This window comes from Cyclopterus lumpus, chromosome 6 (assembly GCF_009769545.1).
Source record: "Cyclopterus lumpus isolate fCycLum1 chromosome 6, fCycLum1.pri, whole genome shotgun sequence".
Lineage (NCBI taxonomy): Eukaryota > Metazoa > Chordata > Actinopteri > Perciformes > Cyclopteridae > Cyclopterus > Cyclopterus lumpus.
The window spans coordinates 2,017,501-2,087,241 of NC_046971.1; the positions used below are offsets into that span (position 1 = coordinate 2,017,501).

The 69,741-nt window shown below is 45.6% G+C and overlaps 9 protein-coding genes across 17 annotated transcripts in view; all 9 read right to left on the reverse strand.

Annotated features, from left to right (window-relative positions):
* Positions 1-4,067, reverse strand: part of rfwd3 (ring finger and WD repeat domain 3) — a 12,244-nt gene extending 8,177 nt beyond the window's left edge. For both annotated transcript variants that reach the window (XM_034535660.1, XM_034535659.1), the window contains exons 1-6: positions 3,915-4,067; positions 1,974-2,272; positions 1,617-1,858; positions 1,457-1,512; positions 761-988; positions 590-681 (exon numbers count right to left, since the gene is read on the reverse strand). In XM_034535660.1, coding sequence (XP_034391551.1) covers positions 590-681; positions 761-988; positions 1,457-1,512; positions 1,617-1,858; positions 1,974-2,272 — 917 coding nt within the window. In that variant the 5' untranslated portion in view covers positions 3,915-4,067. The remainder of the gene's footprint in view (positions 1-589; positions 682-760; positions 989-1,456; positions 1,513-1,616; positions 1,859-1,973; positions 2,273-3,914) is intronic.
* A 3,132-nt stretch (positions 4,068-7,199) lies between these two features.
* LOC117732595 (mixed lineage kinase domain-like protein) lies at positions 7,200-17,772 on the reverse strand. 4 transcript variants are annotated; one of them, XM_034535632.1, is made up of 11 exons: positions 17,702-17,772; positions 14,601-15,054; positions 14,128-14,226; positions 13,406-13,583; positions 12,600-12,700; positions 12,386-12,524; positions 11,722-11,806; positions 11,467-11,618; positions 10,630-10,679; positions 9,005-9,145; positions 7,200-8,040 (listed from the first exon to the last, which is right to left on the reverse strand). In XM_034535632.1, the coding sequence occupies exons 2-11, from the start codon at positions 15,046-15,048 to the stop codon at positions 7,991-7,993; spliced, it is 1,443 nt and encodes a 480-aa protein (XP_034391523.1). In that variant the 5' UTR covers positions 15,049-15,054; positions 17,702-17,772; the 3' UTR covers positions 7,200-7,990. The 4 variants fall into 4 exon arrangements, 3 of the variants coding, with proteins under 3 accessions (XP_034391523.1, XP_034391522.1, XP_034391524.1); XM_034535631.1 differs by lacking the exon at positions 7,200-8,040 and having other exon boundaries at positions 8,567-9,145; XM_034535633.1 differs by lacking the exon at positions 7,200-8,040 and having other exon boundaries at positions 9,033-9,145; positions 10,630-10,674.
* Positions 17,773-20,365: 2,593 nt separating this feature from the next.
* Positions 20,366-22,964, reverse strand: LOC117731933 (mucin-2-like). Its single transcript, XM_034534503.1, has 2 exons — positions 21,128-22,964; positions 20,366-21,032 (listed from the first exon to the last, which is right to left on the reverse strand). Exons 1-2 carry the CDS (start codon positions 22,962-22,964, stop codon positions 20,956-20,958), a joined length of 1,914 nt encoding a protein of 637 aa, XP_034390394.1. The 3' UTR covers positions 20,366-20,955.
* LOC117731934 (extensin-like) lies at positions 22,667-25,289 on the reverse strand. The gene is made up of 3 exons (XM_034534504.1): positions 25,053-25,289; positions 23,576-25,005; positions 22,667-22,965 (listed from the first exon to the last, which is right to left on the reverse strand). Exons 1-2 carry the CDS (start codon positions 25,287-25,289, stop codon positions 23,626-23,628), a joined length of 1,617 nt encoding a protein of 538 aa, XP_034390395.1. The 3' UTR covers positions 22,667-22,965; positions 23,576-23,625.
* Positions 25,290-32,983: 7,694 nt separating this feature from the next.
* LOC117732397 (proline-rich extensin-like protein EPR1) lies at positions 32,984-36,573 on the reverse strand. The gene is made up of 3 exons (XM_034535315.1): positions 36,509-36,573; positions 36,208-36,235; positions 32,984-35,470 (listed from the first exon to the last, which is right to left on the reverse strand). Exon 3 carries the CDS (start codon positions 35,462-35,464, stop codon positions 34,349-34,351), a length of 1,116 nt encoding a protein of 371 aa, XP_034391206.1. The 5' UTR covers positions 35,465-35,470; positions 36,208-36,235; positions 36,509-36,573; the 3' UTR covers positions 32,984-34,348.
* Positions 36,574-39,464: 2,891 nt separating this feature from the next.
* Positions 39,465-41,840, reverse strand: LOC117732692 (transmembrane emp24 domain-containing protein 6-like). The gene is made up of 4 exons (XM_034535793.1): positions 41,640-41,840; positions 40,684-40,810; positions 40,445-40,599; positions 39,465-39,686 (listed from the first exon to the last, which is right to left on the reverse strand). The coding sequence occupies exons 1-4, from the start codon at positions 41,838-41,840 to the stop codon at positions 39,465-39,467; spliced, it is 705 nt and encodes a 234-aa protein (XP_034391684.1).
* Positions 41,841-44,386: 2,546 nt separating this feature from the next.
* On the reverse strand, positions 44,387-46,830 carry LOC117732609 (transmembrane emp24 domain-containing protein 6-like). Its single transcript, XM_034535652.1, has 4 exons — positions 46,563-46,830; positions 45,947-46,073; positions 45,112-45,287; positions 44,387-44,621 (listed from the first exon to the last, which is right to left on the reverse strand). Exons 1-4 carry the CDS (start codon positions 46,773-46,775, stop codon positions 44,388-44,390), a joined length of 750 nt encoding a protein of 249 aa, XP_034391543.1. The 5' UTR covers positions 46,776-46,830; the 3' UTR covers position 44,387.
* Positions 46,831-47,720: 890 nt separating this feature from the next.
* On the reverse strand, positions 47,721-56,446 carry LOC117732203 (zinc finger protein 771-like). Its single transcript, XM_034534963.1, has 2 exons — positions 56,058-56,446; positions 47,721-49,634 (listed from the first exon to the last, which is right to left on the reverse strand). Exons 1-2 carry the CDS (start codon positions 56,248-56,250, stop codon positions 48,544-48,546), a joined length of 1,284 nt encoding a protein of 427 aa, XP_034390854.1. The 5' UTR covers positions 56,251-56,446; the 3' UTR covers positions 47,721-48,543.
* Positions 56,447-66,112: 9,666 nt separating this feature from the next.
* LOC117732205 (palmitoyltransferase ZDHHC7-like) overlaps positions 66,113-69,741 on the reverse strand; it is a 5,129-nt gene continuing 1,500 nt past the window's right edge. For 4 of the 5 annotated variants that reach the window (XM_034534968.1, XM_034534964.1, XM_034534967.1 and 1 more), the window contains exons 3-8: positions 69,324-69,647; positions 69,109-69,233; positions 68,222-68,318; positions 67,734-67,815; positions 67,289-67,419; positions 66,113-66,655 (exon numbers count right to left, since the gene is read on the reverse strand). In XM_034534968.1, coding sequence (XP_034390859.1) covers positions 66,476-66,655; positions 67,289-67,419; positions 67,734-67,815; positions 68,222-68,318; positions 69,109-69,233; positions 69,324-69,641 — 933 coding nt within the window. In that variant the 5' untranslated portion in view covers positions 69,642-69,647 and the 3' untranslated portion in view covers positions 66,113-66,475. The remainder of the gene's footprint in view (positions 66,656-67,288; positions 67,420-67,733; positions 67,816-68,221; positions 68,319-69,108; positions 69,234-69,323; positions 69,648-69,741) is intronic. The other variant, XM_034534965.1, reaches the window with a different exon arrangement.

Below are 69,741 nucleotides of genomic sequence, written 5' to 3' on the forward strand. Positions count from 1 at the left end.
TGGTGGTCAGGAGAGAGAATGCAGCTTTAACACATGAAACATAGACTTCTATACAACAGACGAGTCGCCCCCTGGTGGTCAGGAGAGAGAATGCAGCTTTAACACATAAAGCATAGACTTCTATACAACCAGAGGAGTCGCCCCTGGTGGTCAGGAGAGAGAATGCAGCTTTAACATATGAAGCATAGACTTCTATACAACCAGAGGAGTCGCCCCCTGGTGGTCAGGAGAGAGAATGCAGTTTTAACACATGAAGCATAGACTTCTATACAACCAGAGGAGTCGCCCCCTGGTGTTCAGTAGAGAGAATGCAGCTTTAACACATGAAGCATAGACTTCTATACAACCAGAGGAGTCGCCCCCTGGTGTTCAGTAGAGAGAATGCAGCTTTAACACATGAAGCATAGTAAAAAAAGCGGAGTAAATAAATAGAATAATAAATGTAGGTGAACAAAAATGTATAAATAAATACACGATATGCATTTTGTTATTTGACGTTTGATTCTCAACTTTTATTCATGCATCGATGCATAAATCTATTTATTTTCCATATTCATCCCGTGTATAGTTATTGACACACATCACTCACTTCTTGAGGATCTCCTGCTCGGAGTTGTCGAGCGCTCTCAGCTTGGGAGCGTACAGCAGAACGATGTCGGAGCGCTTCGCCTTCTTGTTGCACTGAAGACAGACACATGCTCATGAGTGACAGGCAGGATGCGCCCTGGGGGGCGGGGTGTAATACAGTAAGGGCGCTGACCTGCGGACACTTGGCGGACGGGCCCTGAGCGGACACCCAGCGGCGGATGCAGGTGAAGCCGAAGAGGTGTCCGCAGCGCAGGGCGGACAGCCGGTGCTCGCCCGCCGTCGTCCACGCCTCGAAGCAGATGGAGCAGACGTCGCCTTCGCCCTCTTCCGACTGCGACGGCTGCATGGGCGCCGGGGCCGTGGGGGGCGTGGCCATAAGGGGCGTGGCCACGGGGGCCGGCTGGAGGCGACGAGATTAAAAAGCAGTTGGTGAGCGACGTGGACAATAAAAACATTAAAAAAACGTTCTGTGTCGTGAGAAGAAGTGGACGTTTTGAAGCCTCGAGTTCGGCGTTACGGCCGTCGCCATCTTGGTTTTTTTGCAACCAGTGAACAGGAAGTGACCATATCTAAACTGAGGAGGACTGACAGACGTATACGCCGTCTCTGTCAATCACTGTGTAGCCCCGCCCCTAAAGCATCCCCTCCATTATGGTCTGTTTGACTCTAAATGTCCATAATTTACTAAATGAACATCATTCTGTATTGAAGAAGACTTGAAACTAGAGATTGAGACCAAAAACTAATGTTTACAATGTTTACTGAGGGAATACATCAAGAGAGTGGAGCAACCAAAGGAACTATAACATGTATCTGATTAACAGTGACTCCTCATTTTCCTTCATTTGCACAGGTATGATAACGTTACCTGGACGTTCTGACTTGGAGCTTCTGGCCGCTCGACGTCTGCAGCTGAACCGGAGTCTGAACACAGAGGGAATATTTTAAAATGAAAACCGGACTCCCAGACTTCAACACGGAGACTCTGGTCTGCGAGAAGCCGAGCGCACGACGCCGGTCGGACTCACTGCGCGAGCCGGCTTCCTGCGGTTGCGAGTTGAGGCGAGGACCGGCGGGCGGCGGCGGCGCCGGGTCGACGGGCCCCGGAGCGGCGGCCGGGCCTTCCTCGTCATCCTCAGACTCGCTGACCTCGGTGGTGCTGCCGGACTCTGGCTCGGCCACGCTGGCGGCCGGTGCCCGGAGCAGGAAGTCTGGAAAGCCTCTGGAGGGCGCTGCCGTCTGGCTGGGGTAGTGCACCCTGAGGCCCTGCCTACACACACACACACACACACACACACACACACAGGTTTAATGGTAAGCCATGTTGCGTAATGACACCCGTTGATCCTTGCGTAACGCCTCCTTCCTGCGTTCCTTCTGGGTACCTGAGCCTCCTCCGTATTCGCGCCCCCTGAGCGGCCGACGGTGCGGCCGCCGACCCGCCCACCGCCCAATGGCTGAACGCCCAGGTGGCAGGAAGTCTGGGCGGCGCGCTCGGCGCCGTCCATTCCGCCTCGTTGTCCTCGTCCACCTCGGTGCCGCTGGAGTCCGAGATGTCTTGCGGCGCGGCGGCGTCCGATCCGGCTAAATCGGCCGCGATGTTAATGGCGCGCTGTCGGCTGCGCCGGCTGCCTCCTCCTGCGCCCAGCATCACCCCCGGGAAGTCCACCTCCATGGCCTCCATCTGCACCAGAACACGGGTCAAGGGGTTAAATTAGTGCCCCTCCTTCACCCTGAGGCTACGTTTACACCGCCAGGTTACTTTTATATCGTTTGCCGCGTTCACGCCGGCGCATCGAGACCACCACGGAGGTTCAGGCCCCCAAAACAGAGTCGGTCAAAGAAAGGGAAGCGTCGAAAACGACGACGCAGACTAAATTGCGGTTTGCCGCGTCGAGGACGACGATGGACTCAAAATGAGGCTTTCCTTTTCTCATCAACTCATGGGACCATTAACACATTAACACACTGGACCATTAACACATTAACACATTGGACCATTAACACACGGAACCATTAACACATTAACACACTGGACCATTAACACACGGAACCATTAACACACTGGACCATTAACACATTAACACACTGGACCATTAACACACGGAACCATTAACACATTAACACACTGGACCATTAACACACTGGACCATTAACACATTAACACACTGGACCATTAACACACGGAACCATTAACACATTAACACACTGGATCATTAACACACGGGACCATTAACACATTAACACACTGGACCATTAACACATTAACACATTGGACCATTAACACACTGGACCATTAACACATTAACACACTGGACCATTAACACATTAACACACTGGACCATTAACACACTGGACCATTAACACATGGAACCATTAACACACGGTACCATTAACACATGGAACCATTAACACACGGTACCATTAACACATGGAACCATTAACACACGGTACCATTAACACATTAACACACTGGACCATTAACACATGGAACCATTAACACATGGAACCATTAACACACGGTACCATTAACCGTATAGAAGCACAGTTAACACCATAAGCTCCCGTTTCGACGCCCGTACCAGTTCTAGTAATGAACCCTGACCAGACAGTGAAATTCCCCATTTGGCTGCATCACTGGCTGCTAACTGGACCATCTGGAGACACTGAAGACATCATTGTCCAGACTGGAGAACCCGGACCAGAAAGGGACAGAAACAGCAAACAAAACAATAGCAAACAAAACAATAGTGCAACGATGAAGCCAAACAAACAGCATTATAGTGTTAATCCAGAAACATCACATCTGGTACAGTAAAACACTGGCAGGGAACGTTTTCAATACTTTATATTTTAAAACTCAAACTACATGATAATACTTTGAATGCCTTGTACTTGCAGTATTTACTGTGGTATTTGTACTTTCCCTGAAAGTAAAAGGTTTCTGAAAGCGCAATACTTGCCCTCTCTACCTGCCGAGTACGGAAGCCCCAACTGTCCAAAAACAAAAAAACTACCGCTTGCAACGGCGAACGTGCCGCTGCGTTGCGGGGCCTGGAGACGCCTTTCACGGCTACACGCCGAACTAGACACCGAGGTCTCTAGGGCCTCCGGGTAAAAAAACCGCCGACAGTAGCTGCTTGTCCTCAATTCAGAGAGAGGGGGGTTACGTATCAGTAACGTTACACAACAACACGTAAATAATAATAACAACAACAATGCGATCATCCGTTTTGATCCGCGGCTAAAATATAAAACCCGCGGTGCTTCATGAGGTGGTGAGCGGTGGCTCGTTGGCAACGTGCGGGGCGAAGGCTCCTGGTTACCTGAACGCGGAGGTGACGGCGTGTGGGAGACCCCGCGGATCAACAACAGGGGTTCCACGGTTCCTTCCGTGTCTCCAGCGGGAGGAAGACGCAGTCGGGACCCGCGGTCAGGGATCGAATCTCCCGGCGACCAAAGCCCGCCTCGTCCGGCCCCCTCCCGTGCCCCTCCCCCCTGTGACGTCGGCGCCGAAGATCGTGTTCCGAGAAGATGGATCTCCGAAGCGATTCTACGGTAACCGGTTGGAAACCCCATTTCCGCCACTGTGATGAGAAAATTAACTAAATTAAAGTCATAATAATGACTTACTATCTCATAATTGTGACTTACCATCCCATAATTGTGGCGTACTATCACATGAGATAGTGTCATTCAGCCATCAATATTTTAATAATAATCCTTTATTGGACCTCCACCCAGATTTGTAAATATATAATATCTCAGTTAGTTGAGATTTATGATATGGGAAAGAATAAAAAGAGGAGAAGCAATGGAGTTTTCTTTGGTTTGTTCATTGGTTTTATTCGGCTTGTTTCAACATTTGAGCACCCATGTTTCATCAAACATCACTTCTATTGGCTGAGAGGATTTGTGGTGATTTGTGTCTCACTCCTATGTAGAGAGGCTAAGTCACGCCCCTTTCTGGTGGACCACCATGAGACAAAATATCTCTGGGAGTCAATGGCAAGAGACAAATGTGTTATTTAGATCATAGACTTCTATACAACCAGAGAAGTCGAGAGAGAACGCAGCTTTAAGACACGAAGCGTTGGCTTCACTCGACAACAAGGAAACGAGAGGGAACGAGGAGACAGCAAGGACATGAGAGGAGACAACAAGGAAACAAGAGGGAACAAGGAGACAACAAAGACATGAGAGGAGACAACAAGGAAACAAGAGGGAACGAGGAGACAACAAGGAAACAAGAGGAGACAACAAGGAAACAAGAGGGAACAAGGAGACAACAAAGACATGAGAGGAGACAACAAGGAAACAAGAGGGAACGAGGAGACAACAAAGACATGAGAGGAGACAACAAGGAAACAAGAGGGAACGAGGAGACAGCAAGGACATGAGAGGAGACAACAAGGAAACAAGAGGGAACGAGGAGACAACAAGGAAACAAGAGGAGACAACAAGGAAACAAGAGGGAACGAGGAGAAAACAAGGAAACAAGAGGAGACAACAAGGAAACAAGAGGGAACGAGGAGACAACAAGGAAACAAGAGGGAACGAGGAGACAACAAGGAAACAAGAGGGAACGAGGAGACAGCAAGGACATGAGATGAGACAACAAGGAAACAAGAGGGAACGAGGAGACAGCAAGGAAACAAGAGGAGACAACAAGGAAACAAGAGGGAACGAGGAGACAGCAAGGAAACAAGAGGAGACAACAAGGAAACAAGAGGGAACGAGGAGACAACAAGGAAACAAGAGGAGACAACAAGGAAACGAGGGAACAAGGAGAAAACAAGGAAACAAGAGGAGACAACAAGGAAACAAGAGGGAACGAGGAGACAACAAGGAAACAAGAGGGAACGAGGAGAAAACAAGGAAACAAGAGGAGACAACAAGGAAACAAGAGGGAACGAGGAGAAAACAAGGAAACAAGAGGAGACAACAAGGAAACAAGAGGGAACAAGGAGACAGCAAGGACATGAGAGGAGACAACAAGGAAACAAGAGGGAACGAGGAGACAACAAGGAAACAAGAGGGAACGAGGAGAAAACAAGGAAACAAGAGGAGACAACAAGGAAACAAGAGGGAACGAGGAGACAACAAGGAAACAAGAGGAGACAACAAGGAAACAAGAGGGAACGAGGAGACAACAAGGAAACAAGAGGGAACGAGGAGACAGCAAGGACATGAGATGAGACAACAAGGAAACAAGAGGGAACGAGGAGACAGCAAGGAAACAAGAGGAGACAACAAGGAAACAAGAGGGAACGAGGAGACAGCAAGGAAACAAGAGGAGACAACAAGGAAACAAGAGGGAACGAGGAGACAACAAGGAAACAAGAGGAGACAACAAGGAAACAAGAGGGAACGAGGAGAAAACAAGGAAACAAGAGGAGACAACAAGGAAACAAGAGGGAACGAGGAGACAACAAGGAAACAAGAGGGAACGAGGAGAAAACAAGGAAACAAGAGGAGACAACAAGGAAACAAGAGGGAACGAGGAGAAAACAAGGAAACAAGAGGAGACAACAAGGAAACAAGAGGGAACAAGGAGACAGCAAGGACATGAGAGGAGACAACAAGGAAACAAGAGGGAACGAGGAGACAGCAAGGAAACAAGAGGAGACAACAAGGAAACAAGAGGGAACGAGGAGAAAACAAGGAAACAAGAGGAGACAACAAGGGAACAAGAGGGAACGAGGAGACAACAAGGAAACAAGAGGAGACAACAAGGAAACAAGAGGGAACGAGGAGACAACAAGGACATGAGAGGAGACAACAAGGAAACAAGAGGGAACGAGGAGACAACAAGGAAACAAGAGGGAACGAGGAGAAAACAAGGAAACAAGAGGAGACAACAAGGAAACAAGAGGGAATGAGGAGACAGCAAGGAAACAAGAGGGAACAAGGAGACAACAAGGAAACAAGAGGAGACAACAAGGAAACAAGAGGGAACGAGGAGACAACAAGGAAACGAGGAGAAAACAAGGAAACAAGAGGAGACAACAAGGAAACAAGAGGGAACAAGGAGAAAACAAGGAAACGAGAGGAGACAACAAGGAAACAAGAGGGAACGAGGAGACAACAAGGAAACAAGAGGGAACGAGGAGACAACAAGGAAACAAGAGGAGACAACAAGGAAACGAGGGAACAAGGAGAAAACAAGGAGAAAACAAGGAAACAAGAGGAGACAACAAGGAAACAAGAGGGAACAAGGAGACAACAAGGAAACGAGAGGAGACAACAAGGAAACAAGAGGGAACAAGGAGAAAACACGGAAACAAGAGGAGACAACAAGGAAACGAGAGGAGACAACAAGGAAACAAGAGGAGACAACAAGGAAACAAGAGGGAACAAGGAGACAACATGGAAACGAGGAGAAAACAAGGAAACAAGAGGAGACAACAAGGAAACAAGAGGAGACAACAAGGAAACAAGAGGAGACAACAAGGAAACAAGAGGGAACAAGGAGACAACAAGGAAACGAGAGGAGACAACAAGGAAACAAGAGGAGACAACAAGGAAACAAGAGGGAACAAGGAGAAAACACGGAAACAAGAGGAGACAACAAGGAAACGAGAGGAGACAACAAGGAAACAAGAGGAGACAACAAGGAAACAAGAGGAGACAACAAGGAAACAAGAGGGAACAAGGAGAAAACACGGAAACAAGAGGAGACAACAAGGAAACGAGAGGAGACAACAAGGAAGTCAATGGCAAGAGACAAACGTGTTATTTAGATCATAGACTTCTATACAACCAGAGAAGCCGAGAGAGAACGCGGCTTCACTCGACAGAACTGTCTGGTCTCGCTCGATCTTTCTCTTCCCGGGCGATAATTTAAAAAAAGTCGCTGCATTTGTGCGTGGAACATAGCTAAGTTAGCTAGCTAGCATGCTAAGCTAGCTTAGCTGTTGTTGACTTATATTGACATTGAATTACATTTCATTTAGCTGACAAATCCATGACATGACATGACATGACATGTCATTTGACAAGCCGAACAAACAATACGTGTACTTCAGACCAGGTTGTGTGAATGTGTGTGTGTTTTCCTCCCGTCTCGTAATCCATCCATCGTCATAGTAAACGTAACGACTAAAACATGCCGACAGAAGTATTGTTGTTGTTTAACCGGTATGTGCTTTTATGAATGAACAGAGTTTTTACAGTGTAGTGGCTCATAAATCTCCCTGAAACACCGCCCCTTCACATGCAATCTATTCTAAAGGTACAAATGCAGGTTTGAACATTATGGGATGCTCACAGAGTCACAGCGAACTAACAGAATTTAAAAAAGTACGGCTTTTAGTGTAAACTTTCCGTGCGGCTTGTTAAGAAGTTACAGGCCAGTCCCCCGAGGACTGCTGCTGACGAAGAGGAGGAGGGAGGAAGAGGCTTACGACCTCTCCAACTCGGCCACCACGCTTTGCAGCATATCCACCAGCACTGGAGAAGAGAATGTTGGGGTTACAACCAAGTATTCACAATTTGACCCATTATTGAACTTATGTAAATGTTCCTTTTGATTTATGAATTTACAGCAGTTTTGTGCGCATTGTTTTTTTTCTCCATATGATGATGATGATGAGATAAAAGGACAGAGGGCCATAGTGTTGACGTAGTGTTGATGAAATAAAAAATGCCCTTTTAATTAAACCTTTTGGATCACATCCCCCTGTCATATTTATTTAATAATATATGCAAAGAAATAGGGTTAGGGTTGGATCTGGGTCTGTCCACAGTGGACTGGTCTCTACTGGATCTGGGTCTGTCCACGGTGGACTGGTCTCTGCTGGATCTGGGTCTGTCCACGGTGGACTGGTCTCTGCTGGATCTGGGACGGTGGACTGGTCTCTGCTGGATCTGGGTCTGTCCACGGTGGACTGGTCTCTGCTGGATCTGGGTCTGTCCACGGTGGACTGGTCTCTGCTGGATCTGGGTCTGTCCACGGTGGACTGGTCTCTGCCGGAGTCTGAGCTGAAGGAGGTTCTGGTGAACCTGCATGATGTCATCTGGTTTCACCAGAATCCGACCCGGTGGCTCCGATGAGGAGCTTTAAGAAGAACTCTATAGAACCGGACCATCTTCTATCTGGTGGTCCGTTTACTGATGTAGGTCAAGACCAGGACTACACTGAGGTCTATATAGGATCAGGACTAGACTCAGACTGATTCAGGACCAGCTAAAGGATTCATGAAGTTACTTTACTCAAAAACAGTTTGTAAAACAAAGTATGTTTTCCTCACATTAGACTTGAAGCTCTCTAACAGTAAACAGTCTTGTTTTTTAGAATGGGCAAAGAAGTCACGAGAGATCTCCTACGTTACACAAACACCAACTGACCTCATAAAAACCTTCAAATGCTCCACTAAATCTAAACAGGGTGGTGATGGACGTGGTTGTGAGCTACCTCCAGCAGAAGGTCTCTGGAAGCTGTCGTGGGCCCGACAGGCGTTGATCAGATCCGCCAGTCCTTTGGGACAATCGTGGGGGAGCTCCTCCATGAATTCCTCTTTGCACACTTTCTTATAGATGTCCTTGTTTGACCAACCTGGAAGAAAAGCGAGTCGTACTTTTAGGCGTCAGTCTATCGGCACATCTCGCCAACCATTGGATGGATTGCCACTTTGTTCAGACATTCATGCTCCCCAGAGGTTGAACGTCAAAAACTTTGGAGACCCCCAAACTTTTCCCTCTGGCATCACCACGAGGTTCATATTTAAGTATTATTTAAATTTCTTACTTTCTGCCTGTATGATAATCAGATGGACCACCACGTGGTCCATCTGATTATCATACAGGCAGAAAGTAAAGCTCTGCAAACCTGTGGTGAGGACATTCAAGAAGTGGACCGGTGAAGCTCTGGAGGGTCATCGGGCGTGTTTAGACTGCACAGACTGGGATGTCGTCAGGACTGCTACCAACAGTCTGGATGAGTTCACAGAGGCTCTAACCTCATACATCAGCTTCTGTGAGGACAGCTGTGTACCATCATGCACCAGGCAAATCGCCAATTACACGCCCAAAACCCCCAACTCCATGAATGGAACATCCCCCACAGCCCCATCAACCAGCCCCCCCTCCCCAGCCCATCAGGGGCTCACGCCTCTGTACCACCCATCCCAACACCTCCCCCTTCCCCCTCCCCAGTGAAGACCCTCTCTATTCAGGAGAGAGACATCAACAGGCTGTTTAAAGACAGAACCCCCACAAAGCAGCCGGCCCAGACTCCGTCTCCCCCTCCACCTTGAGGCATTGTGCTGTCTCAGGTGTTGACAGACGTCTTCAACACCTCTCTGGAGACATGCCATGTACCAGCCTGCTTTAAGGCCTCCACCATCATCCCCGTCCCCAAAAAAGGATCACAGGACTTCATGACTACAGGCCCGTCGCCCTGACCTCTGTGGTCATGAAGTCCTTTGAACGCCTAGTCCCGTCCCACCTGAAAACCCTCACGACCCACGTGTGGACCCCCTGCAGTCCGCCTACAGAGCCAACAGGTCTGTAGAGGATGCTATCAACATGGCCCTTCACTTCATCCTCCAGCATCTGGACTCCCCAGGAACCTACGGCAGGATCCTGTTTGTGGACTTCAGCTCTGCCTTCAACACCATCACCCCGTCTCTGCTGCATGGAAATCTCTCTCACCTGCAAGTGGATCACAGACTTCCTGTCTGACAGGAAGCAGCACGTGAGGCTGGGAAAACAAGTCTCAGCCTCTCGGTCCATCAGCACCGGTTCCCACCAAGTTCTTTCCCCTCTGCTCTTCTCCCTGTACACCAACAGCTGCTCCAGTCACCATCCGTCAAGCTCCTGAAGTTTGCGCATGACGCCTCCCTCATTGGACTCATCTCTGGTGGGGATGAGTCCACCTATCACATTTAAAATTCTTCTCCTCACCTACAAAGCCTTGATTGGTGATGCACCATCATATCTTAAGGAGCTTGTAGTACCATATTGCCCCACTAGAGAGCTGCTACCAAACCAAACGGAGGTGAGTCAACAGTGGTCCGTCGTGCTTCTGCAGGTACGCACCATCAAAAGGTCTTCTGCCCGTTGCCACTTCCCACAGGACGATTCCTAAGCTGGAAGACAAACATGTCCAAGTTAGGGAGAGAACAATTACATTGTATGTTTTTAAAGTTCTTATGGTTACTTGTTAGTGATAACTCATAAGCTGCAATAAGGCTTTTAATAAAGCTGTTAGTAACAACTCATACACTATTAATAAAGCTTTTATTAAAGTTGTTAGTAACAAATCATAAAGCTCTTAAACCATTAATAAAGCTGTTAATAACTCATAAACCCTTAATAAAGATGTTAATAACAACTCATAAACCCTTTACAACGCTGTTATTAATTGTTATAAACCCTTGAGCTTAGAGTTGGTTTAGTTTTCTGATGTAACTGTTGTAACACATGATGCGTTCAAGGATCGTCGTAAAGATGAAAATCTGTCTTCCTGCTGTGATAAATGTTGTAGTTTTGGCGATGGTCTAAAGAAAACATGCTTTTCAATTCCGGTGTATTTGTGGGTTCAGAGGGTTGTTAATAAGGCCGTTAATACCAACTCAACCCTTAATAACGTACTAACAACTCATAAATCTGAATGGCGTTGGTACAGAGAGCAGCTTTGTTTAACTGACAAGAATCACAAAGACAATGAGTGTAACTCAGAGATATGAACATATAGACTGTAGGCGTAACCGGCAAAAAGCCATAAATCAACCTCCACTATGACGAGGAGGGTTTGTAATTATCTGTAAACTCATATCTCACGTTCATGGACACTTCATTGTCTTTTCTTTAATCCATAGACATGTTCATATTTGAATTTTATCAGCGCACACAAGCTCGACTCCTGGGTCCGACCTGTAGATCTCGCACGCCGTGTTGTTGATGTAGTTGATGTCGTCCAGCATCTGTGGAGACGAGTAGCTCAGGGACCTCGTAATTTTGGAAACTTTGTTCTTCGTCAGCTTCCTCAGCGACGTCTCAGTTTTGGCCAGCTCAAAGCCTCCCAGCTAAAAACAACAACAACAACAACATTCAACCCCCCTCCAACGTCTTCAATACCGCCAACCAGTGGGGCCGTCAGCAATCCCAGCATGCACTTTGCTTCAGTACCTTCACTATGTTGCCGTCAGCCACCAGGAACTTGTTGCTGTTGATGCATCCGTGAACCTTTGATTTCTCTTCAGTGTGGTGCAGCCTAAGAGAAAAGAGGGATTATGATCACGATGGTACCTTCTATGATCCATAAACCAGACAGAGAGAGTTTCAGGTACTTTAGACTTCTACTCCCCTACATTTCACTTGTTACTCCACTAACTATTTATCAGCTTTAGTTACTTTGCAGATTCAGATTTCTACCACAAAAAAAAAGAATACATTCTGCCGTATTCTTATGGATTGAGCCACCCAGCAGCATACCAAATAATTAGAATCAGCTCCACGTTTATCAGCTGCAAATATTCCGTAGATCCAGTATATGTTGACACTGTGGTATTGTTAATACTTCTTCCACCAACGGTCATGATTACATTATTATCCAGGAAAATGTGTGTGTGCATCAGTGGCAATGAAAACATTTATTCTTTCTTTAAATTAACTTGTTTTTTTAGTAATGTTAGTATACGTACATTTTTGTATACCTTAATGCTAATACTTCTCTACAAGTAAGAGAATCAGCTTTTTTTCGGCATACAATTGTTCTACTTAAAAAGACAAATGAATATAAATGTGTTTTTTATGATTTTGTTGTTGTATTAAATGATTGCAGAAGACGGACCGGTAGAGTCCTCGCGCCGCGTCCCGACACATACAAGCTTTCGTGGTCCAGGACAGACTGAGACCTTCTGAGTCCAGAACCTGACGGAGACTTCCCTTCTCGCAGTACTCCATGACGATGAGGAACTGAGGGCTGGGTCCTACGAACACACGGCGCAGGGATGTTATTTTAAAAAGGGTGCAAAGTGCCACGATGCTCTTTGACGTTCACTCACCGTCCTCGTCCTGCACACAGATGCCAAACATTCGCAGGATGTTGGGCGACTCAAACCGCTGCATGGTGTCGACGTCCTTCTTGAAAACCTCCCGCAACTCGCTGGAGACAGGGAATAGCTATCAGTCGCAGTGTGTCGCGTACTAATACACAAGGCTGCGTGTGAACAATACAAAGACGACATGGTGTTCTAATCCCATGAGTTATCTTCATAGCTAGCTAACGAATGCATCGGTTTTATCCAAATCAATGTCATTTTCCAGGCAGCTGCAAGGCAGTGAGATAATCATGGAGCGACATGTTGCCTCAATGCGTCTCAAAATCAGACTTGCATCTTGGATGCAGAAGGTTTTTTATTTTGGGCTTTGGTGGCAAAGGGGTCAAGCTGAGAGCGAAAAGAACATCTCCGTCCACACGAGGACGCAATAACGAGTCCTAAGTGTAAAAAAAAGGAAAGAACGATCAGGAAGAGCAACGGAGAAACGATCCCTCTTCGTTTGTCTTTTATTGGGAGTCTACGGATGAATTTAAGCCTCCGGGAAAACAAATAACACTGGCCTAATGAAATCACATCTGTTTTGTTTTTTATCCAAACAAAAAGGAGTATGTAAAAGCCAAACGTGGTAATGAAAACGTTACTATATATATGTACACTGGGTGGCGCTGTTCTGTGGCCCTGTGCATGCCTATATAGTCAATCAGATCACGAGGTTACGAGTGTTACCTCGGCAAAGGGAAGAAACACAATATATATTCATACAACATCAAATGTACTTATTCAACATTGTCCTGAAACGGGCCACAGACCTCAGGCTGGTGTCAATAGTGTCGGTGTATCTCTTGATGGCCACCGGGAACCGGCGGTACTCTCCTTTGTAGACCTCGGAGGTCGGTGTTGTCATGAAGGGCTTTTTGGGGTATCCGTATTTCAGCTCGTGTGGTTTGATCATCCGGATGTCTTCATCAGTGATGCTGGGCTTGTTCACTGTGAAAACAGTTAGTTCATTACAGCTGTCTGACCGTTACATCCACAATAACTGTTTTATTTGACCACAGGAAGTAAACCAGATGTTTTTCATGTCGCTGAGAACGGAAATGTTTACCAATGGAACGTCAATTAGGAGCTTTATTCGTGGTGGACACACAAATTAAATGCATCCACGTGATAAAGCAACAGTCAGAGCAAGAGATGCACTTTATAATATATAAAGAAAGACTATAAAGGAGAGCAGGAGGACGGGTCCAACAAACAGGACTATCAACCAGAAGAGTGTGTTCGACACCATGTTGTAGTTTCATTGTGGTTTTGTTGTCTAAACCTAACTGTTGCTTTTGTTACCTCATTTTATTTTTCAACATAATGTCCCAAAAAGATTAATCGTGTCCCTGTACACAAAACCAATAGACTTCATTGTGAGACTGTGTCGCCCTTTAAGTTCATACCTTGAACCTGTAACTTATTCCCACATGCAGCCGTCACAGAGCCCTGAACCCTCCGGTGGAGATTGAAGTGGTTTTGGTGTACTCACAGATTGCGACGACCTTTTCCACGTTGAGTTTGATGTATTCCATTTCTTTCTGCATGGCATCTGTTTTCTCCTGCTGCTCTTTCATGTAGTGCAGAAGCACTGAGGAGCAAACAAATGCCGATGAACCAAAACCACCCAGTGCACAGTATTTCTAACCCTCACACAACCGACTATGAAGTATCATACAACTCCTTTGAGTTGTCCGATGGGGTGAACGCTTGCAGGACGTAAACAAGTGTTTAAAGAGATTTCGAGAGTCCTTGACAAAGGTCCCGCATTGGAAAGGGAACTTAGGCCACAGCTCGGTTTTTGTGCCTTTTTAACCATCTGAAAAGCACATCAATTATCCTGATGCACCTGATTAGACAAAACATTTAAAGATTAAAACTACAAGATCAAATTCAAGCTCATGTAGATGGCCTGAGCTGATTCTGATCGTCTTCCCTCGACCGGTCAACATGAGTTCGTCTCACGTTTCTGCATTTCGGCGTCGTCCTCCTTCCGGTCCACTTCGTCTTCCTTCTCTCTGGAGGCCATCTCGAACACCTGGCGCAGCACGGCGCTCTGCTCCAGCTGCAGGGCGCCGGACAGGACCTGGAAGGCGTCGTTGAGGCGTTCGTTCAAGCTGTTGAACTCGTCTTCGTGATCGCCGGCATTCAGGAAGCGCTTCACCCACTTGGCCAGAGTGTACTTCTCGATGAGCGCCTTGGCCGACTTCAGGGTGAAGGAGAGTTCCCTGAGGGCCGTCTCCACCTCGGCGGTGGTTTGTCCCGGCTCCCTCTTTTTGATGGACCTCACCAGCTCGTCCAGGGCTTTGACTCGGCAACAAACGCGCCGGCTGCGCTTCTTGTTGGCCTTCACCTTCTCAACCAGGCTGTAGATCTCTGAGGCAATGCCCAGGATGGGCTCAATGAAGTCCATGATCAGCTGTTGAGAATGAAAATGGACTCAATCAGAGCTAAAAGCAAATTAATTAATGTTTTAAGATGGTAAATGGACTTGTACTTTTCTAGTCCTCCGACCACTGACTACATGTCATTGCATGGCAGGAGCTACCATGCCGGGTGCCACCTGCCCCTCAGGACTACCTAACATTCACACACCGATGGCACAGCCTACGGGGAATATTTTGTATTTATATATTTGGGTTAAGTGTCTTGCCGAAGGACACATTGACATGGACTGAGCGGATTGAACCCACGATCTTCAGATTTAAGGACGACAGCAAAATAACTAAATGATCTCCTCTGACGGCTCAATTTAACACAGAGGTTTGAAATAAAAGAGCGTCACCACCACAAAGATAATATTGACTTTTGGGGTGTTGCTTCAAGAAATAATATGTAAAACCAAGTGAATTTATCGTCACTCAGGTGAACTGAGCTGTCTCTCCATCTATCTGATGTTTCTGGATTATTCTTCCTGCTATAATAATGTGTAGGTTGCACTTCAACTCCTTTTGTATCCTGTAATTGTAACGCATCACAATCTTTAAGATCATCATATGTTTGTAGCGTCTCTGTCCTGTGAGAACCTCGTCTCTCTCAAAATAAAAGCTTTTTAAAGAGTTTATTTAGAGGATTTTCTCAACACATAAAGGAACACTTCATCCTTCAGTTCATCACAAACATTCATCATCAACACATCTGGAGATACGAGGATTTACCTGAACAGGAACAAGCTAAAGCTGTCAGTCAAATGTAGTAAAAAGTACACTCTGTACCTAGAAGAAAATTAAAATAGCAGAACATGGAAATACTCAAGTGAAGTACAAGTACCTTGTAATGTACTTAAGTTGATACTGCACTTGAGTAAATGTGCTCACTCGTTATATTCTACATTAGATTACACTAGATTAAGTTTGAGTGCTTCTACCCTCCATTAGTGCTAATGGAGAGTTAAATAGCTTCAGGGTACATCTGGACGTAGAGACGCCTTCTGATAGAGACCTGTCAATCACCGTGTAGCCCCGCCCTAAAGCACACCCATGCTTCAAGGTCTGTTTGACTCTAAATGACCAAAATTTACTAAATGAACATCACACTGTATTGAAGCCTGGTGGTCAGGAGAGAGAATGCAGCTTTAACACATGAAGCATAGACTTCTATACAACCAGAGGAGTCGCCCCCTGGTGGTCAGGAGAGAGAATGCAGCTTTAACACATGAAGCATAGACTTCTATACAACCAGAGGAGTCGCCCCCTGGTGGTCAGGAGAGAGAATGCAGCTTTAACACATGAAGCATAGACTTCTATACAACCAGAGGAGTCGCCCCCTGGTGGTCAGGAGAGAGAATGCAGCTTTAACACATGAAGCATAGATTTCTATACAACCGTAGGAGTCGCCCCCTGGTGGTCAGTAGAGAGAATGCAGCTTTAACACATGAAGCATAGACTTCTATACAACCAGAGGAGTCACCCCCTGGTGGTCAGGAGAGAGAATGCAGCTTTAACACATGAAGTATAGACTTTTATACAACCAGAGGAGTCGCCCCCTGGTGGTCAGTAGAGAAAATGCAGCTTTAACACATGAAGCATAGACTTCTATACAACCAGAGGAGTCGCCCCCTGGTGGTCAGGAGAGAGAATGCAGCTTTAACACATGAAGCGTAGACTTCTATACAACCAGAGGATTCGCCCCCTGGTGGTCACTAGAGAGAATGCAGCTTTAACACATGAAGCATAGACTTCTATACAACCAGAGGAGTCACCCCCTGGTGGTCAGTAGAGAGAATGCAGCTTCAACACATGAAGCATAGACTTCTATACAACCAGAGGAGTCGCCCCCTGGTGGTCACTAGAGAGAAGGCAGCTTTAACACATGAAGCATAGACTTCTATACAACCAGAGGAGTCGCCCCCTGGTGGTCACTAGAGAGAATGCAGCTTTAACACATGAAGCATAGACTTCTATACAACCAGAGGAGTCGCCCCCTGGTGTTCAGGAGAGAGAATGCAGCTTTAACACATGAAGCATAGACTTCTATACAACCAGAGGAGTCGCCCCCTGGTGGTCACTAGAGAGAAGGCAGCTTTAACACACTTTTTAGAGGTTGCCGCCTGGAAACGGGTGAATTGAGTTTCAGAAAGGCTGTCAATGAGTCAATGAAGCTTGAAGAATACTGTGATGTGTTGCAGTCAGTTTAGATTCCCTCTGAGCTTCCTAACTAAACATCAATGAATCATTTCGTTGTTGAGTTCTATCCGGCTGGCCGACATTGCCGCCGCGAGAGCTTTGCAGCGAGAAAAATAATACTAAATATTAATCAAGAAAACCTCTGAAATGTTCTCTTGTTGGTTTTGTAGTTTGTTTAATCCTCAGCTGTCTCCCTGTGCTTTGACTGACAGGTAAACTATCTGCACTCTGGGGCCCTGAAGGGAATTCCTGTTTGACAGTTCTCAACACGTCCTCCGTGTGAAACCTGCAGCACACACAAGCTGGTTGTACTTCTGTGCTGTACAGAGGGTAGAGATATGGATCAATAACAAGCACACACACACACACACACACACACAGCAGCTGTCAGCAGAGACGTTTACTGGACAGGTGATTTTAAAAAAGGTGAAGATTGTTTACCTGCAATGAAAGGCTTCTTCTGTGTGTCGCTGTGTGAAAATGAAACTGCTGCCCTCAGCTCCTCCCTCTGCTGCGCACTACTTCCTGTCCCCCCCCCCCCCCCCCCCCATGTACTTGATTCATGACACACCCGAGGTTGATTTATTTACCACTGAAGGAAAAGAAGAAGCAGATGAGACGTCTCACTTTATCAAGAAGACAAAAAGACGCCTTTTATGGAAACCCATGAATAGACCAAGCTGGAAAAGCTGTGTTGTATTCTTTCTGAATAGTTAAAGGGAAATGCAACGCTTTTGTTAAGATTCGGGGCTCATTCATGAAACGTCTACGACTAATATTGATTTGTCTTATTCTCTTTTTATCCACAGAGTTGTCACTTAAGCACCGTGTCAGCAACTAAAGCAGAAAAACGTCCCTACGTTCCAATAAATCCATATAATGTATGGACAATATGTTTAGTTTAGGTGTGTCTGTATATGCAATGTTTCTATATGCTATATTATGTGGAGGAATTCAATAAACCTTCTTTATTTATCAAAAAAACATTCATCTTTGCACAGAGCCTTGTCCCATACTCCACTATCTACAAACCTAATGTACTCAAAGTAAAAAGGTAAAAACAGTGAACTATCAGGATTTTACAATTAGAAATTATGTTTCTGGATCAATATTACTGATCAAAATATCCTCATGCAACAGTTTGCATATCTTTAAAAAGAAACGTCCTATTTTTCATGCGTTTTTCCAGCAATACGTGTAAATATATTTAAATATATACATATATATATAGAATGTATACGTCTTTTCAAAATCTTTTAAAGCAACAAAAATACTTCTGAAGTGTCGTTACTGAAGAACGGAAGTTAAGTGACGAATAAATCAACGTCGACTTCTCGTTTCACAAACAGCGGTTTCCTGTTTGACCCTTTGACCTCCTGCTCTGTGAGGGCTTTACAGGCTTCATACTTCCTGGTGCATTAGTGTGCACGTTGCATCAAGACGACGTGCACACTCTTCTTGGAGTCCTCAGACTCGTACGGGCTCCGCAGCTGGAGGGACCTCCTCAAAGCTCCCGGTGGATCCAGACTGCCTCGGCAACAACTGGTACTGAAGGACTCCACCTTGTTGGACATCAGCGGGGGACTGAAGAGGCTCGAGGAGCTGAAGAAGAGGCTCGAGGAGCTGAAGAAGAGGCTCGAGGAGCTGAAGAAGAGGCTCGAGGAGCTGAAGAAGAGGCTCGAGGAACAGAAGAAGAGGCTCGAGGAGCTGAAGAAGAGGCTCGAGGAGCTGAAGAAGAGGCTCGAGGAGCAGAAGAAGAGGCTAGAGGAGCAGAAGAAGAGGCTCGAGGAGCAGAAGAAGAGGCTCGAGGAGCTGAAGAGGAAGCTGGCTGAACAGGAGGACAAGCTAGTAGAGCTGGATGACACACTGCAAAGAGGATTCAGATATATTTTGCAGTAAAGAATTTGCTTTTTTGCATTTGCTAAAATCACAATTTCTGAAAGGAGAGCCCTTTTTAAAATGTTTCTAAAAATTGTGATTTTGCATCTTAACTTTACATACAAAGACCAAACAAACAGCTTGATGTGTTGATTATAAAACATTATCTGGATTCTTTGGTTAACAATGAACACAAATACAATGTGTTAACATGTTATATTTTCTCAGATGAACTGATATCTGGTTTATTTCACCATGTGGAGCCAGATCATATTTATAAAAAAAATGCTTTGATGGAAAGTTGAAGAGACTGGTCTTTAATCTTTGTCCATAATCAATAACAACAGCTGTGTGGTTCAGTCTAATGACCACAAGGTGGTGCTATGGATCTGAAGGAAGGTGGGTCTTTTCTAATCAGTGACAGACATCCATCACTAAGTGAACCAAGAAGAGATTAGGACCTTTATTAGTTGTTACAGATGATTAAAGAGATACAAATAATGATCACACATTAACTTTCTTTAATGAAGTTAGAAGTGAACTTGAAGGTCAAAAACACACTTAAGTTTTGAAGTTACTGAAAGTGCCTTTAATAACAAACTGGAATACAGTAACATGTTTTAACAATAAGTTATTGTTCTCCATACATACAGTTCATGATCATCAGATAATACTGATTTACATGTTGGATACAAACCACCAGTTGCAGTACTATAAATCCATTAAGCCTCTATATATGTATAATATTTCAATACAAAAACAGTAACTTCGGAAAACTTCGGAAAAATAAAATCAGAATAATGAATAGTGCATATACTTAATATAAACTAACAAATGTCCATTTAAACCCTCTGTAAAATACAGGTTATTGCATGCAGAAAGAAAATATTATATTAGTTAATAGCCATCCCAAGGTTACAAAGGTTACAAGGTTATTCATTGTCATACAAGGGTTGTGAAACTAAATACAGTTTCCAGTCCCATTATCCAATATAAAAAAACAAAAAAAACAATATTCTAAGTGGAGGGTGGATGATTAATTAATTAATTACAACAGGAAGGGGCTGAGCACACAGCCCTGGGGGGCTCCGGTTTTTAACAATATAGTGGTGGAAGTGCTGGGACTGTTTGCGAGGTAGCTTAAACCTTCTCAGGCACAGCCGGGACGTGAGGCGGGGGGGTGTTAGCCACCAGCAGCAACTGTTTGGATCATTTTTGGTATCAGGGTAGAATTGGGGACTGTATGAGTTGAGAAAGGGATGGAGGGCATGGGGGACGTGGAGTTAGACAGTCATGGAGGGCGTGAACAATCCAACAGTCGCAGGAGATATGGGGTGAAACATTGTCATATTGCTGGGTTGAGGCATACCGTCGTGGGGTTATGGGTTGTCATGGGGGGCATGGTGCTGGGTTGAAGCATACCGTCGTGGGGTTATGGGTTGTTATGGGGGGCATGGTGCTGGGTTGAAGCATACCGTCGTGGGGTTATGGGTTGTTATGGGGGGCATGGTGCTGGGTTGAGGTATCCTGTCGTGGCGTTATGGGTTGTCATGGGGGGCATGGTGCTGGGTGGGGGAATAGTGCTGGGTTGAGGGGCTACGAGGAGAGTATGTGGCTGTGTCTTTCCTTCAATAGTTTCATACATTTGGTGCAGTATGTTTTCTTGGTCAATCAGAAGAGCCCCTGACAGAACCTGGAAGTTATCAGTAAGCATTTTGTCCACATTGTCGAACTCGTCATCGTGACTGCTGGACTCCATCGTGCCCACGTCAGAATTGTGGACCGTCAGGGTGGGGAAAGGGATGCAGGACATGGAGTTAGACATAGCAACAGAGGGAATGAACCAGCCGACGGGAGCAGGAGATGTAGGGTGACACGTGGTGGGCACAGGGTTCTGTAAAGGAAAAGGGGTTGTTTGTCGATACATTGTCATGGAGGGCATGGCGCTTGGTTGAGGGGCTGTGGGGCTCGTATGAAGATGTGTCCTACCTTCAACCGTTTCATACATTTGGTGCGACACATTTTCCTGGTCAATCAGAAGAGCCCCCGACAAAACCTGGAAGTTATCAGTGAGCATTTTGTCCACATTGGAGAACTCATTTCCATCGCTGTTGGACTCCTCCAGGCCCAATGACAATTTCTCCATTGTGTCCATATCAGAATTGGGGACTGTAAGGGTGGGGAAAGGGATGGAGGACCTGGGGGACATGGAGTTAGACATCGCCATGGAAGGAATGACCCAGCCAAAAGGCACAGGAACGGTGGGGTGACACATTGTCATAGTGGGCATGGGACTTTGAAAAATGGTGCTGGGTTGAAGCATCGGGGCTGTAGGATTATGTGTTGTCATGGGGGACATGGTGTTGGTTTGAGGCATAGCAACTGTGGGGTAATACATTGTCATGGGGGACATGGTGTTGGTTTGAGGCATAGCAACTGTGGGGTAATACATTGTCATTGGGAGCATGGTGCTGGGTTGAGGCATAGTGTCCGGGGGGCTATCCGTCATATTGAGGGGCATGGTGCTAGGTTGAGGCATAGTGTCCGGGGGGCTATCCGTCATATTGGGGGGCATGATGCTGGGTTGAGGCATAGCATCTGTGGGGCTATGTGTTGTCATTGGGGGCATAGTGCTGGGTTGAGGCATAGCAACTGTGGGGTAAAACGTTGTCATTGGGAGCATGGTTCTGGGTTGAGGTATAGTGTCCAGGGGGCTATCCGTCATATTGGGGGGCATGGTGCTGGGTTGAGGCATAGTGTCCGGGGGGCTATCCGTCGTCTTGGGGGGCATGGTGCTGGGTTGAGGCATAGTGTCTGTGGGGTTATGCATTGTCTTGGGGGGCTTGGTGCTGAGTTGAGACTTAGCATCTGTGGGGTTAAGCATCGTCTTGGAGGACTTGGTGCGGAGTTGAGGCTTAGCATCTGTGGGGTTATGTGTTGTTTTGTGGGGCTTGGTGCTGAGTTGAGACTTAGCATCTGTGGGGTTAAGCATCGTCTTGGAGGACTTGGTGCGGAGTTGAGGCTTAGCATCTGTGGGGTTATGTGTTGTTTTGGGGGGCTTGGTGCTGAGTTGAGACTTAGCATCTGTGGGGTTAAGCATCGTCTTGGAGGACTTGGTGCGGAGTTGAGGCTTAGCATCTGTGGGGTTATGTGTTGTTTTGGGGGGCTTGGTGCGGAGTTGAGGCTCAGCACCTGTGGGGTTATGCATCGTCTTGGGGGACTTGGTGCGGAGTTGAGGCTTAGCATCTGTGGTGTTATGTGTTGTTTTGGGGGGCTTGGTGCAGAGTTGAGGCTTAGCATCTGTGGGGCTATGCATTGCCTTATGGGGCTTGGTGCTGGGTTGAGGGATAGCATCTGTGGGGTTTTGCGTTTTCAACGGGGGCATGGTTTCGAGTAGAGGGGTTGTGTGGCTAGTACGTGTCTTTCCTCCAACAGTTTCATACCCTTGATGCTTCGGGTGTCCCTGGTTAATCAGAATAACCCTTGACAGAACCTGGAAGTTATCAGTGAGCATTTCGTTCAGATTGGAGAACTCGTCTTCGTAGCTGCTAGACTCCACCAAGCCGGAAGAAAGTTTCTCCATCAGCGTCTTGCCAGATTTCAGAGTGCTGCAGAGTTCCTTCAGAGCGTTCTCCACAGTCTCAGAGATTACGCTAGGCTCCTTTTGTTTCACGGTATGAACCAGTCCCTCCTGTGATTTGACTCTCTGGGCGACTTGTTGGCAGCGCTTCTTGTTGGCAGTCGCATTCTCAGCCATCTGGTAGATTGTTGAACATAGGTTCAAGGTCAAATCCACTGGGGACAGGTTTAGATCCATGCCAGCCATGATTAGCTGTAGAGACAGAGAGGCAGTTAGCTTGGATTAAAATGCACCGGTACCACAGTGAAGATTTTAACCAGACTGTACAAGACTGAAACAAACAAAACTGTGAATTGCACCAATTAGTGAATTAAAATGAACTTAGTCTGGTGAACTGGAGCTGAGGTGTGTGTGACTCACTGCTCCCCCTGCAGACTTGTGTTATTTTTACTTTGCAGGTTGACTGCAGGTAGAGGTAGGTGGAGCTTTACAACCGGATGTCTTACACCTGGGCAGGCTGGGTTATTTAGTCTGACTCATTTTATGTCTCTCTTTTCTCTCACCACCATCATCTACCTTTTTTCAGTTTGGTTTTCCTTTGCCCTCACAACGTCAAATACATTTGTTCAAATAAAATGTTTTCTCTCTATAAGATCGTATTACACATTAAAAGAAACATCTATAATTACTGTATAAAGGTGCAACCAGATTAAAAGCAAAGTGATTGAGTTTGTTCTGTCTTGTGTTATTTCTGCTAATTGAACCATAGTATTTATTGTGGCGCATCTTTTCTTTAACCCCACCCTATAGGAAGCTGTGGTAGTGATTATTCTGAGTAATTAACATAAACCTGTAATACCTGGGTACATTTCTCTGGCTGATTCTAGCCAACCAAAACCCTCTTGCATTAGGGTAAAAAGCCATATTTTGGTACATATGTGGGTTGTGTTGAGAGATCCATCGGGGCATTCATGTCTATGGCAGATTTGGGGACTGGAGGGGTGGAAAAAGGGACTGAGGACATTGGGGACATGGTATCAGACATTGCCATGGGGGGCATGAAAATGCCGACAGGAGCGAGAGTTGGGTGGTTATACACTGTCATGGGAGCCATGGTGCTGGGTATGGCCATAGGAGTTCTTTGGTTATACATTGTCATGGGGGGCATGGTGCTGGGTAGGGCCATAGGAGTTCTTTGGTTATATGTTGTCATGGGGGCCATGGGGCTGGGTTGGTTCATCGGGGCTGTGAGGTTATACGTCGTCATGGGGGGCATGCTGCTGGATTGAGGCATAGGAGTTCTGGGGTTGTACGTGGTCATGGCGGCCATGCTGCTAGGTTGGCTCATAGTGGCTGTGGGGTTATACATCATCATGGGGGCCATGGGGGCCATGGGGGGCATGCTGCTGGGTTGGTTACTAGGAGATGTGGGGTTGTAAGTGGTCATGGGGGCCATGGGGCTGGGTTGGTTCATAGGAGATGTGGGGTTGTAGGTGGTCATGGCGGCCATGGGGCTGGGTTGGGTCATAGAAGATGTGGGGTTGTAGGTGGGCATGGGGGCCATGGGGCTGGGTTGGTTCAATGGGGCTGTGAGGTTATACGTCGTCATGGGGGCCATGGGGCTGGGTTGGGTCATAGGGGCTGTGGGGTTATACGTTGTCATGGGGGCCATGGGGCTGGGTTGGGTCATAGGGGCTGTGGGGTTATACGTTGTCATGGGGGCCATTGGGCTGGGTTGGGTCATAGGGGCTGTGGGGTAATACGTTGTCATGGGGGCCATGGGGGCTGTGGGGTTATACGTTGTCATGGGGGGCATGGGGGCTGTGGGGTTATACGTTGTTATGGGGGCATGCTGCTGGGTTGGTTCATAGGAGATGTGGGGTTGTAGGTGGTCATGGGGGCCATGGGGCTGGGTTGGTTCATCGTGGCTGTGGGGTTGTAGGTGGTCATGGGGGCCATGGGGCTGGATTGGTTCATAGGAGATGTGGGGTTGTAGGTGGTCATGGCGGCCATGGGGCTGGGTTGGTTCATCGTGGCTGTGGGGTTGTACGTGGTCATGGGGGCCATGGGGCTGGGTTGGTTCATAGGAGATGTGGGGTTGTAGGTGGTCATGGCGGCCATGGGGCTGGGTTGGTTCATCGTGGCTGTGGGGTTGTACGTGGTCATGGGGGCCATGGGGCTGGGTTGGTTCATAGGAGATGTGGGGTTGTAGGTGGTCATGGTGGCCATGGGGCTGGGTTGGTTCATCGTGGCTGTGGGGTTGTAGGTGGTCATGGGGGCCATGGGGCTGGATTGGTTCATAGGAGATGTTGGGTTGTAGGTGGTCATGGCGGCCATGGGGCTGGGTTGGTTCATCGTGGCTGTGGGGTTGTACGTGGTCATGGGGGCCATGGGGCTGGATTGGTTCATAGGAGATGTGGGGTTGTAGGTGGTCATGGCGGCCATGGGGCTGGGTTGGTTCATCGTGGCTGTGGGGTTGTAGGTGGTCATGGGGGCCATGGGGCTGGATTGGTTCATAGGAGATGTGGGGTTGTAGGTGGTCATGGCGGCCATGGGGCTGGGTTGGTTCATAGTGGCTGTGGTGATGGTATATAGAGGCTGTGTCTTTCCTGCAGCAGCATCATCATGCACTTGGTGTGGTGTGTTTTCTTGGTCCATCAGAAGAGCCCCAGAGAGAACCTGGAATTGGAGAACTTGTCTTGGTGACTTCTGGTCTGCATCAAGGCCGGAAAAAAATTATTAGTTTGGGGAAATTGCTCCATCAGCGTCTTGGCAGATGGTGCTGCAGAGTTTCTTCAGAGCGTTCTCCACAGGGTCAGATATTCAGTCCTACTGTTTGACCGTGAGATGCTGGGGAGAGAGAGGCAGTTAGCTTGGATTGAAGTGGACCGGTGAAATTAACAAAACCGCAAATTGCACCAATCAAACCGACCTGAGCTGATGTGAAGTAGTTAAACATGAAGTAAGTCTGGTGAACTGGAGCCGAGGCGTGTGACTCACTGCTCCTCCTGCCGAGTTGTGGTTGGTTCTTTACTTTGCAGGTGGGTGGAGCTTTCTAACCTGATTTCTTTCACCTGGACAGGCTGGGTTATTTAGGCTGACTGATTCACGGCCAATCAGTTGAGTACATTTTCTATGACAATGCATCAAATATTTTAACTAATTGTAATCTAAAATTTAACCAGGGAGCATAGCGGTGAAAAAAATGTGTAAAACAAATTAAATATTTTTTAAGTGCAAAGGAGCACAAGATACTGTGTATATGGTCGAGTAAAGTACGAGTACATACTTTGTTCAGCTTGAACGGATCTCTGTAATTTCCCTAAACTGAGTCACTGTCACTTCGGGGAAATGACAGATCTTTTCTGAGAGATTGGGTGGAGTTTTGAAAATATCACAAGATCTCCATGAAAAGTTTAAAGGAACTCAACTCACGGACCACCGTGTTGACACCAAACGGTGAATGTTTGCACCACAACCTCGAACATCTTGTTAAATATGTTGAAGACACCCGTCTTCAACATATTTCTTGTAGGTGCAATAATACATTTTAGTACTAAATTGCAGCTCAACACAAACACAAGCCAATTTTGTACCAAAAAGATTGTAACTTTGGTATTTCTGCACAGAATGAGGATTATGGATTGTGTCCCTCATCACTTACAATAGAAAGGGGTCTTTTAATGGCAACCCGAGAAATATTAATAAGCAAGAAAAACCTGTTTAAATGTTCATAGAGCAACCTAACAAATGTTGACGGACACCAACAGCAGTATATTCATCCTTTAAATGTTCCTTTATGGATTTATAAAAATCTCCTACTCCATCAGCAAAATAAACAATAAAAAAAAAAAAAACTGGATTATCTGGTGAATTAATATTTAAATAATACAATTCTAGATAAATATTAAGAAAGCTAAAACTGGCTGTTGTTTTTTTGAGCAAATGAAAATTCACGCTTTAGAAATTGCCACAAGACCGCTGTAATGCAAGAGCTAATGAAGGAACCTTTTTTTAAAAGATTATTTACCTGTTGACAGGCGGCCGTCAGAATCCAACTGACAGCACAAGTTTCTTCTGGGACGTCTTCCTGAAACTTCCTGTTTGTTCAACCGGCTCATCCTGTTCAAGCTACTTTACTTCAATTACCAACACAACAATTAAAAAACACTTCATGACAAGCAAAAGTTTAAAATCCTACTTTAATAAAAGAATCTTTCAGAAAACTTACTTAAAAGTAATGCTTGAAAAATGGCCCTTGATTGGCTAAATGGTATAAATTACTAATGGATTATTAAAGTTGACACAGTGCTCCAGCTACACATTGACACAGTGCTCCAGCTACACATTGACACAGTGCTCCAGCTACACATTGACACAGTGCTCCAGCTACACATTGACACAGTGCTCCAGCTACACATTGACACAGTGCTCCGGCTACACATTGACACAGTGCTCGGGGCTACACATTGACACAGTGCTCGGGGCTACACATTGACACAGTGCTCAGGCTACACATTGACACAGTGCTCCGGCTACACATTGACACAGTGCTCCGGCTACACATTGACACAGTGCTCGGGGCTACACATTGACACAGTGCTTTGGGCTACACATTGACACAGTGCTCGGGGCTACACATTGACACAGTGCTTTGGGGCTACACATTGACACAGTGCTTTGGGGCTACACATTGACACAGTGCTATGGGCTACACATTGACACAGTGCTTTGGGGCTACACATTGACACAGTGCTTTGGGCTACACATTGACACAGTGCTATGGGCTACACATTGACACAGTGCTTTGGGGCTACACATTGACACAGTGCTTTGGGGCTACACATTGACACAGTGCTTTGGGGCTACACATTGACACAGTGCTATGGGCTACACATTGACACAGTGCTTTGGGGCTACACATTGACACAATGCTCCGGGCTACACATTGAGACAGTGCTCCGGCTACACATTGACACAGTGCTCCGGCTACACATTGACACAGTGCTTTGGGCTACACATTGACACAGTGCTCCGGCTACACATTGACACAGTGCTCGGGGCTACACATTGACACAGTGCTCCGGCTACACATTGACACAGTGCTCCGGCTACACATTGACACAGTGCTCGGGGCTACACATTGACACAGTGCTCGGGGCTACACATTGACACAGTGCTCCGGCTACACATTGACACAGTGCTCCGGCTACACATTGACACAGTGCTCCGGGCTACACATTGACACAGTGCTCGGGGCTACACATTGACACAGTGCTTTGGGGCTACACATTGACACAGTGCTCCGGGCTACACATTGACACAGTGCTCGGGGCTACACATTGACACAGTGCTTTGGGGCTACACATTGACACAGTGCTTTGGGGCTACACATTGACACAGTGCTCGGGGCTACACATTGACACAGTGCTCGGGGCTACACATTGACACAGTGCTCCAGCTACACATTGACACAGTGCTCCAGCTACACATTGACACAGTGCTCCAGCTACACATTGACACAGTGCTCCGGCTACACATTGACACAGTGCTCCGGCTACACATTGACACAGTGCTCCGACTACACATTGACACAGTGCTCCGGCTACACATTGACACAGTGCTCCGGCTACACATTGACACAGTGCTTTGGGGCTACACATTGACACAGTGCTTTGGGCTACACATTGACACAGTGCTTTGGGCTACACATTGACACAGTGCTCGGGGCTACACATTGACACAGTGCTTTGGGGCTACACATTGACACAGTGCTTTGGGGCTACACATTGACACAGTGCTATGGGCTACACATTGACACAGTGCTTTGGGGCTACACATTGACACAGTGCTTTGGGCTACACATTGACACAGTGCTATGGGCTACACATTGACACAGTGCTTTGGGGCTACACATTGACACAGTGCTTTGGGGCTACACATTGACACAGTGCTTTGGGGCTACACATTGACACAGTGCTATGGGCTACACATTGACACAGTGCTTTGGGGCTACACATTGACACAATGCTCCGGGCTACACATTGAGACAGTGCTCCGGCTACACATTGACACAGTGCTCCGGCTACACATTGACACAGTGCTTTGGGCTACACATTGACACAGTGCTCCGGCTACACATTGACACAGTGCTCGGGGCTACACATTGACACAGTGCTCCGGCTACACATTGACACAGTGCTCCGGCTACACATTGACACAGTGCTCGGGGCTACACATTGACACAGTGCTCGGGGCTACACATTGACACAGTGCTCCGGCTACACATTGACACAGTGCTCCGGCTACACATTGACACAGTGCTCCGGGCTACACATTGACACAGTGCTCGGGGCTACACATTGACACAGTGCTTTGGGGCTACACATTGACACAGTGCTCCGGGCTACACATTGACACAGTGCTCGGGGCTACACATTGACACAGTGCTTTGGGGCTACACATTGACACAGTGCTCCGGGCTACACATTGACACAGTGCTATGGGCTACACATTGACACAGTGCTTTGGGGCTACACATTGACACAGTGCTTTGGGGCTACACATTGACACAGTGCTCCGGGCTACACATTGACACAGTGCTCCGGGCTACACATTGACACAGTGCTCGGGGCTACACATTGACACAGTGCTTTGGGGCTACACATTGACACAGTGCTTTGGGCTACACATTGACACAGTGCTCGGGGCTACACATTGACACAGTGCTTTGGGGCTACACATTGACACAGTGCTTTGGGGCTACACATTGACACAGTGCTTTGGGCTACACATTGACACAGTGCTCGGGGCTACACATTGACACAGTGCTTTGGGGCTACACATTGACACAGTGCTTTGGGGCTACACATTGACACAGTGCTTTGGGGCTACACATTGACACAGTGCTCCGGGCTACACATTGACACAGTGCTCCGGGCTACACATTGACACAGTGCTCCGGGCTACACATTGACACAGTGCTCGGGGCTACACATTGACACAGTGCTTTGGGCTACACATTGACACAGTGCTCCGGGCTACACATTGACACAGTGCTTTGGGGCTACACATTGACACAGTGCTCGGGGCTACACATTGACACAGTGCTCCGGCTACACATTGACACAGTGCTCGGGGCTACACATTGACACAGTGCTCGGGGCTACACATTGACACAGTGCTCCGGCTACACATTGACACAGTGCTCCGGCTACACATTGACACAGTGCTCCGGGCTACACATTGACACAGTGCTTTGGGGCTACACATTGACACAGTGCTCCGGGCTACACATTGACACAGTGCTCGGGGCTACACATTGACACAGTGCTTTGGGGCTACACATTGACACAGTGCTCCGGGCTACACATTGACACAGTGCTATGGGCTACACATTGACACAGTGCTTTGGGGCTACACATTGACACAGTGCTTTGGGGCTACACATTGACACAGTGCTCCGGGCTACACATTGACACAGTGCTCCAGGCTACACATTGACACAGTGCTCCGGGCTACACATTGACACAGTGCTCGGGGCTACACATTGACACAGTGCTTTGGGGCTACACATTGACACAGTGCTCCGGGCTACACATTGACACAGTGCTTTGGGCTACACATTGACACAGTGCTCGGGGCTACACATTGACACAGTGCTTTGGGGCTACACATTGACACAGTGCTTTGGGGCTACACATTGACACAGTGCTTTGGGGCTACACATTGACACAGTGCTCCGGGCTACACATTGACACAGTGCTCCAGGCTACACATTGACACAGTGCTCCGGGCTACACATTGACACAGTGCTCGGGGCTACACATTGACACAGTGCTTTGGGCTACACATTGACACAGTGCTCCGGGCTACACATTGACACAGTGCTTTGGGGCTACACATTGACACAGTGCTTTGGGCTACACATTGACACAGTGCTTTGGGGCTACACATTGACACAGTGCTTTGGGCTACACATTGACACAGTGCTCGGGGCTACACATTGACACAGTGCTCGGGGCTACACATTGACACAGTGCTTTGGGCTACACATTGACACAGTGCTCGGGGCTACACATTGACACAGTGCTTTGGGGCTACACATTGACACAGTGCTTTGGGGCTACACATTGACACAGTGCTATGGGCTACACATTGACACAGTGCTTTGGGCTACACATTGACACAGTGCTTTGGGGCTACACATTGACACAGTGCTTTGGGGCTACACATTGACACAGTGCTTTGGGGCTACACATTGACACAGTGCTTTGGGGCTACACATTGACACAGTGCTCCGGGCTACACATTGACACAGTGCTCCAGGCTACACATTGACACAGTGCTCCGGGCTACACATTGACACAGTGCTCCAGGCTACACATTGACACAGTGCTCCGGGCTACACATTGACACAGTGCTCGGGGCTACACATTGACACAGTGCTTTGGGCTACACATTGACACAGTGCTCCGGGCTACACATTGACACAGTGCTCCAGGCTACACATTGACACAGTGCTTTGGGGCTACACATTGACACAGTGCTCGGGGCTACACATTGACACAGTGCTTTGGGGCTACACATTGACACAGTGCTATGGGCTACACATTGACACAGTGCTTTGGGGCTACACATTGACACAGTGCTCGGGGCTACACATTGACACAGTGCTTTGGGGCTACACATTGACACAGTGCTTTGGGGCTACACATTGACACAGTGCTCCGGCTACACATTGACACAGTGCTTTGGGCTACACATTGACACAGTGCTATGGGCTACACATTGACACAGTGCTTTGGGGCTACACATTGACACAGTGCTCGGGGCTACACATTGACACAGTGCTTTGGGGCTACACATTGACACAGTGCTATGGGCTACACATTGACACAGTGCTTTGGGCTACACATTGACACAGTGCTCGGGGCTACACATTGACACAGTGCTTTGGGGCTACACATTGACACAGTGCTATGGGCTACACATTGACACAGTGCTTTGGGGCTACACATTGACACAGTGCTTTGGGGCTACACATTGACACAGTGCTCCGGGCTACACATTGACACAGTGCTCCGGGCTACACATTGACACAGTGCTCCAGGCTACACATTGACACAGTGCTCCAGGCTACACATTGACACAGTGCTCGGGGCTACACATTGACACAGTGCTCCGGGCTACACATTGACACAGTGCTCCGGGCTACACATTGACACAGTGCTCCGGGCTACACATTGACACAGTGCTCCAGGCTACACATTGACACAGTGCTCCGGGCTACACATTGACACAGTGCTCCAGGCTACACATTGACACAGTGCTATGGGCTACACATTGACACAGTGCTCCAGGCTACACATTGACACAGTGCTATGGGCTACACATTGACACAGTGCTCCGGGCTACACATTGACACAGTGCTCCGGGCTACACATTGACACAGTGCTCCGGGCTACACATTGACACAGTGCTTGGGAGAGTACATCTGCACCACTTCTCTCTGCTTCAATAAGCCATGGACTCACCAACGTCATATGTTCTGCAGTCAGAAGATGGATCAGGAGTGTCTCTGGTTTCATGGAGCCCTCATCATGTTGTTCGTCCTAAGTTCTGTAGACCTCAATGTGACAGGTTGGAAAACATGCACTCTTGAGCAGGCTAGAGAGTAGGGAGATGTCATGCTCTGTTGTGCTTGATTGTGATTGTTCATAAATGACATAAGTGTTTAGAAGATTAAGGTGTTGACTATGGTGTTGTTCTTACATTATTTATGTCGTTCATTATTGTGCAAGTTAAAATAATAGAGTAAAGAGATGAGTGATCTACTAAGCAGTCTGGATCTTGAGTCTGAGATCGATTGCTTTAGTCTCCGCCCACATACCTCTGGGAGAATCTCGATCTTTTCCTCACAAAAGTAAAGCCTTGTTGGGGAAAAGACACCAAATCACTCTTGTGATTATTTATCCCCCTTTTTAGGGGTGTAACATCAACACAATTATGTTGAACTTATTTAGTTATTCCTATTTGTCCCTTTGTTCCCCATTGTAATTCTTATAAATATTATTGGGTATCTTTTTCACCTTTACCTGCCCTCCCAGTTTTATGCGTACCTTGGTCCTTCTCACGGATGATTAAAGAGAGTAAAATAATTATTATACATTAACTTTCTTTAAAGTATGACATGAAGTGGGAAGTGAACTTGAAGGTAAAAAAAAAACTCTCCACACTCAAGTTTTGAAGTTACTGAATGTTCCTTTAATAACAAAAAGCTCCTCTGTAACATGTTTTAACAATACATTATTATTCTCCATGCAAATAGTTCATGAGGTGTTGTTTACAAACCATCAGTACTATAAATCCTTTAAGCCACTGAATATGTTGAAAGAAATATGTATGTGTACAGATTGCAAAGCAAATTTGTAATTTGTGATCCTGGGCTATACAAAAACAATTGAATTGAATTGAGAGTATTATCAAAACAGAAACTGTAATAAAGTGCCTCACTTAGAAATAATACAATCATAATGATGAATAGTGCATACATGTAAAATAAACTGAATAAATGTCCAATGAAGGCACACTGCAGGTGTAAGAAACTTGTAGTGAAAAAGAACTGTACATGCAGAAAGAATAATCTTCTTCAAAAGCAGTAATTAACATAATTGTGTTGGTTAATAGTCATCACAAGGTTATTCATTGTCACAGTGCAACAGGGAAATACATTTTGCAGTCCCATTTTCAAAACAACAATATTATAAGAGGAGGGTGGAGGATTAATTACAACAGGAAGGGGCTGAGCACACAGCCCTGGGGGGCTCCGTGCAAGGTCTGTTTGTAAGTTCAGACAGGTGTGAGTGCCACAGGCCGGTAGTGGTTTAGACTCGATACTGCAGGTCTCTCCCGTGACGGTGATATGCTGAAAATGTCATTGACGACATCCGTTCGCTTGGTTAGCGAATTCTTAGTAGACAACTAGAGATGTTTTCAGGTCCAGCAGCTTCACTCATATTCACTCTCTTCAGGGTTTTTCTAACATCCGCTGTAGATACCGACAGCGGCCGGTCCTCTGGAGACAAAGAGGACTTGATGGCCGAGGCTTTGTCTTGGAGATCGAAGTGAGAATAAAAGTCTGGCACAAATGTCCAGTGTTGTTGCCGTCAAGGGCACTTTTTTGCTGATATATGATGTCACTGTTGATGATTCCATACGAATGTTGAATGATCCTTCAACGTCAGTGATACTTAATCTTGACATTTTGCTTTCTAGGCCATAGGAATGTAAAAGGAGTAGAATGGACATTGAACAGTTTGTTGTGATCATTTTTCTAGTACTAGTGTCCTGAAAAGTGTTGATGGGAAGAGAGCGTACGCTGCTCCGGAGACGGATGGCATGCTAGTTAGCTTGTCTTTCTCCGGAGCAGTGGGGAGTGGGGCAGAGGGGCTGCTACTCCACTAGCAAGCTAGCTAGTTCCCCAATGCTACAATGCTACACTGGTTACAGATAATGATCCGCACAAATTGCGTTTCTGGTGATAGCAATGTGCTTCCCTGCACTGTGACAAGAGTATGTGGAGGATTTTTACTTCTCCACTTCTGGTTTTAGTTGTTACTGAGAAGACCTCACCTCAGTGAAAACCCATAGTTTGGTACCGCAGGTGTAGTTTGTCTTGAAACATTCATTGGGGCCATCATGCCCACGTCCGAATTATGGTCTGTTAGGGTGGAGAAAGGGATGGAGGACAAGGGGGAAATGGAGTTAGACATTCCCATGGAGGGCATAACGCTGCTGAAAGGCGAGGGAGTTGTGGGGTAAGGCATTGTCAAAGTGGGCATGGTGCTCTGTGAAGGAAAAGGGGTTGCTGGGTTATACATTGTCATGTAGGGCATGGTGCTGGGTTGAGGCATTTGGGCTGAGGGGCCATACATCATGGGGGGCATGGCGTTGGGTTGAGGCATTTGGGCTGAGGGGTCATACATCATGGGGGGCATGGCGTTGGGTTGAGTCATTTGGGCTGAGGGGCCATACATCATGGGGGGCATGGCGTTGGGTTGAGTCATTTGGGCTGAGGGGCCATACATCATGGGGGGCATGGCGTTGGGTTGAGTCATTTGGGCTGAGGGGCCATACATCATGGGGGGCATGGCGTTGGGTTGAGTCATTTGGGCTGAGGGGCCATACATCATGGGGGGCATGGCGTTGGGTTGAGTCATTTGGTCTGAGGGGCCATACATCATGGGGGGCATGGCGTTGGGTTGAGTCATTTGGGCTGAGGGGCCATACATCATGGGGGGCATGGCGTTGGCTTGAGTCATTTGGGCTGAGGGGCCCATTGGGGACATGGTACCCGGGTTCTTGCCCTGGTCAATAAGAAAAAACCCAGACAGTGCCCGGAAGTTATCAACCAGCCTTTCGTCCACATTGGAGAACTTGTCGACATCGATCTTGGGCTTCGTCAAAGTGGAAAGAGAATTATATTGGGAGACTTTCTCCATCAGCGTCTTGGCAGATGTCAGAGTGCTGCAGAGTTCCTTCAGAACGTTCTCCACAGTCTCAGAGATTCTGCCCTGCTCTTTTTTTTTTATGGTGAAAAGCAGTCCTTCCAGTCCTTTGACTCTCTGGGCGACTTGTTGGCATTTCCTCTTGTTGGTCTTAGCATGGTCAGCCATCTGGTAGATGGTGGTACATAGGCTCAAGGACATATCCAGTGAGGACAGGTAGAGCTCCTTGTTGTCCATGAGGAGCTGTCGAGACAGAGAGGCAGTTAGCTTGGATTGAACTGCACCGGTGCCCCAGTGAAGTGAACTCAACCACACTGAACACAACAGAAACAAACAAAACCGGGACTTTTTACAACTGTCCTTCAAAAGGAAACAAGTCGGGTGAACAGTAGCTCCTGATTCATTTTTTAAAACTTTTTACTTTACTGCAGCTAGAGGTGGGTGGCGCTTTCTAACCTGATGTCTTGGCTGGGTTATTTGAGCTGACTCATTTTAATTATGTCTTCTCTCTCACCACCATCATCTACCCATTTTTTTTTTAAGTGTGGCTGTCACAATGACAAATATATTTGTCTAAATAAATAAATAATTAATTTAATTAAGCATTTAGCTGTATAAAAAGGTTGTGGACTAAAACATCTATAAAGATATAAGATAAGAAGTACAAGATATCTATGGTCAGCAAATATTAATGACCTCCCATGCACTTCTGTTCTTTGACTTCACAAGAGCTCCATTAAAGGTTCAAAGCAAAATTAATCCGTTTCCACCTTTAGCCTCATCTTTGTTACGGTAAATGGTACATGTGTGCACAACAACCTCCAACATCTGGTTCTAACACTTGTCTTCATCAGATTTATTGTAGGTGTAATATAAGTCTACCTGTATGTGCATATGTTTCTGTAAAACAGTCCATGACATGGAGTATAGCTGTTAAAGGTTTCCAAATCTAAGCACAGGGGCCCCCATAAACATCTCACCAGGTTTTGGATCCTGTAATCAAAGCTCCTGTTCAAAGCGGACAGAAGAAATATCTATTAAAATCATGTGGATATTTTCCAAAGGTTGTCTTTTTATTACTCAAGGGTTGCTGTCACTTCATCGCAGCTCAACAAAGAAACACAAGGAGGGAATTTTGCACTAAAAAGATTGTAACTCCGTCAGCAAAATAAACTATTAAAATTAGACAATTAAAAACGGGATTATCAGTTAAATTCTCACTTTAGAGATGTTCAGCTCATTAAGTATGTAACAGTCTAATAGTCTTAGAAGATCTTTTACCTGCTGACGAACAGACCGTCTGAATCCAAGTGCGCAAGTTGGTGAAAATGAAAGAACTTGTGTTTCAGCAGCCGTTTATTCTCTGATGCTTTAATGAAACATTCTTGCCACGTGCACTACATTCTATTGGTTGGTTGAACCTGCTCGTCAAGCTCAAGGCTGTGAGAGTATGAGCCCATTGGCACCGATCACAAGGGAAATCTGCATTTTGGGGAATCGACTTATTAACTTCCTGGTGAAGAATGAGCCGAGCAGATTAATATCACTGTTATGTCTGTACGGTAAAAGCTAAAGGCAGTTAGCTTAGCGTAGCATAAACACTGGAAACAGGGCAACAAGTGGCGGACAAACCATTCAGAGCCTTTCCATGAATCAAAGTACCAGTACTGAAATGTAAAAAAACTTAGATGCTTAAATACATAAGTAAAAGTCTTGCAATCAAAATCTTATTGAAGTACGAAAGTGGCAAGATGAGATTTATTTAGTGAACTGGTAACCAGTGCAGATATGCTAAGACTGGGGGGATATGGGCCCTACTTTTAGTGCCATTTTGAACAAGTTGGAGGCATAAGATTGATTTTTGACTGAGGTTGAGAGCTGCAGCAGTCTAAACAAGACATAAAAGCACAAATACCCTTTTCTAAATAAAGAATAAAAGAATTAAGACTTGATTTTTGCTGCATTTCTGAGCTGAAGGAAGCAGGAACTCCCTTTGCCGCTCCTCAAAGGTCTCTGTCAAACATCATTCCTAAGTTTCTGGCTTACGTCACCGAGATCTTGTAAGACAAAATGTCTTGAGCTCGGCTGCCCAATTAAGATGATTTCAGTTTTGCTTTCATTTAACTGGAGAAATCCAACACTTAATGTTTAATATTAAAGCAGTTGGGATCATTTTGTCTGAAGGGCAGATGCAGCTGTGTGTCTGTGCAGTGCTGGAAGACAAAACAATGGGATAACAACTCATTTATCTCAAACCTTTGATAAAAAGTCTAATATTAGAATGCACTGGCTGGGCTTTTTTTCCAAAGCGACTTACAATCATGTTACAGCTACAGGGTTAAGTGTCTTGCTCAAGGACACAACAACTAGGGCAGGGATTGAACCACCAACCCCCTGATTGAAAGACAGACCTGCTAACCACTGACCCGCAGTCGCCGTTCTTAAAGAGGCCGCACTGCTGCATTCCCAAAGCTAGAAGGAAAAGTTCCTGTTGGTAATAAACAAAACGAAAGGACCTATTGTGTCCAAGACATTTGAGAAATGTAGATAAGATTTCATGTCAGCAGGTGAAAATCTGATACAAGCGCACAGGAACCCAAAAGCACGACACAGAGACAGATTAACAAGGACAGTTGGGTTTACTAAAGTTCAGACAGGGTCAACACCAGGAGACCAGTCACAAAGAAAAACTAATCCAAAAGGAGCAGCCAGAGAATCCTAAAGCGAAAACAGGCAGAAAGGGTCAGAACAGGCAGATAAGGGACAGTAATCGGGAATAATAAGTTCAGCAGTAACACACAAGACAATCTGGCAGGTGTGTTACTTCAAGTGCAAGTGAGGGGCTTAAATAGTGAGGCAGCAGGTGAGATGGGCGTGGAGGACCAGGTGAGGGGTCAGAGTGGGAGGAGCTAAAATGACATGAGAGTTAGCAAAAATAAAACAAAATAGACGTTGATTTAATTCGAGCATTTTATTGTATTTCATGAGCTCAATTATATGTATTTTATGACTAGAAAAGGGCGATACAAGCTCAAGTTTAACAAGACCATTACAAAGATATTCTGGAACCTATTATCGTAAGAGAATAACAATAAACCAAAATACTATGGAAAAAATCTCATTGGCTTCAAGACGAGGGAACCAGTGTGATGCTAACTTCCAGGTTGGCCTTAAAAAATACTTAATACCAAAGTAAGGAAAGTTTTTCCATTTGGATTTTTGATTATTGCAGAAAATAATCTCTGTGGCAATTAAACTTTATTGATACGAAGACGTTTTGTTCAGCAAGAAATTTTTTCTTGAATAAACACAACTTTTAGGATTTTTTAATCTTGGATGCAATCGGCAGAAGTAAGAAGCTGAAGTTATAAACAAACTGGGAACACAACGAGTCTGTGAAGACGGACTTGTCACGGTGATGATGTGTTGTACTCTCAAATATACTGTATCATAGAATAAAACGTAAGCTTGTGTTAACCACTGACCTTATTTCAGACGTCTAGCTAAGAACCCATTGACTTCAAGAGGAGTGAACTGGAAGTGCAAACATGACTCATTTCCGGTTTTAGGAACTGGTGCAGTAGTAATGCTCCAGCCTACTGACGTGCAAAAATAAAATATTTTAACGTCCTTGGCATCATTTACAACCGGATGTTACGTCGCTCCCACACAAGGCAAAAATTATTTAGGTTTGCTCGAGAATATTAAGAGAAAGCAGCATTTTATAGCTAAATGCATCATTAGAATAATTACTTAAAATAGTAGATACTAATGCACTAATTCTTTGAGGTTGAAAAATAATTAGAGATTAAGTTCATACATTTCAGCTATGAAACTTTCACATTGTCTAAGAGGAAGCATACAATATAAGTGGGATGATAATGGAATGCCTTCTCATGTGTTAGCAGTGAGTAGGACGCCATCGTCCGCAAACTGTCGAAATTCTTCCTGACTTCAATGGAGTCGACCCTCTACAGCGGGTTTTTGATAGTTTCCACTTGTGATATCAACAAATAAATGTGGAGAAGAGAAGTTTATTTTAATCAAAAAACATTATTTAAAAGAGTTGGCCCACCATAAGCTTGTACCCAAGAGTGTTTTGGTCTCTAGCTTCAGATAGTGTGCAGGATCTTTTAACTCTTCCAAACATGTATTAATAAAAATATGTTGTGAAAAAGCAGAAATCCCGTCAGGGGTTGAAGCGGCGGTGGTGGAGGACGTGTGGACGTTCTTCCCTTCAGCATCGTGGCCTGCTGCAGTCCGTGTGGAAGAGTCTTTTGAGGACCAGGAGCTGCAGGTATCCAGAAAGGAGGATGATGAGGCTTTGGGTCGCTGACCACCAGGTGACGTAGTTGAAGTTGGACAGGAGGAGGTAGTGATCCTTCCCTTTCCTCATGCGGGCAAAGTTGTAATGACGCCACATGTGGAAGATCTGATTCTGGAGCTTCTGCACACTCCCCTAAATCAGACACGGTACGTTGTTTAGTTTCATGTCAACACGCAATAGGCCACAGATCATAGGATGATACACTTGAAAGAAAGAAAGGACCTGAAACTATTCCAACTCTGATAACATTAGAATGATTAAATAAGAAGATGGGAATAAATCACACCATTATTCATATGTGAAAATGTGGAAATGCTGTCTTCAGGAATGATATTTGCTGTATAATTAAAAAAATACACCGCTGAGATCTGCTATTCTCCGCCCGTTGAGTTTGGGGGATTAAAAAAGAAAGTGTGAGCTGAGTGAATCGGGTGAAGTGGAAAAAGAGAGTCCATCCATCCATTCCACCTCCTGTTATCCGGAACCAGGCAAATTACGGACGTGCCTCTCGTCAGCAACATGTTCCAGCTCTTACTGGGAAAACCCCGAGGTGTTCCCAGGCCAGAGGAGATAAATAATCCCTTGTGAGTTGTGGGTCTTCCCCTGGGCCTCTTACCGGTTGGACGTGGCCAGAAAACCTCTAAAGGGAGGAGGCGTCCTGATGTACATCTGGGATCCACTCCTTATCTTAAAGGTCCAGCCAACGAACGAAGGAAGCACATTTTAACCGCTTGTATCCGTGATCTCATTCCGTCGCTACCCAAAATTCACTTTCGATGAGGCAGCTGTTCTTTAAAATCCTTTTATATTTCAAACACTGCACAGGAGGCTCTCTCTGTGCTAAACATGACTGATTCTAAAATCCCAGAGACTTGAACGAAGACAAATACCTCAATACCAGCCAGAGTGCTGTTGAGGACCTTCTCTCCTTCTTCCGTCTCTCTCTTTGACTCCTCGGAGCCTTCGTAGATGACGCCGAAGTTCACAAAGACCCTGATACCTCCAAACTGGTTGTTGTGGTTCCCGAGACAGATCCGGTAAAAACCTGTCGGGAGGACACTGCCGTTACCTCAGAGGACGGTACGGCTATAATACTTTGGTTCATGATGAGGATCTCTGATGAACCCACCTGTCACCTGAGTCTGGAAGTCCATCTGACCGACCGCCTGGTTCTCTGAAGCCACGAGAACGCCCTGTGGTGAGTTTACCGTCACAAACAGCCGGTGATCATTGGCCATCATCGTTACCCACTGCACCTGAGACCACACATCAAAATACTCAACAAACCCCACAAGAAGACCTTCGCTAGCTGTTCTAGACCTTTCTCTGTCTCAGCAGTAACACTCTTGTGAGATACGGCAACTATTTACGTCCTCAGTCATTCTCATAAAAGTTATAATGTTTTCTTGTTTCTGTGGATATATCTAATGTTGGCAAATATATATATATCAATATATATTGCAAATATAACCCAATGTGCTTTCGCCCATCCACACTACTATCACAACTCTTCCAAACGGAGTGCTCTGAAGTCTGTATTTAGCACCTTTAAAACTAAACTACGGCAGAACTAAAATGAAATGCGTGTTTCAATAAGAGTAAGTCATTTAATATTTAGTATTAACAATTCCCCATAAAAACATATTTAAACAATTAAAAGTTATTTGGTTCCATTGGTCAGTTAACAGTCTGGAACTTGGAGCTGAAATCTTTTTTATTTTTGCACTGATCTGATTTAATTTATCTGCATAATTCATTAATTCATTGTTCCAGATGAAGTTAGTCAGCTTTGAAGAAGTCAATTCAGTGCGGGTAAGTCTCTCTTTTTTAATATTAATATCTATGAGCCCATAGTCTTAATTTCTGCAAAGTATGAGAGCGCTTTTGCAAACATTACTTATAGGTTACAACGATAATGATCACGTTTAAAAGTCAAACTGGATGACCTTGAAAGTCAGTGTGATAAGCCGGAGGACAAATGGCACACAAAAACCCCCCAAAAAACAACCTTGTTCCTCAATCACCTCCCGACAAGCGCATCAACAAAAAAAAACACTTAATCTCTGCAGACAAGATGAAACTCACCATGTACGTCAGGTAGAAGCTTCCACTCTGGTGGGCAAAGTGCCAGAAACACTCCGTCCCTGCGGCAGGAACCTCGACGGCAAAGTCGTATTTGTCGGATCCTCTGAACAGTCCCGCGGCCGCCTCGTTGAGGACGGGCTCAGACTTTCTGCTCCAGACGCCCTGAGAGCTCAACACGATGAGCACGGTGTGCAGCAGCATGGTGTGCAGCAGCATGGTGTGCAGCAGCAGCAGAGTGTGCAGCAGCAGCACGGTGTGCAGCAGCAGCAGAGTGTGTAGCAGCAGCAGAGTGTGTAGCAGCAGCAGCAGAGTGTGCAGCAGCAGCACGGTGTGCAGCAGCAGCAGAGTGTGTAGCAGCAGCAGCAGGGTGTGCAGCAGCAGCAGAGTGTGTAGCAGCAGCAGAGTGTGTAGCAGCAGCAGCAGAGTGTGCAGCAGCAGCACGGTGTGCAGCAGCAGCAGAGTGTGTAGCAGCAGCAGCACGGTGTGCAGCAGCAGCAGAGTGTGTAGCAGCAGCAGCACGGTGTGCAGCAGCAGCAGAGTGTGTAGCAGCAGCAGAGTGTGCAGTAGCAGAGTGTGCAGTAGCAGAGTGTGCAGCAGCAGAGTGTGTAGCAGCAGAGTGTGCAGCAGCAGAGTGTGCAGTAGCAGAGTGTGCAGCAGCAGAGTGTGCAGCAGCAGAGTGTGTAGCAGCACGGTGTGTAGCAGCAGAGTGTGTAGCAGCAGAGTGTGCAGCAGCAGAGTGTGTAGCAGCACGGTGTGCAGCAGCAGCAGCCTTTCTCGCCGAGAAAGTAATTATTCACCCACGTCTGCAAACACTCGCAAACACTCAGTCACGAGGCCTGATAGCTTATCACTAAAAAACTGACTCGGTGACATTGAACATAAACATAAAGGTTATTCACTAACAATGATCACACTAGTAGCGATATGGGTTTGAATGGTTCATTGCAAAGTTATGAAGCGGAAAAGGGGTCGAGGGGGAAGGGATGTAGGGATGGGGTTGAGGGGTGAGAGGTAAGGGAAGAAGAGGGGGCAGAGGGATGAAAGAGAGGGAAGGTCGGAGGGGAGCGATGGGCGGTGTCCCGGCGGCTGGTGGGAACGGGGGGGGGGGGGGGGGGACTCGAGGATGGGGGTAGTCTTGTCTGAACCTTCGGAGAGCGGAGTCCTCTGGCTGAACACCTGGATGAACACCTGGATGAACACCTGGCTTTGGGATTCTAGTTTCTCAGAGAGACTTTGGAGTGCAAATCCTTTATGATGGACTCCAAGCTCTTTTCTTTGATTGTGCTGTCCCTCTGCTGGAGGTTCTTTGTCAGAGTCTTGATTCTTTCTTCAGCACAAGAAAGATCCCATTCTAGTTTGTCTCTATCAGTATACATGGCCCTAGCAGATTGGAGAGTTGCGGCGAATACTTTGGCTGTGTGCGTATATGTATATATATATATATATATATATACATATACGCACACAGCCAAAGTATTGTATATGTGTGTATATATATATATATACAAATATGTGTATATATATATCTATATCTATACCAAGCCTTTAAAAAGGTCCTGTGTTTTACGTCCGAGGCTTCAAAACCAACCAACGGCCTGTAGCCCGTCTCCAACTTCACAAACAACAACAACAACAACAACAACATGATGTGTCCACGTGTGTCCATCAGTTTTTTGTGTCCCTTAAAGCTTCTTTTGTAACTTTATTGTGTTCTTGAGCACTGCTTGTGTTTTTTGTAGTATTCGGTTGTGTTTTCTTTACTTCTAGAACATTTCTGTATCTCAGGTACCTTTTTACGTATTTTGGTGTTTTCTGTATTTGTAGCACAACGCTGTATTTGTCAACATATTTATGCATTTGGTTTTCTTTATTTCTAGAACATTCCTGTATTTGCAGCGCATTTCTGAATTTGCTTGTGTTTCATAACTTGCATATCTATATTTGTGTTTTTCTGTATTTGATCGTATTTCATGAACTTGTATTGCGTCTCTGTATCTGATTGTTTTCTTTAGTTTATCCTCCTTTAACCAACATAAAAAAACTATGTTCAACTTTTATTGTGTGTAAATATCTGTACATTACATAGATTAATGCATGGGGAAATAAAACCGCAGAGCTGGAATTTAAACGTATACATAAATGTAAGAAAGAGTTTTATATACTATAACTGAGATACATATACGTCCAATCAGAGACGATAACCTCTAACTGAACCGTCGTTTAACATCTTATAAGACTTATAATAATATAAAATAATGTCACGATGTGTGTTGCAGTAGAAGCTGTGAGGGCAACACTCATTGCACTGAAATCAAACCCCGTGCTGATATAAATTTAAAATAACCATTTCAGCTTGTGTCGAGTGCCGTTGCGCAACATTTCTGCAAAGAGTGTCGCGCAGGCGCCGTTTCAGGTCGCCTCCCGACCGGATTAAGGGAAACTGGGAGGATCCAGTACGTCCTGGACCTGCGAGCCGGGTCGGCTGTGACGCCTCAACAGCGCCTGTACGAGAGGATCCAGACCATTGACACCGGGACAGACGAGGCCCTCTCAGCTCCTCTATGACCTTCAACCCTTCTTAACGCCCTTATTTGAATAAATACACATTTCGACCAGCGCCGATCACCTCGTGTTTATTGAGGCGGCGTGAAGAAAGTACACAAGTACACAAGTACACAATACACAAGTACATGAGTACACAAGTACACAATACACAAGTACACAAGTACATGAGTACACGACGCGGCCTCAGCAGCGGGGCTTCTCCTCCTCGCCGCCGCTCTGGGTGACGAAGAGCCTCCTGAGGAAGAGGAGCTGCAGGTACCCGGAGGTGACGATGAGGAGGCTGAGGAAGACCGACCACCGGGTGACGTACCGCGAGTTGGACAGCAGCAGGAAGTGGTCGGCGCTCCTCGCCATGCGGCCGAAGCTGTAGTAGCGGAACACGTGGAACACGTGGTTCTCCACGTTGTGAGTGGCGTCCTGGAACACACGGTATCACGTCATTAATGTGTGTGTGTGTGTGTGTGTGTGACTGTGTGTGTGTGTGTGTGTGTGACTGTTTGTGTGTGTGTATCTGTCTGTGACTCTGTGTGTGTGTGACTGTGTGTGTGTGTGTGACTGTGTGTGTGTGTGTGTGTGTGTCTGTCTGTGACTGTGTGTGTGTGTGACTGTGTGTGTGTGTGTGTCTGTCTGTGACTGTGTGTGTGTGTGACTGTGTGTGTGTGTGTGTGTGACTGTGTGTGTGTTTGTGTCTGTCTGTGACTGTGTGTGCGTGTGCATGTGTGTGTGTATGTCTGTGACTGTGTGTGTTTGTGTGTGTGACTGTGTGTGTGTTTGTGTCTGTCTGTGACTGTGTGTGCGTGTGTGTGTGTCTTTGTCTGTGACTGTGTGTGTGCGTGTGCATGTGTGTGTGTGCGTGTGTATATCTATGTATGTGTGTGCGTGCATGTTTATGTGTGTGTATGTGTACCTCTATGAAGCTCAGTGTGTTGTTCAGGTCCTGGCTGAGCTCCTCCTTCTTCTTTAGCTCCTCCTCTTTCTGGTGGGCGGAGTCTTTGTATCCGTCGTAGTAAACACCGAAGCTGAGGAACATCTGCATGGAGCCGAAGTGGTTGTGGAAGTTATTGAAGCACATCTGATGGAAACCTGGAGGGACACAGGAAGTGAGACACAATACACACAGGAAGTGAGACACAATACACACAGGAGGTGAGACACAATACACACAGGAGGTGAGACACAATACACACAGGAAGTGAGACACAATACACACAGGAGGTGAGACACAATACACACAGGAGGTGAGACACAATACACACAGGAGGTGAGACACAATACACACAGGAAGTGAGACACAATACACACAGGAAGTGAGACACAATACACACAGGAAGTGAGACACAATACACACAGGAGGTGAGACACAATACACACAGGAGGTGAGACACAATACACACAGGAAGTGAGACACAATACACACAGGAAGTGAGACACAATACACACAGGAGGTGAGACACAATACACACAGGAAGTGAGACACAATACACACAGGAAGTGAGACACAATACACACAGGAGGTGAGACACAATACACACAGGAGGTGAGACACAATACACACAGGAAGTGAGACACAATATACACACAATAAACACAATATATACAATGTATAGAATGTACACAATACACACGATGTACACAATATACACAATATACACAATATACACACAGTGTAAAGATACACGGAGACAGGCAGACAGACAGGCAGACAGACAGGCAGACAGACAGGCAGACAGACAGACAGCTACCCGTTTCCTCGGCCTCAAAGTTGATCTGACCCTTGGGGTCATCGACAGTCGACACCAGAAGGCCGCTGGGAGCGTTGACGGTGACAGACAGGTGTCTGTCATGGCCGACGCCCGTCACCCACTGGACCTGAAGACAGACAGACAGGCAGACAGACAGTTCAATACAACGCAGAGTTATAGTTTGCATACACTGAAGGGAAACTGTAAGCCCCGCCCACTTTAAAGCGGTCCAATCAAATGTGACGGATTTGTCTCACTGAGAAATACTTCCTGACTTCTGTTTCACTGTGAACTTTAACTTTACACACACACACACACACACACACACACACACACACACACGAGCCGATGACCCCATGACCTTTCAAGGCGGTCCCTCTCTACGTTGAATTAAAACAATGTTATGAATATTGAACACTAGTTGACTTGGAAAGAAGGAGTTTCTTTACAGATTAATGTTAAAAGGATTAAAAGTGACGCCTCTCGGCCTCGTGACCTCTCGGCCTCTCGGCCTCGTGACCTCTCGGCCTCGTGACCTCGTGACCTCTCGGCCTCGTGACCTCGTGACCTCTCGGCCTCGTGACCTCGTGACCTCTCGACCTCTCGGCCTCCTCACCATGAAGCTCAGGTAGAATCTCTCTCCGCGGTGGGCGAAGTGCCAGAAGCACTCCAGCCCGGCGGCAGGAAGCACCACGGAGAAGTCGTACTGGTCGGAGCCCCAGAACAGCTGCTGGTCCGTCATGCCGGGGTGGGGGTCCGTCAGGGGCCCGCCGCCCACCGGACCCCAGAACACCAGGACCAGGCACACGCAGCGGATCCGGGACCACATGTCTGGACACACGAGGAGCTCTGCTGTACACGGGGGGAAAGGAAAGGTGCAGGTCTGCGTGGGGAGGCGAGGAATGATTAACTGGGACCGACACGGTGGGAACACTGGGCCCCGTTAGCAGATGGAGGCGCCGAGGGGGAGGGGCCGAGGGGGAGAGGAGGAGGAGCCTAACGGGATGGAGGACTTCTTCTGCTGGTCCACGATGAGATTCTACAACTCAACTTCCTGTTTCCTCGTCTGCAGGTCGATGTGTTTCCTGTGAGTTCAGATGAAGCGACGCCATCACTCGCAATTTATTAATGAAATAGTTATTTGCAATTTATTTCCTTTTTTTTTTTACGTCAGCTTAGATTTTAAATTAAAGACAAACATTTAAACCAGATCTCATATAGATATATAATATATATATATATACACATATATACAAATATATATATATATCTTGGATGGATATATCATAATGAAGTATATATATATACACATATATATATGTATATATATATACAAATACCTATTTATGTATGTATATATATACAAATACATATTTATTTATATATGTATATATATATACATACATATATATATACATATGTATATACATATGTATTTGTATATATATATATACACACACACACAATAAAAGCTATATATTCCAATAAAGACTATTTATATATACACATATATACACACACACACGTGTATATATATATATATATATATATATGCATATATATCTACACACACATATATATATATATCTACATATGTGTATATAAATACACATATATATATATATATATCTAAATACACACACAAATATACATACATGTCATATGTATATATATCACAATAAAAGCTATATATATATATCACAAAGGCTATAAATATATTGCCTTTATTGTGATAATTGATTATCAAATGGTTGATTTACACGTATCTGATGCATTACAATTATAGATTCTTATACAGTTATATTATATAATAATAAACACAAGATAGTACAGTGATATAAATGGATTCCATAGACATTTTAAGTTGCATAAAAATAAAAACTTTTATTTATTTGGCGGCTTTAGTTAAGACTCAGTTACTTTACACACAGAAAGTACACAGAACTCAAATAAATATGACGCGTTTTTACAGAAAAGTACATGAAAATAACCCGAAGAGAACGACTCAAACTTCACACGTCATCAGAGATTAACTTTCATTTTATTCATGAATCACGTGGGTTTATAGGGGCATGCTGCCCGTTGCCATGGTAACTCTAACATTAGCTTCGGCGTCACGTGGAACCCAACACGACATTCCTATTTACATTGAAGGCAGAGTCATCTCTAGAGGACCCAGATCCAGCAGAGACCAGGAGCCTACACCACTCTGCTGGAGACCCACGACGTGTTGCTGGACTCGCTGGAGGGAAGAGGGGCACCTGAGAACCAGACTGTCAGACCCTGCTGCAGTAGAATGAGAGCTTTTCTAAAGGGACACTACCACTTAAGTCCACAGGGGGCGCCAGATTCAACACAATGTTAAAGTTCCCCGTAGTGACCTTAAGTCTGGCGGTTTCTGAGCTGGTCCGGGTTCGATTCTTGCTCACGGTGCTTCAGTCTCTGCAGCTTCAGGTTTTTTCTGCTTCTCCACAAAGTCTTTTTTAAACGCTACAACTCAATGGTTTCTCCCGCGTGTCGTCTCTCTGGTTACCACTGCCAGCCAACTGGTTTCTATGGTTACGACAGTCTGCTGACTGGTTTATCCCTCATGTCTGCTAAGTGGTCTGTCCCGTGTGCGTGTGGACCATCAGGTGCCGCCTCAGGTTACTGTGCTGGGTAAATCTCTTGCTGCAAAAGGAACAGGCGAACGGTTTCTCTCCGGTGTGGACGGCCAGGTGTTGCCTCAGGTGTCCCTTCTGCGTGAATCTCTTGCTACAGAGCGAACAACCAAACGGTTTCTCCCCCGTGTGAACTTTCAAGTGCCGTCTCAGGTTCCCGTGTATGGCGAATCTCTTGCTGCAGACCGCGCAGCTGAAGGGCCGCTCCCCCGTGTGGATCCTCATGTGGATGACCAGCTTGCTGCTGGAACCGAAGCTCGTCTTGCAAACCGGGCAACAGAACCGGTTCCCGTCCGAGTGGAGCCTCATGTGAGTCCTCAAAGAGGACTTCCGGGAGAACCGCTGACCGCAGACTTTGCAACTGCACGGTTTCTCCCCGGCGTGGGTTCTCATGTGTTGATGCAAGCTGCCGCTGGAACCGAAGCTCGTTCTGCAAACCGGGCAGCTGAACGGTTTCCCGTCCACGTGGATCCTCATGTGCGTCGTCAAGGAGGACCTCCGGGAGAACCGCTCGCCGCAGACCGAACAGCCGCACGGTTTCTCCCCCGCGTGGGTTTTCATGTGTTGACCCAGACCGGCGTCGGTGCCGAATCTCTTTCCGCAGATGGAGCAGCCGAAACGTTTGCCCGGCGACATTTGCCCGGCGCTGCATTCGATATCCGTCTCGGGCGCTTCGTCGTTCGTCGGAGGGTCCGAAGCCGACCGAGGCTCCTCCTCCTCCTCCTCCTCCTCCTGCTCCTCCTCCTCCTGCTCTTCTTCCTCCTCACGGTCGCCTCTGACGTCCGTCTCGGGTTCGGAGGCTCGTAGAGAACCCTCGTGAGCCGGTTCCTCGTCTCCTTCCCTCATCGCGGCAGCGAATGGGAACTTGACGTCGGCCTCCTCCAGCCCTTGGAGCTCCTCCTCCTCACCGATCCAGAGTTCTTCCTGTTCCTCTTTGATGTGTGGGGGCTCCTGGTCCTCCTGGTCCAGACTGGGGGTCCACTCCTGCTGCTCAGGGGGAACCTCTTCTGGAACCAGCTGCTGGACGTCTGTGGAGAACAAAGAAATACATACACACGGCTTAGCATCGCTCTTTAGATCATTTGTGATACATTTCATGTATTCATTATGTTTCATGTCTGTCTTATAAAGTCACTCAATGTGCTTTTACTGATCCGGCATGCAAACAAATGAAATACTCAAATACTCCTACAGAGTATTCAACTGGGCTGTATACTACTGAGTGTGTACTTATACTTCATAGCAGTACTACGTTTACTCCACAGAGACACGCTACTGGTTACAAAAGATGAGAAAGTTTGCGATATTGTTCATTTAGTCCTCTCGAGGTAAACAATTGAATGCAGGACTTTTAGCCGTACTAATAGTTTTATTGAAAAAGGTCAATAGTTAAGACTTCGTGTTGCCGATAGCAACACTTTGTGTAAACAAAACCAGGACAAAATACACTAAATTCAGCGTTAAAAACAGTCGGTAGTTAAATCAAATCCTACGCTGTTCCTTTAAGAACAGGTGACTTTGTACTTTAATGGACATTTATTTAAAATAAATGTCTCCATTCTTCATCATAAAAGGACAGAAATCTGAAGGATTGTGAATCCTGAAGTAAAAGTACTTAGTTATATTCCACCACCGCTTGTTTCTTAGCAGTACTTTTACATCAGTAAAGGGTACTAAATACTTCTTCCACCACTGGTTTCCCAGGAGATTAAACTGATACAGTAAAAAGTACAACATGTACCTCTGAAATGTAGTACAGTATAAAGTACATGTACCTCTGAAATGTAGTACAGTTTAAAGTACTACATGTACCTCTGAAATGTAGTACAGTATAAAGTACTACATGTACCTCTGAGATGTAGTACAGTATAAAGTACTACATGTACCTCTTGGATGTAGTACAGTAAAAAGTACAACATGTACCTCTGAGATGTAGTACAGTTTAAAGTACTACATGTACCTCTGAGATGTAGTACAGTTTAAAGTACTACATGTACCTCTGAGATGTAGTACAGTATAAAGTACTACATGTACCTCTGAGGTGTAGTACAGTATAAAGTACTACATGTACCTCTGAGATGTAGTACAGTATAAAGTACAATAGAAGTACAACATGTACCTCTGAGGTGTAGTACAGTATAAAGTACTACATGTACCTCTGAGGTGTACTACAGTATAAAGTACATGTACCTCTGAGGTGTAGTACAGTATAAAGTACTACATGTACCTCTGAGGTGTACTACAGTGTAAAGTACAACATGTACCTCTGAGATGTAGTACAGTGTAAAGTACTACATGTACCTCTGAGGTGTAGTACAGTATAAAGTACTACATGTACCTCTGAGATGTAGTACAGTAAAAAGTACAACATGTACCTCTGAGATGTAGTACAGTATAAAGTACATGTACCTCTGAGGTGTAGTACAGTATAAAGTACAACATGTACCTCTGAGATGTAGTACAGTATAAAGTACTACATGTACCTCTGAGGTGTAGTACAGTATAAAGTACTACATGTACCTCTGAGGTGTAGTACAGTATAAAGTACAACATGTACCTCTGAAATGTAGTACAGTATAAAGTACTACATGTACCTCTTGGATGTAGTACAGTAAAAAGTACAACATGTACCTCTGAGATGTAGTACAGTATAAAGTACATGTACCTCTGAGGTGTAGTACAGTATAAAGTACAACATGTACCTCTGAGATGTAGTACAGTATAAAGTACTACATGTACCTCTGAGGTGTAGTACAGTATAAAGTACTACATGTACCTCTGAGGTGTAGTACAGTATAAAGTACATGTACCTCTGAGGTGTAGTACAGTATAAAGTACAACATGTACCTCTGAGATGTAGTACAGTATAAAGTACAACATGTACCTCTGAGATGTAGTACAGTATAAAGTACAACATGTACCTCTGAGATGTAGTACAGTATGAAGTACTACATGTACCTCTGAGGTGTAGTACAGTATAAAGTACTACATAAAGTACTACATGTACCTCTGAGGTGTAGTACAGTATAAAGTACATGTACCTGAGATGTAGTACAGTATAAAGTACAACATGTACCTCTGAGGTGTAGTACAGTATAAAGTACTACATGTACCTCTGAGGTGTAGTACAGTATAAAGTACATGTACCTCTGAGGTGTAGTACAGTATAAAGTACAACATGTACCTCTGAGATGTAGTACAGTATAAAGTACAACATGTACCTCTGAGGTGTAGTACAGTATAAAGTACATGTACCTCTGAGGTGTAGTACAGTATAAAGTACAACATGTACCTCTGAGGTGTAGTACAGTATAAAGTACAACATGTACCTCTGAGATGTAGTACAGTATAAAGTACAACATGTACCTCTGAGATGTAGTACAGTATAAAGTACATGTACCTCTGAGGTGTAGTACAGTATAAAGTACATGTACCTCTGAGGTGTAGTACAGTATAAAGTACAACATGTACCTCTGAGATGTACTACAGTATAAAGTACATGTACCTCTGAGATGTAATACAGTATAAAGTACTACATGTACCTCTGAGGTGTAGTACAGTATAAAGTACAACATGTACCTCTGAGATGTAGTACAGTATAAAGTACATGTACCTCTGAGGTGTAGTACAGTAACAAGTACTACATGTACCTCTGAGGTGTAGTACAGTTTAAAGTACTACATGTACCTCTGAGGTGTAGAACAGTATAAAGTACTACATGTACCTCTGAAGTGTAGTACAGTATAAAGTACTACATGTACCTCTGAGGTGTAGAACAGTATAAAGTACTACATGTACCTCTGAAGTGTAGTACAGTATAAAGTACATGTACCTCTGAAGTGTAGTACAGTATAAAGTACATGTACCTCTGAAGTGTAGTACAGTATAAAGTACTACATGTACCTCTGAGGTGTAGAACAGTATAAAGTACTACATGTACCTCTGAGGTGTAGTACAGTATAAAGTACAACATGTACCTCTGAGGTGTAGTACAGTATAAAGTACTACATGTACCTCTGAGATGTAGTACAGTATAAAGTACAACATGTACCTCTGAGGTGTAGTACAGTATAAAGTACTACATGTACCTCTGAGGTGTACTACAGTATAAAGTACTACATGTACCTCTGAAGTGTAGTACAGTATAAAGTACATGTACCTCTGAGATGTAGTACAGTATAAAGTACATGTACCTCTGAGATGTAGTACAGTATAAAGTACAACATGTACCTCTGAGATGTAGTACAGTATAAAGTACAACATGTATCTCTGAGATGTAGTACAGTATAAAGTACTACATGTACCTCTTGGATGTAGTACAGTATAAAGTACAACATGTACCTCTGAGATGTAGTACAGTAAAAAGTACAACATGTACCTCTGAGATGTAGTACAGTAAAAAGTACAACATGTACCTCTGAGGTGTAGAACAGTATAAAGTACTACATGTACCTCTGAGGTGTAGTACAGTATAAAGTACAACATGTACCTCTGAGGTGTAGTACAGTATAAAGTACTACATGTACCTCTGAGATGTAGTACAGTATAAAGTACAACATGTACCTCTGAGGTGTAGTACAGTATAAAGTACTACATGTACCTCTGAGGTGTACTACAGTATAAAGTACTACATGTACCTCTGAAGTGTAGTACAGTATAAAGTACATGTACCTCTGAGATGTAGTACAGTATAAAGTACATGTACCTCTGAGATGTAGTACAGTATAAAGTACAACATGTACCTCTGAGATGTAGTACAGTATAAAGTACAACATGTACCTCTGAGATGTACTACAGTATAAAGTACAACATGTATCTCTGAGATGTAGTACAGTATAAAGTACTACATGTACCTCTTGGATGTAGTACAGTATAAAGTACAACATGTACCTCTGAGATGTAGTACAGTATAAAGTACAACATGTACCTCTGAGATGTACTACAGTATAAAGTACAACATGTACCTCTGAGATGTAGTACAGTATAAAGTACTACATGTACCTCTTGGATGTAGTACAGTATAAAGTACAACATGTACCTCTGAGATGTAGTACAGTATAAAGTACATGTACCTCTGAGGTGTAGTACAGTATAAAGTACTACATGTACCTCTGAGATGTAGTACAGTATAAAGTACAATAGAAGTACAACATGTATCTCTGAGGTGTACTACAGTATAAAGTACTACATGTACCTCTGAGATGTAGTACAGTATAAAGTACATGTACCTCTGAGGTGTAGTACAGTATAAAGTACAACATGTACCTCTGAGATGTAGTACAGTATAAAGTACATGTACCTCTGAGGTGTAGTACAGTATAAAGTACAACATGTACCTCTGAGGTGTAGTACAGTATAAAGTACAATAGAAGTACTACATGTACCTCTGAGGTGTACTACAGTATAAAGTACAACATGTACCTCTGAGGTGTAGTACAGTATAAAGTACTACATGTACCTCTGAGATGTACTACAGTATAAAGTACATGTACCTCTGAGATGTAGTACAGTATAAAGTACTACATGTACCTCTGAGATGTAGTACAGTGTAAAGTACAACATGTACCTCTGAGATGTAGTACAGTAACAAGTACTACATGTACCTCTGAGGTGTAGTACAGTTTAAAGTACTACATAAAGTACTACATGTACCTCTGAGGTGTAGAACAGTATAAAGTACTACATGTACCTCTGAAGTGTAGTACAGTATAAAGTACATGTACCTCTGAAGTGTAGTACAGTATAAAGTACATGTACCTCTGAGGTGTAGTACAGTATAAAGTACTACATGTACCTCTGAGATGTACTACAGTATAAAGTACATGTACCTCTGAGATGTAGTACAGTATAAAGTACTACATGTACCTCTGAGATGTAGTACAGTGTAAAGTACAACATGTACCTCTGAGGTGTAGTACAGTTTAAAGTACTACATAAAGTACTACATGTACCTCTGAGGTGTAGAACAGTATAAAGTACTACATGTACCTCTGAAGTGTAGTACAGTATAAAGTACATGTACCTCTGAGGTGTAGTACAGTATAAAGTACTACATAAAGTACTACATGTACCTCTGAGGTGTAGAACAGTATAAAGTACTACATGTACCTCTGAAGTGTAGTACAGTATAAAGTACATGTACCTCTGAGGTGTAGTACAGTATAAAGTACTACATGTACCTCTGAGATGTAGTACAGTATAAAGTACATGTACCTCTGAGATGTAGTACAGTATAAAGTACTACATGTACCTCTGAGGTGTACTACAGTATAAAGTACATGTACCTCTGAGATGTAGTACAGTATAAAGTACTACATGTACCTCTGAGGTGTACTACAGTATAAAGTACTACATGTACCTCTGAGATGTAGTACAGTATAAAGTACATGTACCTCTGAGGTGTAGTACAGTATAAAGTACATGTACCTCTGAGATGTAGTACAGTATAAAGTACTACATGTACCTCTGAGATGTACTACAGTATAAAGTACATGTACCTCTGAGGTGTAGTACAGTATAAAGTACATGTACCTCTGAGGTGTAGTACAGTATAAAGTACATGTACCTCTGAGATGTAGTACAGTATAAAGTACAACATGTACCTCTGAGGTGTAGTACAGTATAAAGTATATGTACCTCTGAGGTGTACTACAGTATAAAGTATATGTACCTCTGAGATATAGTACAGTATAAAGTATATGTACCTCTGAGGTGTACTACAGTATAAAGTATATGTACCTCTGAGGTGTAGTACAGTATAAAGTATATGTACCTCTGAGGTGTAGTACAGTATAAAGTATATGTACCTCTGAGGTGTAGTACAGTATAAAGTATATGTACCTCTGAGGTGTAGTACAGTATAAAGTACATGTACCTCTGAGGTGTAGTACAGTATAAAGTATATGTACCTCTGAGGTGTACTACAGTATAAAGTATATGTACCTCTGAGGTGTAGTACAGTATAAAGTACAACATGTACCTCTGAGGTGTAGTACAGTATAAAGTATATGTACCTCTGAGGTGTACTACAGTATAAAGTATATGTACCTCTGAGGTGTAGTACAGTATAAAGTATATGTACCTCTGAGGTGTAGTACAGTATAAAGTACAACATGTACCTCTGAGGTGTAGTACAGTATAAAGTATATGTACCTCTGAGGTGTACTACAGTATAAAGTATATGTACCTCTGAGGTGTAGTACAGTATAAAGTATATGTACCTCTGAGGTGTAGTACAGTATAAAGTATATGTACCTCTGAGGTGTAGTACAGTATAAAGTATATGTACCTCTGAGGTGTAGTACAGTATAAAGTATATGTACCTCTGAGGTGTAGTACAGTATAAAGTATATGTACCTCTGAGGTGTAGTACAGTTTAAAGTACATCCGTAGACATAAATCATTGTACTGAATCCAGCAGATCAAAGATACAATGAAGCAAAGAGAACAACCTCCTCTGAGTAACCGGACTTCCGGGTTGTAGACGGCGTCCAGCAGCTTCTGCTGCCGGAGGTTCTCCTTCTCGCTGAGCTCCAGCCGCTCCTCGTACTCGGCCATGGTTCTCTCGAGCACCTCGAAGATCTCCTCCGCGGCCGCGCTGAGCCGCTGGCTCACGAAGCGCCGCAGCAGCTGGACTCGGGACATCTTTCCGTCTTCTTCCTCCTCGAGGCGACGAGCTGCGTCACGAAACGGGTTTTTTTTTTAAACGGGGTTTTACCACGAGGCCCCGGGGGGGGACGAAGCTCTGCATCGCCGAGGTTCAGCACGGCGGAGCGGACGGCTTCCGGTGGCCCGTTGTCCTTCAAAATAAAAGCGCCGACACGTTTATTTTTCTTTGCGTATTAATTATTACGCCATTTAAAAAAAAAAAATGTTTTATCAAAGGCCGAATTGAAGAGAGGTATTTGTTATATAACGGCGCGTGTGTTTTGCATTAGAGTGAAACTATCTTCAACGTGGATGTGTTTTAATGGCGTGATAATAATTACCCTTAAAGCTTTGAGTGAGGGACTTTATCCATTACGTTGCAATAACGCGTTATTGGCGGAGGAACCGCATTCAGCTTCGTCTCCATGACGTCACCACTACGCTGGTGTAGATGAGGAGCAGGTGTGCCTCTCTGGCGCCCCCTGGAGGTCAAGCGGGGAAACGCGTCCTCACACCGGTTGAGTTTGTCACACATACAAAATAAAACATAAAAAACAGTGATGAATAGTAACTAAGTATATTAACTCAACTCGTGTGATTGTATGCCGCTTTATACTTTGACGCCAGAACGCCAACTTTGTATTTCTGGTTGCAATAGGATATAAAGTTGTGTATTTTGTACATTAGCTATTACAATTTTCTGAGACACCAACTTTAACTCTCATTTAAGCTTTTCAGCCGTTTATTTGAGTCGCTCGGCTCACTGGTTGCGTTTTCTTTCACTGTCGATTCAGGGAAGCCACGCTCACGCCATGCGGAACATATCCATGTTGATGCATGTTCACAATAGGCTCGTTTCGAGATGAGACAGTTCTGCAATGCATGCCGGTTAGATTTGTGTCTTCTTGCTCCCGACTTGCACACGTGGTCAACGATACTCTCACGAGAGCGAGGCGGCCGTCGGTTTTAGAGCCACATCAGAGAGCTGATTGGCTCTTAGATGTGGTGTACGTAATACGTGACCTCTTGAGAAAAGCTAGCGAGCTATAGCAAACACACAAGCTAGAGAAAAGGAGTAAAAAAAAAAAAAAACACTTCTTTGTGAAGCGGGTTTCTGCAACGACAGCGACGGAAACTTAAGTTCCGGAGCAGACTGGACATAAACACTCCCACTAATTCGCCGTAATGGTGAGTTGTATTTTTATGCACTTTATGCCAGTCGTATAATTTTATTACGTCATATTTATCGCCGCTGGTCTAGTGGGTAACACTGAAGCCCCGAAGCTTCGAATCCTTTTCAGGTACAATAGGAAGAAAGCCTCATGGCTTCATCCACACATCACTAAGGTGAAGTGAAACAAAACTCTTTACTGAACAAAGAGACACGAGGAACTCAGGCTTGACGGCGACTCAAGGGAATACAAAGACAAGGTGTAGACACAGACTAAATACACAGGGGAACCAGACACAGGTGGAAACAATGAGGGCGGGGCTTGCAATCAAACAGGCAGAGGATTGGCTGAGGGCAGGTGAAGGGAATGAACAATCAGGGGACTGTAGAATTGGATAAATTACTAAATTGGGATTTACACATGTGGACACGCCCACACACCCGACAGAGAGACAGCTCAGCCTATGAGCAGACTGTTAAGCTCAACCAATAGGAAGCGGGGATTCCCGGGGGAACGAAAGTTGATAAAAAACAGCAATGTTTGTTGGAGCATGGGGGCTTTTTTCTTTTTGGGTAGACAGAAGGCAGGATAGCTGCGTGCAGGCCGTGCACCTTTAAAAGCCCTCATCTGAGGATTATATTTAGTGTGCATGGCTTACTGGTAGACAGTTAACTGCTTGCAGTCTGTGTACCCACGTGACTCATGTTCCCTCAGATGAGAAGTTATACTCTTTATCAGAACTGTTGCATTTGGTTTTTGAACACAACATGACACAGGAAGCACGCACGGTGTCACGTCAATCACTTCTCCCATGTCTACTGTGGGAAATGTAAAGTTCATCTTTGCCTGAACCAGGACAGAAACTGGTTTGTCGCCAACCACAAGACGAAATAAAAAGGTTCTTGTTTGGGGGAAAAATTAGAACCAAACAAACTGAAATGTTCTACAACCAATTAACATAATTAGGTGATTCTGAAATAAATATTGGTGTGATCAATAAATGTACTAATATGCCTGAAAATATATATGTAAATGACTAAAGATCAGATAAACTCTTATCCAAAAATCAGAATTTTCTGAATATTTGATGCGTCGCACTTCACAGGGTTAAACTGATTTTGTTCTTTTTTGCACTTGACTGAACAGACATAAGTTGTAGAAATGGATTAAGCACATTTACAGGATTACTCTAACCACTAGAATGCATCCTGCACAGTTTTTATTGTATCCATTGATCCAGCGTTCGTAACATTTTGGGACTTTCAGATGTGTGTAATGGAAGAAAAAATGTCTGACATTGGCTGACGACGCAGTAACGTTGAGGTCCAGGTGAAGCAGAAGTTAGAGAGCCCGTAGCTTCTGTACTGTGTCGTATTCACCAGTGAAACAGAATATTTGTGCAGTTACAATACAGATTGATTGACACTTGATTTGAGCGCCAAACGTGTGCTGTTGACGGGTGTTGCGTGACACGGAGTTTCAGAGGACACTCCATCGTTGGTTTGAGTTGGTGTATAACTCCGGTATAACTCTTAAGTGCCGATACTTTGACCAGAAGAATAAACCATCTTGAATTTAGACGTTGTTTGACCGTTATTAGATACACCACCGGGCTACCAATCTTTACTGTGCTCTAACACGCGGGAAACGCAATCTTTACTCGAAGAATTATAGTCTCATTTATAACTTGCGCTTGCTGTAAGCGGCTGTACAAACAGGATTTTGAGTTTGACTCCAGCCAACTGCAAAGAAGATGCTTCACATCTGTCCTGGTCTCCTCAGCTGGACTACAGCCTGAGCTTCTAGTTATGTACAGTTATTTATTATCTTTCTCATATCACCATTTCGGTCATGTGTAGAGCTTGTATAAGAAATAATAACGCTTCAAACAAAGAGCAGATTGGAATACTTATTTTTATTAGAGCAAAATACACTTAATAAATGATGTCAAATAACACATAAACAAACAATAAAATATTCCTCATGGACCCCCTTTGGGTTTATGTCTCATACATTCCCTCCACTCCTTTTCCCACCCTTGGTCAGTGCGCCTCACCATACAGGCGACTGGCCAGTGTCGAGTCTTTTGGGCTGGCCACACTGGATCGGGGTCCTGGCTGCTCATCGGGGACCTCAAAGTGGAAGGAATGTCCTTGTCCCACCTGAACATAGGACGTTGGCTGGAAGGAGAGGCCGGACGGCAACAGCCCCCTCTCTTCAGCCGTCTGGCGTCGATAAAGAACCTGGAGACAAACAGAATTATTATTTTTTTATTAGACCTTTTATTTAACCAGGTAAAATCAATTGAGAACCAATTCTCATTTACAATGATGACCTGGCCAAGAGGCAGTAGCACAGTCCAGAAAAGAGACACAAACAGCACAGACACAATACAGTATGAATGCTGTTAGACTCTTCATCAAACCATAAATCACAGTACAGATTATAAAACATCAGAACAGCCTCATGTTGAACTCTTATCACTGGGTCAGGGTCCTCTGGTTTAGCTCAAAGAGCTGGAGCTCTGTCTGAGCTATCAGCCTCGGGCTGGCCAGCACTGCCTCCTGGATGGCCGTGTAGTCCGTGAGGACGAGGGACCACCGAGTCCTCGGGACCCCACAGATCTTTGTGGCCACTTGGTTGCAAATGGCCTCGACCAGGCGACTGGTGCTTGGCCAGGTTGCAGGGCCCGAGTTTAGTCCGAGATAGCAGCTGAAAGAGTCGTGGAGAGAAAAGAGTGGGTTAATATAGGCAGATATTTAAGAGGACACATTCATATTTGTAAAGAGTCTCACCGTTGGGAAGTCTCTTTGCCGGGACAGGATGTGTTCTTCCCCTACGCTGCCTTCAACCGCCCCTTAGTTTGTGAAAATTAATTCAACCTTGGGCATAAGGAAAATCCAGGATTGTACTCGTCCAGCCGCGACAGCATGTTGTAACTGTATACTGTCAGCAGCAAGTTGGGGGTGTAGAGGCCCTAACACTTTTCCCATTATAAGCCTCGAAGCCACTAGGGGCTAACGGGAGAACAAATTCACTGTCCAGTGCGCTGTGTCTCGGTCAATGCTTTTAATCCAATTGCTGGCTGACATCGTAGCATAACATTAGCAACGTCCAATACTATTGCAATACATTATATGTTGCTTACAGCACAACACAGGATCACGTTGACACGACCATGGTCAAAAACTGTTTGCTGTCAGCTCAAATATTCTGTTTCACTGGTGAATTCGACCAGAACAGAAGCTCTCTAACTTCTGCTTCACCTGGACCTCAACGTAACTGTGTTGTCATTCAATGTCAGAAATTTTGGACAAGCAGTCCCAAAATGTTACCGACACTTGAACAACGATTACATGAAAACTGTGCTAGCTATGAAAATGCTAACAAAATTTGAGTTTTGATAACGTTTGAAACTTTAAATAAATGTTCTACGTTTAAAGTATGTCCAGTCACTATGGGCCCAAAGTTGAGTTTTTGTTTTGCTCTTTCCTCGTCAAACTCCATGTGGAAATTTCGCCATTTTGGGCAATTTCCGTGACTCCCTATTGTTGCAGCTTTGTACGGGTGTCCGGGTGTCCGGGTGTCCTCAGCTGGACGAAATGAAGTCCTGGACAGCCTGAGCTTCATGGTCCACCATGTAATATGTACAGTTAGTTATTATCATTCTCATGTCAGCATGTCTGTCAATGTGTAGAACTTGAATTTAAAATCATATAAGAAATAATAAAGCTTTAAAGTGCAGATTATTATTTTTGTCACAGTTCAACTCCACACCCTCCTCACTCTTTCAGTCACTCCCACCTCGTCAGTCTAACTCCCTTCACCTGTTCACTCACAGGACAGCCTGCAAAACAGCACAAACATGTTGCCCAGCTTCGTCACCACAGAAACATCAAACAAGATGTTCAGCACAAAGAAAGATATTAATTTCATGTCTTACTTACGTGAGTACAGCTGGGAACTGGCAGCTGTACTGGGGGGCTAGCTGCCTGATGATGCCCTGTGACCACATTCCGACCTTCTTGCACCGACGGCGTTCCAGGTACTCAGTAGCCATGAGGTACCAGCCATCAGGGTCCAGGACCCTCCTGTACAGCCCAGCCTTTGTTATGGACCCAGTGCACAAAGGCCATGTCAGCTGTAGATGCCAAATTCGGTGTGGCATCCGGAGGAACAGCCTCAGCATGCAAAGAACGGGTCGGGGGATGCGGGAGGCTATCAAGGAGCTCTCCTGTAAACATAGTCATGATGTTGGAATAAAGGGTTTTCACGTCACATACCCGTGTAGTCCTTAACCATCTGAAGACCAAGCAAGCTTTTAGCTCTTCTGGTTAAGGACGCGCTTGAGGTGACCACTGTAGGAGTACAGAGTTCCCACCTGTCCCTCAGCTGCAACCGGGGGTGGTGCAGCTGTTGTTCCACCTGACCAGTCCATCTACCAGGAATGCCTGGAAACCCGCGTCCCTGAGGAAGCAGGTTTAATATTTTTAATGAAACTGAAAGGCTGACTCCGCCCCTGGTCAGCCTGCCGGTCTTGGTGTACAGCTGCACACCCGGGATGTCCTGAATGCGGAGAGCGTTGAGCAACGGGATGCCCAAGGTGTCAAGGAGCTCCTGGATGAGGAGGGTTGACTCCTGCCCCACGTGTCCTCCTCCGACAGTGGAGCCTCCACTCCTTTTTGGAGATCTTCGGAATCACCTCGGCTTCAGTCAGGCCAACCATCCATTATCCTCCATCTCGAACCGCTTAGCCTTGGTGAGTTGGCCGTCATCTTCGGGGTCGACCTCAAGGATGCAGTGAGACAGCTGCCTCGTGAATGTGAGTACAGCTCGTGGGTCTTAGTCTCACCATAAGCTGCTCCCACTCCTGTGAGAGAATCAATATAATGTGGATTAATTATCTTTAACTGTTATATATTACTGATGCAGTTTTAGTATCAACAGTGTTGGTTTCACACCTGGAACAAGGCAGCTGTCTTGGACACGCCGTCTCGGTTGCAGCAGTCGCGGTCCACGTAGATGAGTTTGGGGGCTGTATCGGCGAGTCGGTACTGCCTCATTAACCCGGTCGCCATCCTGGACAGGCCCTCGGAGCAGGTGAGGACATTGATGACCTGCCCATGTCGTTACCAACGTTGGTAGCCCAGGTGGCACCAGCGAGCTTCTTCTTGGTGGAATCCATCTTCAAGAAAGATCTGAAGGTGGACGTGATCCTGGCCTTGTATTCGTCCAGCCGCAACAGCCCATCGTACCTGTACACGGTGAGCAGCAGCCAGATGGGTTTTGGCAGAGGGGGCGTCTCGGGTGGTGGTGTCTGCCCCATCACCAAGCACAAGGCCAAGACCTGCTCGCACAAGCCGAGGTTCTGGATCGCTCTCCGCATCCAGGCACCCGAGTGCTGCTCCCGCAGGGTGTTGTACAGCTGGTTTGCATTGTTGCCCAGAGTGCGAGACCTCAGCTGCACAACCACCTTCATGTCACAGCACAAACACGTAGTCCAGCTTTGTCACCACAGAAAAATCAAACAAGATGTTCAGCAGAAAGAAAGATATTAATTTCATGTCTTACTTGTACGTGAGTATAGCTGGGAACTGGCAGCTGTACTGGGGACTAGCTGCCTGATGATGCCCTGTGACCACCTTCTTGTACCGACGGCACTCGGTAGCCATGAGTTACCAGCTTTCAGACCTCCAGAGATTCAGGTCACTGATGAGTTGAGACCTCCCCGCGCTGTCACTGGTAAACGGCACAAACATACGGGACATCTTAATACCTGAGGACACTTCATTCAGTTCAGTTTATTTTGTAGACACAGCTACAGGGAACAACTCAGGGTTAAGTGTCTTGCTCAAGGACACACCGACTAGGGCGGGGATTGAACCACCAATCCCCTGATTGAAAGACGGACCTGCTAACCACTGACCCACAGTCGCCCTTCCCTACACGTACGACATCCCTGCCCCAGGACCTCACATCGGATCATGAGGCCTCATGTGTGATGGACTCACCTCAGCACTGCCGGCAGGCGGTGGGGGAGGGAGGAAGGCTGGACCGGGCAACTCCTCCTGTTCCTCTACGGCGACGACGTGACCAGCTTTAAGTCTGGTCTAAAACAGCTCGCTAAACTTAGCCACACAATTCTGTTTACGGCCAATCCCCTGAATCTGGCGTATATAAAGTATTGAGTCATAATTCTCGCGGTACCTACGCTACCTGAAGGCAACGTAGTTGAGGCAGGTCCTCAGCCTTTTGTTACGCTGTCACTCATGATACCACGCCCCTGTAGTTGAAACCACGCCCCCCACGCTAGAACCCGGCCAAAAGTCTGAACCTGGAAAAGAACGATCTGAAAGTGAAAAAGAGAACTGAACCAGAAAAAAAGATTGTAACCTGATTTGAAAGTTGAAAATATAAAATCTGCTACTGAAAATTAAAAATATATATTTTGCAACAAAAAAAACAGAACGGAATCAAAATTATATTGAACCCAACAAAACTTGTCATACTTATTTTTATTTCGAATACATGGTTAAGAATTTTCAGGTTCAAATCTTTTTTTTTCAAACAAACTAATGGCCTGGATTTGGCTCCATAGTTGTACAGGTATAAGTCAAACATCATTTTCATAGAAAAAGTCTATAGAATTAAATAATAAACAAAGCAATTAGTAAACTCGTTAAATCTACAGAAAATCTGGCACTCAGAAAGGAAACGGGGCGGAGCTACGTATAGACACCGGAAATAACCACACGGCGCATTAGAAACGTCTGGTACCAAAGATCACGTGTGGCGAGAGCTACTCGGTGGTTGATAAATATCGTTGTATTGGTTTTTCTACGGTTGATTGTCCGGTGACTGTTTCTATGGTTTGCTAATTGCATGTTGTTGGAGGCCCAGCTGTGGTGACTATAGAATGTGAACTCAGGCCCACCCGTCGGACATTTTACCGTTTGTCGCTTACAGCTGATTTTCTTTCGCCAGTAGGTGGCGCTTTGACACAGTGATATTTAAGAAGTGAAATTAAGTTTATAGGATTTACAGAAAGTGTGCAATAATTACTTAAACAAAAGTAGGCAGGTGCATAAATGTGGGCACCCTTGCTGTTTTATTGATTTGAATACCTTTAGCACTAATTATTGGAACACCAAATTTGTTTGGTAAGCTCATTGACCCTTGACCTACATACACAGGTGAAGCCAATCATGAGAAAGGGTATTTAAGGTGGCCAGTTACAAGTTGTTCTCCTCTTTGCATCTTCTCTGAAGACTGGCAACATGGGAGCCTCAAAACAACTGTCCAATGACCTGAAAACAAAGATTGTTCAACATCATGGTTTAGGGGAAGGAGACACAAAGATAGCTCAGAGATTTCAGCTGTCAGTTTCCACTGTGAGGAACATGGTGAGGAAATGGAAGACCACAGGCACAGTTCTAGTTAAGGCCCGTAGTGGCAGGCCAAGAACACACCAACTCAACCCACAGACCAGCTCCAAAGACCTACAACATGATCTTGCTGCAGATGGTGTCACTGGGCATCGTTCAACTATTCAGCGCACTTTGCACAAGGAGATGCTGTATGGGAGAGGAATGCGGCAGAAGCCTTTTCTGCGCCCATGCCACAAAAAGAGTCGCTTGAGGTATGCTAAAGCACATTTGGACAAGCCAGCTTCATTTTGGAATAAGGTGCTGTGGACTGATGAAACTAAAATGGAGTTATTTGGACATAACAAGGGGCGGTATACATGGCGGAAGAAGAACACAACACTTGCTGCCCACAGTTACATGTGGTGGTGGTTCCATCATGCTGTGGGGCTGTGTGGCCAGTGCAGGTACTGGCAATCTTGTTAAAGTTGACGGTCGCATGGATTCCAGTCAGTATGAGCAGATTCTTGTGAACAATGTTCAAGAATCAGTGACAAAGTTGAAGTTGTGCCGGGGCTGGATACTTCAACAAGACAAGGACCCTAAACACGGCTCAAATTCTACCAAAGCATTCATGCAGAGGAACAAGTACAACGTTCTGGAATGGACATCTCAGTCCCCAGACCTGAATATCATTGAAGGTCTGGTCTGTTTTAAAGCGGGCTGTCCATGAAAACCATCCAACCGGACTGAACTGGAGATGTTTTGTGAAGAAGAATGGTCAAAAATACCTTCAACCAGAATCCAGACCCTCATTGGAAGCTATAGGAAGCGTTTAGAGGCTGTTATTTCTGCAAAAGGAGGATCTACTAAATATTGATGTAATTTTTCTGTTGGGGTGCCCAAATTTATGCACCTGCCTACTTTTGTTTAAGTAATTATTGCACACTTTCTGTAAATCCTATAAACTTAATTTCACTTCTTAAATATCACTGTGTTTGTCTGCTATATGATATATTTAATTGAAATTGCTGTTCCGAACAACCAATGATACATAAATGAAAATCTTGAAAATGATCAGGGGTGCCCAAATTTTTTCATACCACTGTATATATAGATATATATATCATTATTAATGACCCTTTTTTAAACTATATTTCTCGTGTGCATGCTCTAATCCTGCAAATGAAATCTAATTTAATCTGCCATCTGTATTTTAGTTCAGATCCGAAGAGCGTTTACGGTCCGGGAACCGAGTAAGAACTCAAACAAACAGGAAATAGCAGAGCGAAGGTTTGGGAAGTAAAAGAGTGACGTTGCAAAGAAGGAAAGATTGATTGTTTTTTATTTTTTCTAGCATGCTTTTCATTTTACAACAAGGTTTCCTCCCGTGGAGTTTTAGAACCTCCGGTAGCGTCACGCGGACCCCGTTCCACTGATCTGTGAACAGTTTTTATTGCGCAATGCGTCAACAAAAAGGTCCAGAGCTGTCGCTCGGTGACGAGGTTCTTTGAGTCGATGATGAAGGGAAGAATCTGAGTTAGACTTTGATAAAGTGTTACATTGTTTCATGTTGAGGAACATAAACAGATCCAGCATCTTCAAGGAGGTCGAGCGTCTCTAAAGTCAAACATCCTCGACGCCGAAGCTCCGCCCACCGCCGCGGTCGGTTTGAGTGACAGCGCGTCAGACGGAGAACTCGGCTCCGCCCTTCCAGGAGCGTCGGGGCAGCAGGGTCGGTAGTTTGAGTCCGGCGAAGGGGCTGACCCACAGGAGGGAGGGCGGACCCCCGAACACAGACCTCAGGCCGGCCCAGCGGGTCTGACGCTCCCACGTGGGCTTCTCGTTCTTCAGACGCTCGATCTCCTGCGCACACACACACAACCGCATTACACACACACACACACAACCGCATTACACACACACACACACACACACACACAGGTACATAACCTCGTCTCTCACACACACACACACACACACACAGGTACATAACCTCGTCTCTCACACACACACACACACACACACACACACACAGGTACATAACCTCGTCTCTCACACACACACACACACACACACACACACACACAGGTACATAACCTTGTCTCTCTCTCACACACACACACACACACAGGTACATAACCTCGTCTCTCACACACACACACACACACACAGGTACATAACCTTGTCTCTCACACACACACACACACAGGTACATAACCTCGTCTCTCACACACACACACACACACACAGGTACATAACCTCGTCTCTCTCACACACACACACACACACACACACACAGGTACATAACCTCGTCTCTCACACACACACACACACACACAGGTACATAACCTCGTCTCTCACACACACACACACACACACACACACACGTACATAACCTCGTCTCTCACACACACACACACAGGTACATAACCTCGTCTCTCTCACACACACACACACACACACACACACACAGGTACATAACCTCGTCACACACACCGTCTCGTCGTTGCAGATGGAGTGCAGCTGGGTGCTGAACATGACGGCCGTAAAGGTGAAGAAGAGGAGCGCCTCCATGCAGAGGAAGATCATCAGCATCATCGTCACCGGTGGAGAGAAGTCACTGCACTCTGGACACACACACACACACACACACACACACACACACTGAGAAACAGGACCAGGAGGAGAGGGACCAGTTGAAACCGGTCCAGCTGGAGGACTCACCTCACCACTGGACTCACACACACACACACACACACACACAGAGAACCAGGACCAGTTGAAACCAGTCCAGCTGGAGGACTCACCTCTCCACTGGACTCACACACACACAGGACCAGTTGAAACCAGTCCAGCTGGAGGACTCACCTCTCCACTGGACACACACACACACACACAGAGAACCAGGACCAGTTGAAACCAGTCCAGCTGGAGGACTCACCTCTCCACTGGACTCTGACGCAGGTGATGAACTGGTATCCACAGAGAGCCAGAGCGTGGCTGGAGATCATGGAGATGTACATCTGTGGACGGGAGAACAGAACCTCTGAGGGGGAACCACACACACACACACACACACACACACACACACACACACACGTGTGTGTGGTCATCAGGGGCAGCCCGTTGTGGGCAGAATGCGTGACACGGGGACTAAGGAGTCTAACTAAACTAAAGTAAACACATTGGTCACCGTTGTTGCTTCTTCAGACGAAGACGAGCCGGTTCCCGACATCGAGAGAACAAAGCAACAGTTATTATTTTATCATCTACAATCCACACAGAGAGTGTGTGTGTGTGTGTGTGTGTGTGTGTGTGTGTGTGTGAGTGTGAGAGACATCAGTGCAGATGTCACTCTTTACTCCTTTAACTCTTTTCTTTCACTTCTCCAGGAACACAAACACAATCTCTGGTTTCAGAGGAACTGACTGTGAAGAGGACGAAGAAGCGCTGGTTCTTCTCCCCGACACAGTTGTTGACCCACGGACAATGATGGTCCATCTTACGGATGCAGCGCTTACAGATGCTGAGGAGGAGAAAGAGGAGGAGGAGGAGGAGATGAAAGAGGAGGAGGATGAGATGAAAGTGGAGGAGGAGGATGAGATGAAAGAGGAGGATGAGATGAAAGAGGAGGAGGAGGAGGAGATGAAAGAGAAGGAGGGAGGAGGAGGAGATGAAAGTGGAGGAGGAGGAGATGAAAGAGGAGGAGGGGGAGATGAAAGAGGAGGAGGAGGAGGAGATGAAAGTGGAGGAGGAGATGAAAGAGGAGGAGGAAATGAAGGAGGAGGAGGAGGAGATGAAAGTGGAGGAGGAGATGAAAGAGGAGGAGGAGATGAAAGAGGAGGAGGAGGAGGAGATGAAAGTGGAGGAGGAGATGAAAGAGGAGGAGGAGGAGGAGATGAAAGAGGAGGAGGAGGAGATGAAAGTGGAGGAGGAGATGAAAGAGGAGGAGGAGGAGGAGATGAAAGAGGAGGAGGAGGAGGAGGAGATGAAAGAGGAGGAGGAGATGAAGGAGGAGGAGGGAGGAGGAAATGAAAGAGGAGGAGGAGGAGGAGATGAAAGAGGATCAATGTTTATTGATCCTATAATTACAGATATTCATGATTTTTGTTTTTATTCACCTCGTATAATTGATTGCATGCGCAACAATTCTGAAAAGGCGTTCTTGACCTTTGACCTCGGAGGTCAGGACGGTTGAGAGCTCTGAGATCAACTCGCAGGACGAATGCACGATATTAATAAAATCCTTTCAGCCTCTTTTTAGCTCAGATTTGAACTGTCAATCAAAGGGCTGCAGCTCTAAGTTGACCTCTGACCTGCAGTGATGAGCCCTCTCTGGTTTGATGCTGCAGCATTTTGGACACTTGTAGACGACCTCCCCGGGCTTCAGCTGCAGGCTCTCCATGTACTTCTTGGTGGCGTTTCCTTTAGGAACGGCGCCCTGAGGAGATGAGGGGGGGGGAGGAGACGCCATGAAAACCACCCGACTCGGTCAAACCGGTCCCATCGAGTCCCCCGTCGGCTTCCTCACCGGGTCGGTGAGCATGGTGCGCAGGTGGGAGGCCAGCGCCAGCACCGCCAGGCTGTTGAACAGCACGCCGTTGACCACGGCGTACCAGAAGCTCCTGGAGGGCAGCAGCATGACGAAGGTCACCACGAAGTCGGCGAAGAAGACCAGGGACCAGGTGATGAGGGCGCACACCATGCCGCAGCAGTCCCGGATGAACCAGAGGCGCCGCTCGGCCTCGCTGCGGGAACTCCGCTCCGCCGCCGCCTCCTCGTCGTCCTCCTCTCCGTCCAGCAGGGGGCGCTGCTGCTCCACGTCCCTCTGCCGGTGGCCCGAGGACATTCTGCCCTGATGGAGGGAGAGCTGCTGAAAACAGACTCTGGATGCATGCTGTGCATGTGTGTTGTTATGGACACTATTTTTATTCTTGTGTTTTTAACCC

Bases quoted from the DNA above. Each gene is read 5' to 3' on its own strand.
- LOC117732692 (XM_034535793.1), bottom strand. From the start codon at position 41,840: ATGCTGCTGCACACCGTGCTCATCGTGTTGAGCTCTCAGGGCGTCTGG. The intron at 40,811-41,639 runs GTGAGTTTCATC...GTGTGGTCTCAG, and splicing joins GCTTCTACCTGACGTACATG to GTGCAGTGGGTAACGATGAT. The intron at 40,600-40,683 runs GTGGGTTCATCA...TCCTCCCGACAG, and splicing joins CTTCCAGACTCAGGTGACAG to GTTTTTACCGGATCTGTCTC.
- LOC117732397 (XM_034535315.1), bottom strand. From the start codon at position 35,464: ATGGACAACAAGGAGCTCTACCTGTCCTCACTGGATATGTCCTTGAGC.
- LOC117731933 (XM_034534503.1), bottom strand. From the start codon at position 22,964: ATGGCTGGCATGGATCTAAACCTGTCCCCAGTGGATTTGACCTTGAAC. The intron at 21,033-21,127 runs GTAGGACACATC...TTTCCTTTACAG, and splicing joins AATGTATGAAACGGTTGAAG to AACCCTGTGCCCACCACGTG.
- LOC117732595 (XM_034535631.1), bottom strand. From the start codon at position 15,048: ATGGACTTCATTGAGCCCATCCTGGGCATTGCCTCAGAGATCTACAGC. The intron at 12,701-13,405 runs GTCTGTGGCCCG...CCCTGTCTCCAG, and splicing joins ACTATTGACACCAGCCTGAG to CGAGTTGCGGGAGGTTTTCA. The intron at 11,807-12,385 runs GTCCGTCTTCTG...CTTTTCTCTTAG, and splicing joins GCGGCGCGAGGACTCTACCG to GCTGCACCACACTGAAGAGA.
- LOC117732203 (XM_034534963.1), bottom strand. From the start codon at position 56,250: ATGTCCCGAGTCCAGCTGCTGCGGCGCTTCGTGAGCCAGCGGCTCAGC. The intron at 49,635-56,057 runs GTTGTTCTCTTT...TGTTCTCCACAG, and splicing joins AGTCCGGTTACTCAGAGGAG to ACGTCCAGCAGCTGGTTCCA.
- LOC117732609 (XM_034535652.1), bottom strand. From the start codon at position 46,775: ATGTGGTCCCGGATCCGCTGCGTGTGCCTGGTCCTGGTGTTCTGGGGT. The intron at 46,074-46,562 runs GTGAGGAGGCCG...GTCTGTCTTCAG, and splicing joins GATTCTACCTGAGCTTCATG to GTCCAGTGGGTGACGGGCGT. The intron at 44,622-45,111 runs GTACACATACAC...CGTGTGTTCCAG, and splicing joins ACACACTGAGCTTCATAGAG to GACGCCACTCACAACGTGGA.
- LOC117731934 (XM_034534504.1), bottom strand. From the start codon at position 25,289: ATGAACCAACCCAGCCCCATGGCCGCCATGACCACCTACAACCCCACA. The intron at 25,006-25,052 runs GCCGCCATGACC...GAACCAATCCAG, and splicing joins TGAACCAACCCAGCCCCATG to CCCCATGGCCCCCATGACCA.